We start from the raw sequence: 72,089 nt of genomic DNA on the forward strand, positions 1-72,089 counted from the left end.
ACAACCTCAACAAAATCCGAGAGGACAAGCCAATGTCATTACCCTACGAAGTGGGAACGCTTATGATGAGCCACCAAACCCAAGATTGAGTGAACCCGAAACTTCTAAGGAATGTACCAAACCCCCAGACGAAGTAAAGGAACCAGAGGAATCTGAAAACCAGGAAGGTCGAGATAAAGGAGAAGAACCTAAAGATAAAATTTACGTACCGCCCCCACCATATAAACCACCTATACCATATCCCCAAAGACTCAAACAAACCCAGATAAATAAAAAGTACCAAAAATTTATTAAAGTTATAGAAAAACTTCATGTAGAAATCCCTTTCACAGAAGCCATCACCCAAATACCTTCTTATGCAAAGTTTCTGAAAGACATCCTTACCAACAAACGTAGACTTGACGATCCGAAGCCTTTGGAATGTAATGCAATTTTCGAGGACAAATTAGCAAAGAAAGATAAAGATCCTAGAAATTTCTCCATTCCTTGCCTTTTGGGTAATCATGTCATCGAAAAAGCTTTTCTAGACTTAGGAGCTAGTGTGAGCTTAACGCCTCTAGCAGTTAGTGAGAGATTAAACTTAGGAGAATTACAACCCACTAAGATGTCACTTCAGTTAGCCGATAGATCTGTCAAATATCCGATAGGCATTTTAGAAGATGTTCCTGTTAGGATAGGTCAACTATTTATCCCTACTGATTTTGTCGTCATGGACATCAAAGAAGACAATGATATACCAATTCTTCTAGGTAGACCATTCTTATCAACTGCAGGAGCCATAATAGATGTCAAGAAAGGAAAGTTGACGTTTGAGGTAGGTAACGAGAAAATAGAATTTATACTTTCGAAATTTCTTATGGCACCTGTGATGGGAGACTCGTGTTATGCCTTATATATCATTGATGAATGTGTTAGAGAATTAGAACAAAATGAAATTATTAAGTTACCATCGACCCCCATAAAGGAAGATGATGACTTTAAAGAACCTTACATCGATGATAACCTTTACGAATGTTTATCCCTTACCCCAGATCCTATGCCATGCCCTAAGAACCCGACCTTAGAACTTAAGGAACTGCCTAAGAACCTGAGATACGAGTTCCTCGACGAAAAGATGAACCGTCTAGTTATAGTTAGTGCTACCTTGAGCCAAGAGGAGACGAACCAACTTTTAGACGTTTTACGAAGATATCCCTCAGCCTTAGGATATAATATCTCTGACCTGAAAGGTATAAGCCCATCCGTATGCATGCATCGGATTTCGCTCGAAGAAGATTCAAAACCCTCTAGGGAGCATCAGAGAAGAATAAACCCTATAATGAGTGATGTTGTTAAGAAGGAAGTTCTTAAGTTACTTGAGGCAGGTATAATCTATCAGATCTCGGATAGTAAGTGGGTGAGCCCTGTGCATGTAGTACCTAAAAAGGGAGGCATCACAGTCGTGCAAAACGATAAAGGCGAACATGTAGCAAAACGTTTAGAAGGAGGATGGCAGATGTGTATAGATTATAGAAAATTAAATAAAGCAACTAGGAAGGACCATTTCCCTTTACCATTTATTGACCAGATGTTGGAGCGCCTAGCCAGACACTCTTACTTCTGTTATTTAGATGGATACTCTGGATTCTTCCAAATACCTATTCACCCAGAAGATCAAGAAAAAACTACCTTTACATGCCCCTATGGAACTTTTGCCTACAGACGAATGCCTTTCGGCCTCTGTAACGCCCCAGCTACTTTCCAACGCTGCATGATGTCAATATTCGCATATTACCTTGATGGTATCATGGAAGTGTTTATGGATGATTTCTCGGTTTGCGGATTTGATTTCCACAATTGTCTTGCTAACCTTGAGAAAATCCTGGAGAGATGCGTGGAGGTGAACCTTGTGCTAAATTGGGAAAAATGTCATTTCATGGTGACCGAAGGAATAGTTTTAGGGCATATAGTTTCCGAAAAAGGTATAGAGGTAGATAAAACTAAAATAGAAGTTATAGAAAACCTAAAACCACCAAAAACAATCAGAGAAGTCCGAAGCTTTCTTGGACACGCTGGATTCTACCGGCGTTTTATTAAGGACTTCTCCAAAATAACTAAACTGTTAACCGAACTTTTAATGAAAGATGCTGAATTCATTTTTGATGAAAAATGTAATGACGCATTTAATCTTTTAAAGCAAGCATTAATCTCAGCACCCATTATGAAACCGCCCGATTGGTCGGAACCTTTCGAGATAATGTGCGATGCTAGTGATTATGCAGTTGGAGCCGTCCTAGGACAAAGAAAAAATAAAAAATTACATACCATTTATTATGCCAGTAGAACCCTAGATGCTGCCCAACTTAATTACGCAACAACCGAAAAAGAATTACTCGTTGTAGTTTTCGCTATAGACAAATTTAGATCTTATCTAGTAGGAGCAGAAATTATTGTTTACACCGATCATGTTGCCATTCGTTACCTATTAAGTAAAAAAGATGCCAAGCCCAGGTTACTCTGATGGATTCTATTACTACAAGAGTTTGATTTAGATATAAGAGATAAAAAAGGCACTGAAAATGTAGTGGCTGATCACCTTTCTAGGCTAGAACATCTAAAACCTGAACTAGTATCCATAAATGATGATTTCGCCTATGATAGACTGATAGCTAAAGTAGAAACCATTGAAGACAATAACCTAGATCCTTATGAGCATTCCCAAAATTCCTTAGCAATAAATAACGTACCCTGGTATGCAGATTTCGTTAATTACCTAGCTGCTGATATAGTACCCCCTGATCTTGACTACTACCGCAAGAAGAAATTCTTCCACGATGTGAGAAACTTCTACTGGGACGAACCGCTCCTTTTCAAAAGGGGTAAAAATGGCATTTTTCGTCGTTGCGTTCCAGAAGAAGAGGTAAACAATATTATCGAGCATTGTCATTCTGCACCTTATGGTGGACATGCGAGCACCTCTAAGACATACGCCAAGATTCTTCAAGCTGGCCTATTCTGGCCTACCATGTGGCGTGATGTCTATGCTTACATTGTCAAATGCGACAGATGCCAACGCACTGGAAACATTTCAAGACGTGATGAAATGCCCTTAAGAAACATTCAAGAAGTAGAACTCTTTGACGTATGGGGTATAGATTTCATAGGACCTTTTCCACCATCCTTAGGAAATAGGTATATCTTAGTAGCCGTAGACTATGTGTCTAAGTGGATCGAAGCTATAGCTGCACCCACAAACGACACTAGGGTAGTAATCAAATTATTTAAAAACTATATATTCCCTAGATTTGGAACACCACGTTTAGTCATAAGCGATGGAGGATCACACTTTATATCGAGAATATTTGAAAAACTTTTAAGAAAATATGGAGTTAAGCATAGAGTAGCAACACCGTACCATCCACAAACTAGTGGCCAAGTAGAAGTATCTAATAGGGAGATAAAACAAATCCTAGAGAAAACTATTTCTATTTCTAGGAGAGACTGGTCTCAGAAGCTTCAAGAAGCATTATGGGCCTATAGAACCGCTTTCAAAACCCCTATAGGAACTACTCCTTATCAACTAGTTTATGGAAAATCATGTCACTTACCATTCGAGTTAGAGCATAAGGCCTATTGGGCCATTAAAACTTTGAATTTAGACTACTTAGCCGCTGGAGAAAAGCGTGTCCTGGACATTCATAAATTAGAAGAACTTAGGCAATCTGCCTACGAAAATGCAAAAATATATAAAGAGAGGACAAAAGCCTATCATGACAAAAGAATAGTAAAGAAAAACTTCAATGTAGGCGATTCCGTTCTCCTTTTCAACACTAGGTTACGACTTTTCCCTGGAAAGCTACGTTCAAGATGGACTGATCCTTTCGAAGTATCCAAGATTCTGAGATCCGGAGCCGTAGAAATCAAGAACGATACCTGTAGTCCATTCATTGTAAATGGACAAAGACTAAAGCTCTATGAAGGAGGAGACATTCCAGCATACTACTCAAGCCACACCCTGATTGATCCGCCGATTCATACTACTACAGGTGTATAAATTCTAACCGTCAAGCTAATGACATTAAACAAGCGCTGCGTGGGAGGCAACCCATGGTTTTTCTTTTCATTTTATTTTTTTTCGCATTTATTTACATTTATTTTTATCTTTATTTTTATTTTGCATTGAGACTAAAGTTTGAATGGTTTGTATTTTCAGGATCACTTTCCTAACCTTTACAGGATGCAGGGTTTTGATGACATGCATATCGCCTATAGAGACAATGCTCAGAGGGAGCGCTACATTGCTTTATATCAGCGCCCTATGGCACCCACACGTTACCCTGATCAGCATTGTATGGAGGCACTGGGTATCGAGCCTAGTATCTGATTCCTTAGCCACCAGCTCCACTGGGACAAATTTGCTGATGACTTGAGTAACACATATAGGAACCTGACTTTGGAGTTCCTGAGTTCATTCGACTACGACCCATATTCTGGACCAGATGGGTATGCTGCTTTCAGGCTTTTTGGAGTTGAGTACTCCTTCAGCCAGAAAGAGTTCGGCGACTTATTAGGTTTCCAGACTACTCCTGATGCTATCCCGGAGACAACTTTGGGATATTTCCTGGGTAAGGAAGTGGAGAAGTTTTGGAGTGATATATCAGGTGGAGGAAGCCAGGATCCATCTACACAGTTATCTTATGTCATACATAACCCAACCTTCAGATATTTTCAGATGATATTAGCACATTCCTTCCTGGGAAGACAGGATGCAGAGACTCTACTAAGTGAAGAGGAGATCTTCATACTATTTTGCGCATCCCAGTCTCGCCCAGTAGCATGTGGGAACTTTTTATTGAATAATCTCAGCGGTATCTCTAGATCCACCGAAGGAGTCATCCATGTTGGTGGAATCGTCACACAGATTGCTGTCGCTTTGGGTCTGTCTCGCAAGCTGTTGCATCTTCGGACCTACTGTGGATATACTACCATGGACATCGATTTCTGTTTGACCAGAGGATTGATGAGGAGAGCCTCTTTCCACCCATGTCAGTTCCGATTGCTAGTCGACAGTGAGGCCATCCATTACTTTACACTGCCAGACCCTATGATGACCAGTGTGCATGATCCAGCGAATTGGAGTTATGCTCTAGAGGGCCAGGGAGAGACCGTTGAGGAGCCGAGATCGCCCCCAGTTGCTGAATACACACCTGCACCACCATCTCCTAAAATCACTATTCTCTCTAATAATCATTCATTGCAGACACCCGACATACGCACCCAGATTGCTGAGTGCCGTAGAGAGATTGCAGCGCTTAGACAGGAAGTGGCGGACCTAACCTTACAGATAGGAGTGTCTGATCTCACCCATGCTACTGAAGCCGATTGTCTATATTAGGAGATCGCCGAGCTCAGGCAGGAGATAGCCGTGCTCCGTGAATCCACTCAGGCAGACGACCACACTAATACCTGATCTCACCATTTCAGTTTATTTCTCTTTATATATATTTATCGTATTTGCATCTCTTATTTTACATTATCGCATTTGAATATCATATAAACTACTGCCGTACATTAGTATTTATATTTTTATCTATATATGTTTTATATTTATTTTATTTTGCATTTTAATTTTTTCAGTTATTTATTTATATTTACATTTAATTTCCGTTCTTGTTTTTGTTTTAGTTTCACTTTTTATTTTTCGTTTTTACTTTTATAATTATGCAAGTCAAAGAAACTAGGAGAATCACAAGACAGATGCTATCCAGACCCCCCCAAAGCCAAAAGACAAGCGAAGCCCAAACCAAAGGACCAAAATCTGGCCCAGTCGGATTTTGCCTTGTGGCGCCCGCCATAGGACCTGTGGCGCCCGCCACAACGTCTGTAAATGGTCGGGGCAGACCTCTCTTCTTCACCATTTTTGCAACTTACAACCTCCAAAACCCATTTTTTTCACCTTGGAAAAAAGCCCTTGAACCCACAAAAAGCTCATACTTTCCTAACCATCATACCACACATATCATTGTTCCACTTTCCGTTTTTGATTTCATCCGCCGGATTTTGTAAAAATCCAACCTTTTCACCAACCACTTCATCTTCTTCATCCACATTTCAAGAGCATTCAAATGGAGTTCAACGGATTCGTTCTTCGAGGAGGGAAACCAGGGGAGAGACAAAGAAAAATCATTGAACGGTTGCAAAATCGGGAACTTCTCCCGACAAGGTATGTTGACGAAGATTGTCTATATACTTTAGGCATCTACCATAGCATTTTCCATTTATTAGACTTCTTAGGTTTGCATAATTTCTTTACCAACAAAGAACCCACCTATGAGCGACTGACAATTGAATTTTTAAGTTCTTTAATTTATGTTGTCCGCCCTAACACTGCTAGCACAGTCGGTACTGTTCAATTTAGAATGTTTGCTGTTGAATACCAATTCAGTACCGATGAACTAGCCAGTCTGTTAGGGATCCCTCATGGGGAGGGTGCTATTTGTGAGGCCCCTTTGGATTCCGAATGGGCAGTTGAGGTATTTTCCTTCTGGGAGCGTCTATCAAACACTTCCATTAACTCTTTTGAAGGAGTTCTTGCCTCAACCATCCATAACCCGGCCATCAGAGTTTTTAGATATCTGTTGGCATGCACTATTTTTGGCCGGGAGAATCCAAATAAGGTTAACGCTAGAGAGCTTCTATTTTTGCAAGGAAGCCTCACAAATAGGAAAATTAATTCGGTTCCGTTTATGCTCGCCCATATGATTTTAACTCTGAATAAGGCGGGACCGATTTCTTTTGGTGGATTAATTACGTCTATTGCTCGGGCACTTAACCTGAACAATGAGTTGGCTACCCTAGACCCCTTACCTCTTCGCATAATTAACTTAAAATTTCTGAGAGACATGAAATTGTGTCGTTCAAGGAGAGAAGGAGGTTATACACTTATGATTCATGGTGTAGCCATCCCATCTGTTATTCTACCTTGCACTAGACGTACAGATATACGTAATGAGAGGAACTGGACCTAGGATTTAGATGCTCCACCTGTTTTGGGTCCTCTTCCTCCTAACATTCCTGATGAGGCGGGACCAGACACTGATGATAAATATGATCGGAGAGAGAGATCTCCCGTACCACATGTGTCCCCCCATCATCCTTCACCACCACACACCGCACCATCTTCTTCTTCTGCAGGTACCACTCTTGACTTCTATATTACATAGGAGATGTGGCGTGACCACCTGGCTAGAGAGCAAAGGCGTGACGACCTACTCTCTACCCTCCAGCAACAAATGACGGATAATATGAACTTCATGCAAGAATCGCAGTGGAGGACAGACAGGTCCTATGACACTGTTCTACAGTCTTTGCAAGTGATCACCGATACACAAGCCCGTCAACAACATTACCACCAGCGACACATTGCTCTCGTAGAAAACACTCAGGGTACCATTTTAGGTCACCTTCGAGACGTGAGGACCGCTTAGGATGCCCTGCAGGCGAGGATGGATCAGAGAGACCGTCGTCGTACCCGATCCCGTCGTCCACCTCAGGATGGCGAGGGCACTAGTGGTCAGCAATAGGTTGCCAGGTATCTCTTCCCTTGTCTTATTTCGAAACATTGGGGACAATGTTCGATTTAAGTGTGAGAGGAGCATTTATCATTTTCCTTTTATTTCTAGTTTTATTTGTTGTTTTTTAGACTATTTATTTCCTTTTAGTTGTTTAATTTCCCTTTTAGTTGTTTATTTTGCTTTCTAGTATAATGCATGAGTCTGACGAGTCACCAAATACAGTAGATCTTTAGTACAATCCTACCTCCCCATACCTTTAGCCCCACCAAAATTTTTTTTTGCAAAAGAAAATAGGTGTTATTTCGAAAGTTTTTAGGTTTTAAGGACATGTTTTGAGTAAGGATGCGGTGACTTGGGAGAACTTTGCGAAACATCAGTATCTATTTTAGCACCATAAGCTTCGTAAATATAGGAATCATTCCCAAAACCCCATATACCATGGCCTTAATCATCATTTCTGTATAAGTCCTTAGTAGTTTATCTCAGCAGTCAGCTCCGGCCTACGCATCCTCTACGTAGGGGACCGATGCAAATAAGTGAATGATCCAGAAAAAAAACAAAAAAAAAATAAAAGAAAGCAAAAAGGCAACTCCGGTATAGATGACCCTCACAAAGTCATTTAAACCAAAGAATTGTAAAAAATTGCTACAAAAAGAAAAAGAAAAAGAAAAGCAGTACTCACTGTTAGTTGGTTCAGAGGTATCTGGCACTGAACTCGGTAGGGCGGATTACGATCCGATCCCCCACAACTACAGTTGGGTCCAATAAAAGGATTTACACATATTTATGTGCCAGAAATCCCATGCTCTGATCATAATCACTAATAGGCCACTCTACTATGAAGTATGTACGGATAACAGGCTTAATGTGATTGCGCCTGAATGAAAAGGATATAAAAAGAGATGAAGAGGCAGGCCTAGGTATTGTGGGATAATATGGGTTGGTTAATATAGGAATGAAGTTTATGTCTGTATTTTCGGATTAGTGTCATCATGATACCCTTAGTTCACTCAGTTAGTACCTATCACTGCATCCCGACTTGAATTTAGAATTTTCACCTGAAGCACTCGTTTACACCAGTTTTTCTTTTATGAGCTTTATAATGTTTTGCTTGAGGACAAACAAAGGTTTAAGTGTGGGAGAGTTTGATCACACTAAAATTTACGTATTTTCGACTCTGATTTCACATGCATTCTAGTCATTTTATTGTCATTCTGTTGTGTTATTACTGTGTTTTCCTTTGTTTTCAGGTTTTTACTTTAATCGGAGCCCCGATCGAGAAAAGGAGCGAAAAAGAGGCAAAACCCCTAAAAATCAGCATTTTGCTCTTATGGCCTACCCAATGGCGGGCGCCACAGTCCAAACCACGACGTGTCCAATTCAAACTTCCACCAACTCCCACGTTTTCCCACCACTTCCACTAAGGCGCCCCACTTTGTGCTTGTGGCGGGCGCCATAGCCTTGTGGCGGGCGCCACAAGAGGAAAACGGTTTCCTCTATTTTCAAGTTGAAGGGCATCCAAGTCAATTCCACCTTTTTCATTTGCTTATAAATAGAAACGCGAATTCAGTTTTACAATCACCCAAACTTAGAGCAGACGAAGATCCGAACGTTGGAACAAGGCGAAATCAGAAGCAACTTTGTTTCACTTAGGCATATATTCAGTTTTATAAAGTGGTAATCGCTTCGCATTGGAGTGTTACCACAATTGTGTAATTGAGTCTGTGATAGAGTCTGTACTCGAGTTTGGAGCACTTTGGAAGGAAGTTAATCCTGCCGGCATTTTCTTTTCCGCATTGCAATTTACTTAGCCCTCCGATTGGAGCAGGTTTTTATTACTCGCCTTTACTTTATTTATTTCCCGCACTCGCCTTTACTTTATTTATTTCCCGCACTCGCCTTTACTTTATTTATTTCCCGCACTCGCTTTACTTTATTTATTTCCCGCACTCGCTTTTATTTTATTTATTTCCTCGCACTCGCTTTAAATTATTTATTTTTCGCACTCGCTTTAAATTATTTACTTTCCGCACTCGCACTACTTTTATTTATTTTAATGCACTTTTACTTTACCATGTCTAGCTAAATTTATAAGGCTAGAATGTAAGGATCGTAATTAAACCAGTAATCCGTACAATTGTTCGTAGAAACACTTAAAGGGCTATTTTAACTTTCAAATTAAGTTTTCCCGCACTTCAATTCCGTTGGGTAAGATCGAAATCCGTCCAACGTCTTTTTAAACTTAATTGTTTTTAACCATTTCAAAAACAGCGAAAGCGCTTTTTTTAGTTCATTAAGAGTTTTTAACATTAAGAAGAAAAGAGATTTTAAAACTATTTTCGGACGCGTTTATAAGTTTAGAGTCTGGTTCGTAAGAACCTCTTTTGGTTGAGAAATCTAGGTTATAATACTTTTCAACTTAGTCAAGATACTATATTTCTTAAAAATAGGTTTACTACTCTAACGCAATGCGCGCCTTTTTATAAGTGACAATAAGAGGGTTTGATTAGGGAGTACAACTCGGTTATGAATACGCGAAAGCGACAGTTCCTGTTAAATTAGTTCTTTTCAAAGTAGGAAACATTGTCCATAAGTAGTTCTATTAACAAGTACTTGGATTATCAATTGATTACGTGAATTACATTCGACCCTGTCTTTATTAATTATATTTTATTTCAGTACTTTATTTTTCAATTGCACACTACAAAAACACCTATTTCGATTGCCTTTGATAAACACCATAACAACAGATAACGATAGATTGACACTTGGTCTATGTGGTTCGATAATCTTTTATATTACTCTGACGCGTTCGTATACTTGCGAACATCAAGTTTTCCAACGCATCACAAAGCTTCGTATTTGAGGTTGTCACCCTCAAATCCTTCATCTCCCTTTTGAATCCATCATCTTCGTTCGCAACAACTCGTATTTGCAAAGTTTGTCAAATTAGGGTTAACTTTAGGAATGTTTAAACTTAAACTAGAGGATTTTGTCTGATTAAATAAAGGTAAATTTACAACAATTACATCTCAGCAAAGTTACAACCATGTCAACAACGTAACAACCACATAAGCTCCATTATTGGCAGCTGTGCATTTTTGGAACAAATTCATAAAAAGTGGCCAACATTGTAGACGTTACATAACTTAAAGGATTGACATGTAGAAAAAATTCTAAAGGACCAACCTGTTACAATTAAATATCCCAAAGGACCTCTGGTGTAAGAGCATTTAACTTAACATTCTCCAATTAAACCTGACACCCCCATACTTTCATATTATCAAAACCACCCCTGATGGAAACCTGAATGAAATTTACGTTTAAAATTTTTGGTTGGCAAAATGAAATTTCTAGTATACTGGAAGTTTCATATTTTTCGGTATGTTTCAAATAATTCCAGAAAATTGAAATTTACAGGTTGATATCGGAAATTTCAACCCTAATAAATTTCCCGTAGTATTATTTGTGTGAAATTATAAACGCTTAGGATATTGTCGACAAACTTGGATGACTGTGATTGCATCGATAATTTTGTGTGGTATAAAGTAAGTGCAAAGTTGTATAAATAGGGGGGTGACCCGTTGTTTGATAAAAACATCTCAAAAAAGCCCCTTCCTCAATTTTTGATTAAGGCAAAAGTGTACTTCAACGGAGCCTCACCTTCCGTAGAGTTTCGGCTTTCGGATGACACCATATCTCTCGTTGGTCTGACGTCTAAGTTGAATGAATTGTTAGCCGATACCGAAAATAGACAGGTGAGAAAGATCGAGTTTTGTGAAGATTGGGTTGATATTGACGGACTGCTCAACTGATTGTACCTGGTGGCATCAAGTGTTACGAGGTGCGCGAAACCCACACTGCTCAATCAACAGTTTCCGATGTGAACCGGTTAGAGCCACTCGTCAAGTCCGTATCCGGGAAAACTCACCCTCACTAGCCCTAGCTTGGTCTACCGCTCTATTGGTAGCTCTGTCTACAATAGTGCTGTTTCTGCCTCTATATTTCACTGCAAACAAAGGAAAAATTAAAAAAAAAATCCAACTAAAAAAAGGAAAACAACAACCGGAAATTTCACAATTTTCGGTATGAAAACATATTTTGTATTCATATCGAAAATTTCAAAATTTCTAGTAAAAACCAAGTGTTTATAACTACCGAAAATTTCAAAATTTCCGTTAAAATATTGTCTTAATACTAGAAATTTTGAAATTTCCGATACAAAATTGCGTAAATTTTGGAATATAGGGTAAAGAACTTACTGTTTTTAAATTTTTTGATAGTTGATTCGAAATTTCCAGTATAGTTCAAGAATTTTTTAAAATCCACTTCAATATAATAAATCAATGTTTTAAAAACCGGACCGGAGATCGAACCGGTGAAACTTACGATTTAAGATTTAATTGGTTCAACGGGTTAAACATACGGTCACACCGTTTATTAAATAAACTAATAATATGAAACTAAATTTCATAAATATGCCACACATAATCATACGTTCACAACTTAATAAAATAAATATTTTAAAAATCTATTATAAAGTTAATACAACAATTTCGATTTTATATATATATATATATATATATATATATATATATATATATATATATATATATATATATAATAACATAACATAATCTTATACTTCATTGAATACTAAAAATAAATAATACATTATATTTCATTAAAATAAACGAATTTGAGTTGAAGAATGACAAACAAATCTTATTTGACAACAACAAACAATATTGACTTGAACGACAATCAATATTATGTTGGATATCACCATGTTTAAAAGAGACGGTGTGATGATGGTATAATGTGGTTGAAAGAAAAACTATAATTGAATGATAAAATTTATAAGTTTGTATGGTTGTAAAAAAAATATGGAATTCTTTTTTATGAATGAGAATATATATTATGTTTTGATATTAACATATTAAAATTTTAATTTTTTTATTTAAAAATGATTAATTTGATGATTTTTTTTAACTGGACCGTTTTACAAAACCGACTTCGGTTCTTTGGTTCAAATGTTTTGAACGATTCAATCCGATTTTACTTCGATTTTGATCTACTGACGATTTTGAAAGGTTAATCCAATCAAATTTATCAAACCGATTGAACCAAACAATTCAATTCAGTTTTTAAAATATTATAATAAATTTTAAAATAAATGAAGCAATTTTACAAAAAATAATACTATCTTTTTATACGTCTTGAAAGTGTCAGATTTAATTTGGGATGACACGAAGAATGCAAGCCTATATTTTTTCTTAACATAACAATTATATTAGTATATAAATAAAGATAAAAATATAAAAATAAATCCCCGATATTTATTTTGTTTTGTTTTTATCGTTAACTTAAACGGTGTTGGATCGGGCAGCGAAGAGTAGAGAGAGCATTTCAGGCACATTCTTTCCGTTCATTCTCCGCTCAACTTTTGCTCCATTCTTAATCTCAATCCCAATCCCAAAATCTCCGTTCGAAAACTCACTCTCTGCATTCATGGAAACAATCTTCCAACAATTTCCCACTCTAATCTCTTAATCATTCTTCACCTTCAGGTTCCACTTTGTCGTTTTCGTTTTTCAACTTCTCAGGTTTTGATGCTCTAATCGATTTGAACTCCTTGATGTTTTCAATTTTTGTCCAACTTAAAGTGATTGAAATCCTGATTAGTTTCGATGTTCGACGTGTTTCGAATTTCACCATGCGATTCAACCGAAGATTCACGTTTATTTTGAGTAATTTAGAAAATAATCGATGAAATGAAATTGAAAATTGGCTTCATGCAAAGTTTCACGAGCTGTGAGTTTTTTGATTAGGTCATTGCGTTGATTTTCCGAGTGTTGAAATTTAAAGATGAAAAGTGTTTCGAGCTTAAATAGTTTTAGTTATCATTAGTTAATGTTACTTGACTTTAATTGTTTGAAATGATTGCATTAATGTTTGGGGCTCAAATAACTCTAGTTATCATTAAGTTAGAATTATGATTTGTTTTAAATTTTGTTTAATATGCTCTTGGTTGAATCAGGAGTGGAATGGATTTGGCCTCGGGTAGCGATGATCCTGCTATACTTCAGTTGCACAAGTGGGACACATCTGAGACCCAAATAGGGCTTTCGGAATTTCGTGAAGCTTTTATTTCTCCTACAAGAGAGATTCTGCTTTTGCATTCATATCAAAAGGAAGCTCTGTTGTTTCCTCTGGTCATAGGTGATTGTGATTTGCTGCTTCTTTTCTTATAAGGGACTGCTAGAACTGACTTATTTGAGCTTTTCTAGATGTATAGACACTTGTAAGACTGTTTGGTAGAATTTATGAAAACAAATGGCTGACATGTTTGTAAATTGTTTTGAGCTTATTTCCATAAACTCCCCATGATAGATTATGAAAACAGCTGGAAGCTTGTATGAAAATAATTTGAATTTATTTCATCTTTTGTTATAAAAGTAGCTTATACATATGCACTTATATGACAAACATTTATGTTATAAATGCTTAATTAAGTAGTTTATCCAATCATAGCATACTTGTAATTTGGCTTGGCTATTACTGTTCAGTAGCTGAATAGCGTGTATATATATTTAGTTTCAGGGATAATATGTAATTGCAGTTTGTTTCAAGTTTTTTTGATATCCTGTTATGGTGTTTGCATTTGCTTTCATGATTGCAGGAGACTCAAATTCTAGTGGTTGTGAAAGTGGCAATGATTATGATAATCACATTCTAGGTTCATCAACTCTTTCACCCGAGGTATTCGATAGGCCCAACGGATCAGCTTTGGTGAATGATTTGCCTTGTACTTCAGGATCAGAAATTGGTATTGATGCCAATGTTACTGAAATTAAAAGTTCAAGGTCCAATAGCTACCCATTTATTAGTGATGTTAACTCATTGGCCTGGGCTCGTTGTGGGGACAGCTATGATCAACACAATGATGCTTCATTTAGAGAATTTTTATTTGTTTCCGGAAAATGTGGGGTAACAGTCCATGCTTTTCCTAAACTGTCGAGAGCCAGAGAAATAGTTCAATCTTCATTAGAAGGTAGCTGTAGACAAGGCAGGTGGGTGGAATGGGGGCCTATTGCTACATTAGCTCAAAATATTGAAGTAGGAGAGGATGTAAATTGGACTGGTGCAGATGATGATGGAATTGAAGTTTTGAGAAGCTCTGCGCCGACTAAGAGATATTTAAAATCATTTTTCACAAAAGTTGAAACTATTGCAACTGACAGTAGTCTCTGGACCAAGTTCCCTGAGAATAATGAATTTCCTTGCTCTACAGAAGTGGTTTCTTTTAACATATTTAATGGAAGTCTATCCCTGGAATATCTATTCAATGAAACTCCAGTCCAATGTAAGGAGAATCGGCAGGAACCAGCTGATTTAGTAGAAGATGCTTCTGATCGCTCAAGCTTGAGCTCGGGTACAACAGATCTTAAGTCTGATTGTTTTTCCAATGTATTTGGTATTGAGATTAATGGGTTCTACGAATGCCCTAAAATGTTCTCGAGTGCTTCATTTTGCTTGGTGGGTTTTTTTTTGACATTGATGCACCATGTTTCTGTCAATATTAATGGTGCAAATCAAAGAGGCAGGAGTAAACATTTACTTCTTGTTGCCAAGTTAGACAATTGGGGTATTCAGTGGGTTTCAATGGTGAAGCTTGATGAAAGAACAGACATAGTTCAGGAAGTTGAGTGGATAGATTTCCAATTTTGTGATAATCTTCTTGTCTGTCTTGATTCTTCTGGCTTGATTGTTCTATATTCTGCATTATCCGGTGAATTTGTGACACATTTAAATGTTTCACAGGCTTGTGGACTTAACCCTCTTTTTGATTTCCAAGGGTTAGAAAAGTTGCCCTTGACTGATGATGTTACATGCATTAAACACGGGTCTGACATTCAGGATAACTTGAACGATCAACACCGTGATTCTTTTAGAAGATCATTTAAAAAGTTAGTTGTTGCTTCACATACCTACTTTTTAGCTGCAGTTGATGCATGTGGTGTGATCTATGTGATATCTTTAAGTGAATATGTTACCGACAAGAATTATATATCTGAAAAGTTGCTTCCACATTCTCAGCAATTTGGACTGGGGATGTTGGTTGGCTGGGGGGCTGGTGGTTCTGATATAGATTGTCAAGCAGTATTCTCTAATTTCGCTGGGTATTTTCAATCAAATGATTTAAATATAATTAACGGAAGTGTTTCTTACCCAGACAAAGCCGTGGAAGGTGATGTGATTGAGAAAATTGATGGCTATACGTCTGAAGAAAAGAGCAACTTGTTTGGTCCCAATTCAAGTGGTTTTTCTTCTGCTTCTAAAGCAACTAATGATCACAAATTTATTGGTTCTGGTGTGAAGTCGCCTGTTATGAGAAAGACATTCCTTCCCAATTTTAAACTATGTGAAGATGATTCTATTTCTTTTTCTCCCATGGGAATTACTATTCTCTCTAAAATGAAGAATGTAAAGAATCAGAAAGGCTCAAAACTTGTACATTTTAACCTGCAAGTGAATTTAGATGTCCACGATGATAACATTTTAGATAGTGCATATGATATATATCACTTTAATGGAAAAGAAGAAGTTGTTATTGGAGAAGTAGTGGGTTGCACATTTCAGGGTTATTTCTATATTGTGAGAGAAGATGGTCTATCAGTGTATGTTCCTTCTGTTTCACTCTTATCGAGTTTTCTTCCTGTTGAGTACATTGGTTATCGCCAACCAAGTACCAATAGAGGGATTTCAGTTCTGATTAAAGACAGTGTGGAAGTAAGAGAACCAACCAAAAGGTTTTCTCCTTGGAAAATTGAAATTTTGGACAGAGTTCTTGTGTATGAAGGGATTGAAGAGGCAGATCAATTGTGTTCGAAAAATGGTGAGTTACATAAAATGATCATTTTATAACCTGACATAATGATGTTGATGTTGTGTGCGTGTGTGTGTGGGCCATTATTCCAGAAGGTATTCGTTGGGGCCAGTGACCATTCTTATTTCTTATGTTAACAGAAAGGAAGGTTTTTCATGAAAATGAATAATTACAGAAACAATATTCTATAAATAAAATTTAGGATAAAGCGATAAATCACATCATTAAGTCAATCTTTCCATAACAAATACTCTTAACTATTCAAAACACAAATTATTATTAAATAAAAAAACCAAAGCATTCAATATCATGTGAACCCAAAAGGCAATTAATGCTTTGTTGGTTGAGTGCTTCGGAGGATTTTAAGCTCATTCATCAGGAGGATGTCAAAGTTATTGTTTTGGCAAACTTCTGGAAGGATGATAATACAATCTTGATTCCCCACCCTTTCCCCTTTTCTATCATTTAAACTTTCTTTTTCTATAGTCTTATTTTCCTTTTCATTATAGTGTACTAATTTCTTCACTTAGATATAATTCATCTTATATAAAATAGTTCCCCTAAAATAAAACCGGCCTTCTATAATTACATAAAATTGCATTTTCTTGTTTTTCCCTTTTGTTCTGTACTTTACTGTATGATCAGCTGTGTATTGGTATTCTATTTTTGTTGTAATAGGTTTCTCCCATCAATATCTCAATATCAATATTTTATTTGCCTTGGGAAGTCTTAGAATTTAGGTTGGGTTTGACTCAATCTTATAAAATTGACCTGTTTGGTGAGGATTATACTCACTCATAACCCATGCCTAATGTTTAGGCCTTAACTTATATAATGTGCGACTCTTAATACACACCCCTCACCCAGAACTGGACATCTGAAGCGTGATCAGAGTCGCGCGATGGTGACGACCTGATAGCAACTGAATAGTCTCTACTACCATTCGAAAATTTGAGTTGGGTCTAATTCAACCTTACAAAACCGGCTTGTAAGGTGATGAATGCCCTCACTTATTAACCCATGTTCAAGTCTTATCTTATCTCTCAGAATGTGTGGGTTGGGTCTAATTCATCCCTACAAAACCGGCTTGTAAGGTGAAGATTGTCCCCACTTATAAACACAACACATGCCATATCTCTAAGCAATGTGAGACTAAACCCACCCCTTCAAACCCAACACAATGAAGGTGTTGGAGGCTGCAATGAGAGCAAGTCAAATGCCGCAATTTAGACAACTAGGGACGGGCTGCAATGAAGGCATAAATTCCAACGTTATCCAATGTGTGACTCTTAAAAGGAAGACTTAGAGATAGCCAACAAGGTGAAATAGGATGGGATAATATTTTTTAGCATCCTCATCAGAACCAATACTAATCTACTTGTCCTGAATGGTTTCTTTTGGCCGTTTATCGTCTCGTGTCTTTTGCTACGAAAACCACATCTATTTCAAGATTTTTATTGTTATCTTTTTGTAAATCTTCATTTGGCACAGAAACCAATAAAGTTCTTATTAAAGGTGAATAGATGAAAGTGATAACAAATAAGAACTAACATAACAGGAGTGAAGAAGTTTAAAGACCAGGGTTCGAACCCTGGAAAAGGAGAAAATATTAACATAACTAATAGACTAACCGCTTATAAAAAAAAAACTGAACTTTGGTGGCGATGTCTACTTATTTATTTATTTGAAATCTGACGAGTTTGTGTATTGGAATAGAATTGACACAATACTTTAGAATTGCACAAAATAAATTTTAGCTTCATGCTTATATTTTTTTCTCTTTCATTCTTTGTCAGGATGGGACATCAAGGTTTCTCGTCTTCGTCAGTTACAAATAGCATTGGACTACTTGAAATTTGATGAAATAGAAAAGTAAGCCAAATTTAATCATTGTAGTATTGATTTATATTTCTTGTGTTCTAAAGTATTAATCTGATAGAAATCTGGTATGTACTACTAGGGATAAATCCTAATTACAACTATAAAACAATGCACAACTTTGAGGCACAACAACCCTCCCTCCCTATCCAAAGCCCCCACTCTCTTTTAATAACAGAATACTGTTCAGTACCTCACCCTCCTATTATTTATATACCTGTCACTCCCTATCTTTCTAACTAACTATCCCAACTAACCAACTAATTCTCGAACCGAGACTTTACAACCCCTTCAAGGAGAAGAGTTCCAGTTGACAATATTATCCTCTTTCCTGAAGGAGGATATAATGTATTTTCCAAGAAAACAAACATACTGATGAGAAAACTATTTTGTATTTAAAAAGAAAAGAAAATTATATTATCAGTCCTATTTCATGTAGGCTAGGGGGTGCTTGGAAGAACTTATTTGTGCTTTTCTAAAAGCACTTGTGTAAATGTTTGGAAGAGCTTATAAAAATAGTTTATGATACAAGATAATTTGTAAAAACAATTTTTATAAAGCTTATGTAATTTTAACCTCCATCCTCCCTATAATTGTAGAAACAACTTATACATAAGTTTTTACATTATAAGTGCTTAGTCAATAAGCACTTCATTAAAATGTTTACCCAAACACCCCTAACTAGTATTAGCCTTCATTTGCTCTTCATTCTGGATTCTCCGTATGGCTTCCTACCATAGCTTTTGTACCAGTTCACACATGCATAAGTGTGAAAAGCAATAATGACACATGCATAAGTGTGGAAAGCAATAGTGGTTAAAAGTTTCTCTTCTTTGGTATATAGTTTCTTTGTGACTCTTGGACCTTCTAGAAATATTTTGCTTATCTATTTGCAGTATTATGATTTAGTTTTTTGATTACGGCAAATTAAAACTATTGCGAATGTTACAGTGGTACTGGTTCAATGGAAATGATGTTGCAAAAGAGATTGATTACATTGATGTGGTCATATAGTATTTAGGTTTTTTTAAATGGCAAATATTGTCTAATGAAATTCACTTTCCAGTTTTATTGATGGGCAGATCTTTGGAAATGCTTGTGGATGTGAATCTAGCGGAAGAGGGGATTTTGAGATTGCTTTTTGCTGCAGTTTATCTTATGTTTAATAAAAGTGGCAATGATAGCGAAACTTCTGCTGCTTCTAGGTAAATTTATATGTTCATTGGCTTTGCTCTCATTCTTTTATTTTGCATTCTTCATTTTTATTCCACATTCTTTATCATTTCTAAACCAAGTTGCTATTCGTAAGAAATGTTGTCAATGTGTCATAATTATTAGGGTAAATTGTTGATATTTTGTTAGACTTCTTGTGCCTTATCCTTTTATCAGTGTTGATATCTAATGGAGAAAAAGGAAAAGCTTTTATGAAAACAAGAAATGGATGACATACATCATCTTTGTTGTTTTTTCATTCCAGAAAGAAAATTTGATCTGACTTATGATATCTAGGCTTCTTGCACTGGCTACTTGCTTTGCAACTACAATGCTTCGTAAGTATGGGTTACTGCAACATAAAAAGGATACACTCGCAGCAGAGGGCTTGAACAAGACAGGATTGCTTTATCTTCCCCCAATTGAACCAGTGAAACTACCGACTGAAATGGATTTTGCTCGAAAGCTTTCTGAGCTGGCTCATTTCTTGGAGATTATCCGAAATCTGCAATGTAGGCATAGGACAATATTCCAAAAGGCCAGTCAAGGATTGGTATGATGCTCTACAATTATGCTACTTGTACTGTTGATTAAACTGTTCCATTGTTTTTACTGATTATTAAATGTTATCTTATTGCTAAAAATTACAGGTTGACAGTGAAGAGTCATCTTTTATGAGTATAGAGATGCTGCACGAAGAACCCCAACCTGCAGTTCTTCCATCAGATTTAGGTTCATTGGATATGTTGAACCAACATGAGCTTTCTTTTCCTTTACCAGCATCAGGTGCCGACAATAATGAAAATCTTGCACTGGTACCTGTTGATTCAGAGTCTAAATTGGTCTCTGAGGAATTAGGTGACTTATCTCATTCGGAAAAGAAAGTTTTACCTCTGGAAAATCCAAGAGAGATGATGGCACGCTGGAAGGTGGGTAATCTTGACCTCAAGACTGTGGTTAAAGATGCTCTGCTCTCTGGTAGACTCCCTTTGGCTGTTCTTCAACTGCATCTTCATCAATCGGAAGATTTCATTGTTGACGAAGGGCCTCATGATACTTTTACTGAAGTTCGTGACATTGGCAGAGCTGTTGCTTATGAATTATTTATGAAGGTGAGTATTCAACTTTCTATTTGGATGTCTGATAGGATACTGGATTTGGGGCCTTAGCCCAGTAGAGAGGCTGAGTAGTGGAATAGGAATGGTGTGGCAATATTCTGTTAGCAAGGGAATTTCTGTTATAAAAGAGATGGAAAGGGATTAGAGAAGGTATTCGGAAATATTGTTTGAAAGTTTGTTAGGAGAGTTACTCTCTGGTTTAGGAGTTCTTGGAACTTTGGTTTATCCTTTGTTTCTGCATTTTCACCATTGTAAAGCCTTGTGCTCATCTTTTCCATTCAATAATATACAGTTTCATTACCTTAATTTTACTGGTTCTATCAGTGTCACAAACCCCAATGAAAATAACATGACTCATATTGCAATTATACAGGGTGAAACTGAACTTGCTGTTGCAACACTTCAAAGGCTTGGTGAGAACATTGAACACTGCCTCAAACAACTTTTGTTTGGCACTGTAAGGAGATCCTTACGAGCCCAGATTGCTGAGGAAATGAAAAGGTATGGTTATCTAGGACCATATGAGTTGAAGATATTGAAAGACATTTCACTGATTGAGGTATGTGGAATTTATTTGTCTTGTTTTGTGGTCAATGTTTAGTATGGGAAAAAAATTCCATGAGCTGATACTTGCAATCATGTTTGTCCGTATGCATGTGCGTGAGTAGAGTCTCTATCCAAGCAGTGGTTTCTGGAAAACATATCATCACCGGCTGAAAGATACCAGTGGCCCATCAGACTGTGATTCACCGTTAGAGAATAGATTAAGGCTCTTGCATAACCATTCATTTGATAGTCTTGTCATTGAATGTGGTGAGATTGATGGAGTTGTCTTGGGTTCCTGGATGGATATTAATGAAACCTCCTCTGCTTTGGAAGTTGATGATGATGATGCTCATGTTGGATATTGGGCTGCTGCTGCTGTCTGGTTTGATGCCTGGGAGCAAAAAACTATTGATCGGGTTAGTTGTTTCTCTGTCTTGTTACTACACGCTAAAGTTGATATTCATATATGACGCTGGATTTCAACAATGACTAGTAATCTCATTACCCATAAGAGCATTATGGAAGCTGAGTTTTATATTTTCTTGTCATTTACTAAATGAACAAAAGATTGAAGGTGAAATTTCAGTATGAGAATTCTTGATAATTGGATTTTTTTTACCAGGATAACATATCTACTGGATGAGGTTGGAAGTTAAAATGATTAGTGTCTTTTTGGAGATTGCATCTAATATGCATTTTGTCTTCCCAGATAAAGCTAATTTTTTCTTTGAACTATAATAACTTTCTTTTCATTAATCGTTCATCTGTGTGTACAGATGATACTGAATCAATCTCTTCGTTCAGACATTTCTTTTTTGTGGGAGTCACAACTTGACTACCATGTGTGTCGTAATCATTGGAAGGAAGTCTTCAGATTGTTAGACTTAATGCCTGCATATGTCCTATCTGCTGGAAGCCTTCAACTCAATTTGGATGTTATACAGCCTGTCTCATCTTCAGGATGCGACGTGAATTCTTCTAATTATGGAAATTTCTTATACTCTCTTGAAGAGTTGGATTCTGTATGCATGGAAGTTCCAGATGTTAAAATATACAAGTTTTCTCCTGATATTTTCTCTGGGTGGATAAGGATGCTTACGGAGGAGAAGCTTGCAAAAAGGTTTATATTTTTGAGGGAATATTGGGAAGGGACAACAGAGTTGGTATCCCTTTTGGCTCGTTCAGGTTACATATCTGGCAAAAGTAACATCCCGTTGGAGGATGATCTCAATGGGACTTCATCAAATAAAGATGAAACTGTACAAGCTTTGCATAAAATATTTGTGCACCATTGTGCACAATATAACTTGCCAAATCTTTTGGATCTCTACCTTGGCCATCATCATTTGGTTCTAGATCTTGATTCACTTAATGCATTACAGGAAACTGCGGTAAGTTTCTATGTCCATTGTATTATTAATGTTTGTGCTTGATCTATTCTGATTGTTTGTACTTGGTTTTCATTATTTGAAATCATGATACTATTAAGCATCAATAAGCGATTGATTCACTGAAATTTGTAGGTTGTTTTAAATGTTTTGGTTTGTTTTTGGATTATTTTGTCTTTTGATTCACTGAAATTTCTCCCCCCACTTATAAGCACATGTTCAGGCCATATATTGTCCGATGTGGGTCGCGGGTCGCACCCTGGACGGAGCGGTTTATCCGCTTTTGTTTTTTTTTCCTCTCCGGCTGAGTTTATCTGGTTGTTGTGCAAATGCAGCGGAGAAGAAAGGTAGTGTTTAGGGTTTTATTTGAGTGTGTAACCAAATGGATTGGGTTAAAAATAAAAAGGTGTTTTTTGACTGAATACATAGCTGAAATGGGCCTTAGAGTAATTTATGTTTGGGTATCTTAATTATTAAAAAAAAAGGCATAGTAGCCCTTTAGTTTATAATATGTTAATCCCTCCGTCTCATAAAAAATGTCTCATTTGCACTTTTTCTCTATCTCAAAATAATTGTCCTTTTACAACATCAATGCAGCATTTATTATTAAATATAATAATATTAAACTTAATAAATATAATAACATTTAATAATAAAAATAATAATAACATATATCAGAACAAATACTTAAGTCTTTAATCTATTTTTATTTTATTAATTTGATTTTTATAAACTTGTGTTGCTAATTTAATATTCTTTTTAATGTTCACCCAAAATAATTTATTTGTATAGATTATTTATATATTTAGTCTAAAAAATAGTAATTCTAAAAAGTCAACAAAACTTATTCCGCTATCCCGCTATCCCATATTTGGGGTCGGCCGCTCCGCTCCGCTATCCGTTATTAATAACTCTGGTTGGGCCTAACTCATTTCTACAAAACCGACTTATAAGCATATGTTCAGGGCATATTTGTCCGATGTGACACTCTTAAGCATGCTTTTTATTTTCCTCTTTTATTTACTATGAATAGAGTTGGGTCTATGTTGTTACTACTTATGGGGTGTTTGTTTCAAGGTATAGAATTATATACCAGGAATGATGTTTCTAGGATTTCTATTACTAGAAATACTATTTCAACAAATGTGTTGTGTAAGTAAGTACTTGATATTCCCAGGAACTTATTTAAATCTTATTCAGTTAAAAAAAAGAAGCAAATTTAACAAATAAATAGAGGACGCGAGAAGTTATTGTTAGTTGTGTTCTATGTCCATGGGAATAAATGATTCCCACCCTAGAACATAGGAACATAAAATGGAGAAGTAATGTGTAAATTTTAAATCAGCTTAAAATCTGTGGAACCTTGAAACGAACACACCCATAAAGTTTGTCTTGATTGGTGAAATTTCTAGTTATGTGCTTATATTTGTTTTCTATTGATCAACATTGTATGTCAACAGGTTGATTGTGAATGGGCAAGGTGGATGCTCTTATCTAGAGTTAGGGGGTGTGAATACAAGGCTTCACTTGCCAATGCTCGGTCAATTATGTCACATGATTTAGCTCCTAGAAGTGACCTCGGTGTTCTGGAGTTGGATGAAATAATTCGAACCGTTGATGACATTGCTGAAGGCGGGGGAGAAATGGCAGCTCTAGCAACCCTGATGCATGCTTCTATCCCCATCGAAAGCTGCTTAAATAGTGGTGGTGTAAATAGGCATAGTAATTCCTCTGCCCAGTGTACGTTGGAGAACCTTAGGCCGACTTTGCAAAGGTTTCCTACATTGTGGCGCACTCTTGTTGGAGCATGTCTTGGTCAGGATACAATGTGCTTGTTGGTCCCCAAAGCAAAAACTGGTTAGTTATTAACCTTGTTTGTTGGGTGACTCTTCCATCGACTCTTCTACTTTATTTCACACTTAATTAATCCATATTTTTTTTTCATTGCATCAAATTTTTCTTCAATCACAATTTGGAAATGCAGCTTTATTAGACTACCTTAGTTGGCGCGATGACATTTTCTTGTCTACCGGACGTGACACTTCTCTTTTACAAATGCTTCCATGCTGGTTTCCTAAGCCTGTTCGAAGACTGATACAGCTTTATGTCCAGGTCTGTTTTACTCTCCATTTTGAGTTACTAGATACATTGCTACCTTTTCTCTACAGTTTTATCCTTTTGATTTCAATCCAAACTGTTCCTATCTGATATTGATTATTTACAAAATACTCTTATGTTTTTGTGTAATGTTAGGACAGCTTCATACTGATCTTTTGCTCTCTCTTTTTGTTACTTTATAAATATTTTAATCTATTATGTAGATTGCATGCTATTGCAGACACATTTCTGTATATGCTATCCAAGTTATGTAGTTCTCAATATATTACAGGGTCCTCTTGGTTGCCAATCATTTTCAGCGTTCCCTATGGGGGAAACTTTGCTACATAGAGATATTGACTTGTTCGTAAGTGCTGATTTGCATGATGAGATAAATGCAATCTCCTGGGAGGCAACTATCCAACGACACATTGAAGAAGAACTACATAGTCCTTTACTTGAGGTATATTCATTTATTTTAATTGCTATCTTTTGGTTTCTTTCTCCGGTTAAAAATGAGTGTCGTTTTAGCAAATAAAATTTGTTTCAAAGTGAATGTCGCTCTCACTTTTCAATGTAGAAAGGATTCCTATTTTTCCAATTGTGCCCTTTAATATACCATATATACTATACAGTAATGCAAATTGAATTTTCAGGAAAATGGATTTGGGCTTGAGCATCATTTGCATCGTGGACGAGCGCTGGCAGCTTTTAACCAAATTATTGGCCAAAGAGTTCAAAATCTGAAGTCAGAATGGGAAGGCACTAGTTCGTCTCTTGAGCAAACTAACATTCAATTAGATGTTCAGAAACTTCTTTCACCACTAGGACAACATGAAGATACTATACTTTCATCTGTGAGATTTTTTTTCTTCATAGATTGTCTGTGTTAAAATACTGAGACATGAGATATTTGAATAAACCGCGTGTCTTGAAAAGCACTAAGGAGATTATATTATATAGATAGAGATTACAACTAATTACATGATATAGTCGACGTGGAACTATTTTATATACAACTATTCTTAACACTATATCTACAAATATCAAAAGTCTTGAATTGAGAGATAAATTAAACAAACCAATGCACTTAGTGCCTAATGTTTAGAAATGCTATGTTTGTTATCCGATAAAAATCTCCACTTGATCAGAACTGTCAAATCATCAAATGTTGTTGTTAAGAAATGTGGTTGGACCTAACTCAACCCTACAAAACTGGCTAATAGGGTGAGGATTGCCCCCATTTATAAAGACATGTTCAGACCATATATTGTCCAGTGTGAGATTCTTAACATTTATTTCTATGCTCCAGATGTTCAGTCCTGGGCGTGAGGGTGTGTGTTAAGAGTCCCACATCGGACAATATATGACTTGAACATGTCTTTATAAGTGGGGACAACCCTCATGCACAGGACTGTACATATGGAGCGTGGAAATAAATGGTGGGTGGCCCGATAGTGGAAACCTAATAGTAGGTGGTCCACCGGATCATAAACGAGTCTCTGCTAACATGTTAAGAAATGTGGTGAGACCTAATTCAACCCTACAAAATCGGTATGTAGGGTGAGGATTGCCCCCACTAATAAAGACATGTTCAAGCTATATATTGTCAGATGTGGGACTCTTAGCCGTTGTTTGTTAGAAACCAATTTAATTTAAAATTTTAAAGATGTTACTTAATGTCTTGAATATGCTCCTGCAAGCGACTTTTGGACTTTTAGCTTGGATAAAACAGAAAGCCAATTTACTTTACACTAAAATTTAATTGAATTTCGGGCATTAAGTTTGTAAAGGATCAAGCTTCTGATCACTTGGTCATGAAAGCTTTCAAACCTTGTGAAGGACCAATTAAACCTAAAAGGTTATAGGCTGTTTGGTTAAAGGGCATCAATGAATTTATATCTTCAACTCTATTTGCTTGGTATCCTATCAGTTCTATGCTTAGTTGTAGAATTTGTTTTGATTTTGATGCTGGACATCCTTCCATTGCTTCCTGATATATAACATCATAGGCTCTTAGCCGGGTTTTATATATTTTTCATTACAAATGCCTGATAAAAAACACTAAATTAAAATTTTGAATGTTAATGGACAGATTTGTGCTTAAATTTTCAGGTTTTGTCAACTGCAATTTTGCATTTTGAGGATTCTATGCTTGTTGCTTCTTGTGCTTTTCTTCTGGAGCTATGTGGTTTATCTGCCGGCAAGATGCGCATTGACATTGCTGTGCTAAAACGGATATCTTATTTCTACAAATCAAATGAAACTAACAAAAATCTCAAGCAATTATCATCTAAGGGATCTGTGTTTCATGCAAAATCACATGAAAGTGATGTAACAGAATCTCTTGCTCGAGCTCTAGCTGATGAGTATTTGCACAAGGATTCTCCTGTAATTGCTTCTGAAGTGGGAGCTCCAAGTAAACAGTCTTCACGAGCTCTTATTCTTGTCTTACACCATCTGGAAAAGGCAAGCCTTCCACTGTTGGTTGATGGAAATACCTACGGGTCATGGATATTAACTGGAAATGGTGATGGAAATGAGTTAAGATCTCACCGAAAGATATCCAGCCAACACTGGTCATTGGTAACAAATTTTTGCAGATCGCACCAGCTTCCCTTAAGTACAAAGTACCTTTCTGTATTGGCTAGAGACAGTGACTGGGTATGTTTCTACTTTTGTTATTTTTTCTATTAATTCCCCAACCAATGAACTTACAATTTTTTGGTTCCTGTCAGATTGAATTTTTGTCTGAAGCTCAGATTGGAGGATATCCATATGATACTGTAGTCCAAGTGGTGAGTCTTGTATCCTGTTCTAACTCAACATGTAAATTGTGTAAGTTCTGTTGACACAATTTCTTTTTATATCTTTGTGATTATGAATGCTAGGCATCAAAGGAGTTCAGCGACCCACGTCTCAGACTTCATATGTTGACAGTTTTGAGAGGAATGCAATCGAAGAAAAAGGCAGGCTCTGCCCCTTTCTTGGACACACTGGAGAAAAGCAGTGAAACACCCTTTCCTGAAGAAAATATATGTGTTCCAGTTGAACTCTTCCAAATATTAGCAGTGTGTGAAAAGCAAAAGTATCCAGGAGAGGCTCTCTTGATGAAAGCAAAAGAGTTGTCCTGGTCAATATTGGCAATGGTTGCTTCATGTTTCCTTGATGTCTCTCCATTATCGTGTCTGACAGTTTGGTTAGAAATTACTGCAGCAAGGTGATCGTAACTGCTTTCAAATAATGATTTTATAACTATATCCTGGTTATGTTTTCTTTTTTATTGTTTGATATGCTAAGCCATTTCTTCTGTGAAGGGCCTGCAGTCTTGTGTGATTTGATCTCCCCGTGTCTTAGTCAAAATCAGTCTTTCTATCTGTATTTTGTGTCTTAGTCAATATCAGTTTTTCTATCTGTATTTTAGGATAATTGGTAATTAAATTTGACAGCGGCTGGAATAATATTTTCTTATGACCAGTTTCTCCTGAAATCCACGGCTGAATTATAATTTGCATCACAAATATTATGCTTAGAAAATTTTACATTAACCTGAAATTGTTTATATTGCATCAGCTCATATTAAAACTAATGTGCAAGACACATTTTTTATTACTGTTTTATTTCATAATTATAGGTTTCCACTTTTAAATAGAATATGTATGACAGGCACAAGACAATGTTTTTTAATTGACCCCTAATAGGAATGAAGTCGGTTGGTGTATAATTCAATGGTTGAATTGAAAATACATTCTATGATGAGTCGTTATAGGCCCAAGTCGTAAATAAGTGCTAATTGATCCACACACGCAATTCAAACATGTGTGATGTATTTCAGTGATTGAAACTCATTGCCTTTTTATTGTTTTGGACAGAGAAACTTCCTCAATCAAGGTGAACGATATTGCTTCCCAGATTGCAGACAATATTGGAGCGGCTGTAGCGGCAACTAATGCCCTGCCTCTAAGTGACAGAGTGCTTACATTTCATTATAATAGGCAGAGTCCTAAACGTCGACGATTAATAACTCCTGTTTCACTAAACTCCTCTGCTTCTGCAATGTCTGAGATCTCAAGTATTTCTATAAAGGAAAGAATATTTGATTCTCAAGGTAAGATTGTAGAGGATGAAATAACAGTAGAACACCATGGATCTGTTGATGCTGCAAGTGTTTCCGATGAAGGGCCTGCTTCTCTTTCCAAGATGGTTGCAGTGCTTTGTGAACAACAGTTGTTTCCGCCTTTGCTAAGGGCGTTTGATATGTTCCTTCCATCATGCCCCCTGTTGCCGTTCATCCGTGCTCTTCAGGTTTGGCAACTAACTTAAATTTCATTTGGCTATTTAGTATGTGTAAGATCATTGAGACTAGTAAGTACTACTTTTTAACGATAGGTTTGTGTTAAGAGTCCCACATCGGATAATATATGACCTGAACATGTGTTTATAAGTGGGGGCAATCCTCACTCTACCAACCGGTTTGAACCGGTTTTGTAGGATTGAGTTAGGCCCAACCACATTTCTTAACATGGTATCAAGAGCCTCGTTTAAGATCTGGTGGGCCACCTACTATGGTTTCCGCTATCAGGTCACCCGCCATTTATTTCCATGCTCCAGTTGTCTAGTCCTGAGAGTGAGGAGGTGTGTTAAGAGTCCCACATCGGATAATATATGGCCTGAATATGTGTTTATAAGTGGGGCAATCCTCACTCTTCCAACCGTTTTTGTAGGGTTGAGTTAGGTCCAATCACATTTCTTAACGGTTTGTATCGTAGAAAATATATAGACTTTTTTTAATGTCTCTTTGGTCAAGTGCCATAATGTGTTCTTGGGTATTCAACAACCAGTAGCTGGTTATCTTCATGTTTGTGACTTGACTTTCTTTCGGTCAATATTTTTTCTAATAAAAAGGTGAACTTCAATGCAACTGGCATGATGTACAACAAGTGCAAGAATAAGAACAAGGGAATGATACACTAAAGAAAATTCTCAATATTAAAATTCAATAATATTTTTGAAAACCTAAGCAAATAATGGGCCTCTTAAAATTTTGCATAAAAATTCCCTCGATATTTTTGCTTTGACCATGTAAAATACACATCTAAATTGCAAGGTAAGATATTATATCTTAGACATACTTTTTAAGAATTCCCTGCCATGACGGTTAATTTGCCGAGGTTCTTCTGTTGAATATTAAATGTTTGATTAAACTGAATTCTTGTCAAGAACAGAGTCAATCACTTTTATCAATTCAGGTCAAACCTGTAATATGTGTTGTTTGTGTGTTGTGAGCTATTTTATGATATTTCGATGGAAATATTTTTAACCAAATCTTTGAATGGGTTATAATATCTCTGGTGCAATATTGATATCAACCTGACTTTAGCTTTAATTTAAATATAATAATAGCCCTCCAATTTTGAAGTTTTCTTTTCCTTTTTTCCTTTAGGCCTTTTCACAAATGCGCCTCTCAGAAGCTTCTGCGCATTTGGGCTCCTTTTCTGCTCGAATTAAGGAGGAACCAATGCACACACAGACAAATTTAGGAAGAGAGGGGCAGATTGAGACATCATGGATTAGTTCTACTGCCGCTACAGCTGCTGATGCTGTGCTTTCAACCTGCCCTTCTCCTTATGAGAAAAGATGCTTGCTGCAACTTCTTGCTGCCATAGACTTTGGTGATGGTGGATATGCAGCGGCAAATTATCGAAGGCTTTATTGGAAAATTAATTTAGCAGAGCCTCTACTTCGTAAAGATGACGAGTTGCATTTAGGTAATGATGATTGGGACGATGCTTCACTCTTATCTGCACTAGAAGAAAATAGGCACTGGGAGCAAGCAAGGAATTGGGCCAAACAGCTGGAGGCCAGCGGTGCACCCTGGAAATCTGCTATGCATCATGTTACTGAATCTCAGGTAGTATTTAAGTTTGTAAACCTGTTTGTGGAATGGAGTCGTTGGTATGGACTATAACCTCAATTGAGGGGAAACCAATTGATCCTATATTTGAATCTTGATCGATTGAATGGTATATACCGAACAGTAGAAGCTCTTTATAACTAATTCATGTTTTTTCTTCATCTCATTTTGTTGATGTTAGTACATATTCTTGATCTGACTGCTTTTCATATTGTCTCTTATTTTAATAATTATAAGTTTTGATCCATCGAAGTGCATACTAGACTAGTTAATTGTACATCGGTGGATATTATATCAAACTTCATACTAGACTAGTTAAATTAAGGGTTTGAGTAGCATTTTCTTGCCATGTTACATATAACATCTTATTGTTTATTAGAAGGGGAAAAGGAAAAGTAGAAAATATAGTTGAGAAATTATGTTGTATTGTATTGTAGTGAATCTGCTCAAAATAAGTTGCAAATGAGTGCCAACAGCTATAATATAGCTGGGCCTTGTATCCTGCACTAAGTGTTTTATCCTACACCAACTCTGCTGAGTTGGTTACAGCTGTCACTAACAAGGACAGCTTTCACAAATTTACTAACTGCCTAGCTTGAGCTACACGCTACTGCTATACTCTTATATTGTTTAATCACTGCTTCTTCTATATGCGATTTTGTTACCATTTTCAGAATTGTTTAATTGATTTGTTAAGTCAGTACTCATACTGTAATTATGTTGGTTTAATAAATTTTGGTGTAGAATATCATTATTTCATTTGATCAAATTGATGGCCAGTATCACTTGTATTGAGAATGCTGAATTATTATTTACAAATCTTACTGTATAATGAGCACATTGGAGATCTTTTAAAATTTATATAAATTCAGTTGTAGCGATAAGACCTGTGGATCCTGTTGTAAGGAGAGTAGTCAAACAACTAGAGGTAGAGGAAGACTTTAAAAAACTATAAGACTTTGTTTTGGAGTTTGGAGAGAAAGGGAGGGGAGAGATTTGAAAAAAAGGGAAGGATAGAGTGAAAAGAATTGAAGGATTTTGGTTGGGAGGATTTTGTTTTTATTTATAACACAAAATCCCCCCAATTTGGAGAACTCAAAATTTGTATTGGAGGAGGGTTGGAGGGCTTACATAGATTCTTCAAATATATTTTATGTTATAATATTTTGAAAAATATTTTTCAAAAATATAGTAATGATAAACAATCATTTATCATTCTATACAAAAGCACAATTTCAAATTTATTTAAAGATTTCTCAGTTTTTTTTTACAAATTCCCTCCCCCAAAATCTTCCTTTCCCTTCCCCTCCGAACTCCCAAACAAAACCTGAGATTATTGAGAAAGATCTTGAGATTAACGAGCTGGATGGAAGCATGGTCTTTGATAGAACATTATAGCGTAATTCGATCCATGTAGCTGACCCACTTAGTGGGATAAACTTGATTGTTGTTGTATTGACTTAGATTACTTTTTGCTGTAAATCTGAGCTCTGATGGAGCTTATAATTTTTCTTTGCCATTTTACATATTTTTTTCCCTTAGATTTAGCTTTTAGTTTAGTTTTTCATATTTCTGACACCTCTTCCACAAATGCTAGGCTGAATCTATGGTAGCTGAATGGAAGGAATTTCTTTGGGATGTGCCAGAAGAGAGGGTTGCTTTATGGAGCCACTGCCACACACTATTCATCAGATATTCCTTTCCTTCTCTTCAAGTATGTTTGGTTTCTTTTTTCTAATATAGTCGGTGTTCAGCTAAAGAAATATACTGTGTTGTTTGATGCTATAAGTTTATTCCGTTGTAATGAGTGCAGGCTGGGTTATTTTTTCTTAAACATGCCGAAGCTGTGGAGAAAGATCTTCCTGCAAAGGAGCTTCATGAACTTTTATTGCTTTCTCTGCAATGGCTGAGTGGGATGATTAGTCTTTCCAACCCGTATGGGACATATTTGAGGATTACTTTCTGTTTCAACTTTAATTAATGTCCTTACTGATCTTGTTGCTAAATTTTTCAGTGTCTGTCCGTTGCAACTTCTGCGTGAAATTGAAACCAAAGTATGGCTCTTAGCTGTTGAGTCCGAGACTCAGGTGAAGAGTGAAGGAGACTTCAATTTAACCTTTTCTACCAGGGAGAGTGCTATCAAGAATGATTCCAGTATTATTGACCGAACTGCAAGTATAATAGCAAAGATGGATAACCATATAAATACAATGAGGAATAGAACTGTAGAAAAATATGAGTCCAGAGAAAACAATCAAATGCCTCACAAGAATCAAGTGGTGGATGCTGGTCTTTCAACTACTTTTGGTGGGAATACAAAGCCAAAACGAAGAGCCAAAGGATATGTGGCTTTGAGACGCCCAGCTCTTGACTCGGTAGAAAAAAATTCAGATACCGATGATGGCTCCAATACTATCAGTTTCAAAAATGAGTTGCAGTTGCAAGAAGAAAATTTGAAAGTAGAGATGTCTTTTTCTAGGTGGGAGGACAGGGTTGGAGCGGCAGAGCTGGAAAGGGCTGTTCTTTCTTTATTGGAATTTGGGCAAATCACTGCCGCCAAGCAACTACAATATAAATTCTCCCCTGGACAAATACCATCTGAGTTTAGACTTGTTGATGCAGCCTTGAAGCTTGCTTCTATGTCAACTCCTCCTAGCAATGTATCAGCCTCGATGCTTGATGACGAAGTGCATTCAGTTATGCAGACATATGGGTTACTGAATGATAAGCGCCATATTGATTCACTTCAGGTAACTGTCCAAATCTCCTCCCCCTCCCCAGATATTTTTTCCATTGATGATATGTACAATGTTGTCTCAAAATGCTAGGTTTTGGAGAGTTTGGTGGTCATTTTTACCGAAGGTAGTGGGCGTGGGCTATGTAAGAAAATAATAGCAGTTATAAAAGTGGCAAACACCTTGGGTCTCTCATTTTTTGAGGCATTCGACAAGCAACCAATTGAGCTACTGCAACTACTTTCTCTTAAAGCACAAGAGTCCTTTGAGGAGGCAAAATTTCTGGTGCAGACTCATCCGATGCCAGCTGCTAGTATTGCTCAAATACTTGCAGAATCTTTCCTGAAGGTTTGATTCATTATTATTATTTTATGATTCTACTTGCAAAATCTTTACTATGTTGTGTGTTAGACATCCTAATCATTAGATGGACTTTTGCGGGCGTGTTGTTTCCCATCTATTGAATGAAGAAACTAACCTGGATTTGTGAATTGATGTCATTATGAGTTACAGTTTTGTAATTTACATGTCATGTCACTTATGAAGAGGTTGTGTTAAACAACTCCGTTTAGATATAATTTTGTGAAGTAGATAGGGATTCATGACTTATTGCTGATTAATATTTATGTTGTACAGGGTGTGTTGGCTGCACATCGAGGAGGATATATAGATTCACAAAAAGAGGAAGGTCCTGCTCCCTTGCTATGGAGATTTTCAGACTTCTTGAAATGGGCAGAGCTTTGTCCCTCTGAACAAGAGATCGGGCATGCTTTAATGCGTTTGGTGATAACTGGGCAAGAAATACCACATGCCTGTGAGGTACCATGTTGATATTTGTCACTCACATTTTCTTTTCACTATCTTGTTCAGAAATGGCGAATTAAATCCATTTCTGTTGGGAAAATTCTAATTCATTTTATCTGAGATAATGACACCCTACTGTTGACTGTGATACCCTCTACGCTTCTTTTTTTAAAGAAATTTATTAAGACAAGAAGATTACCAGTGCTGTTGATGACGGATGGATTTGCAGTGAGCAAAAGATATCTCTCTCTCTCTCTCTATATATATATATATATACTTTGCGGATAGTGGTAATGGCCTATTATGGAATCATGTTGGAAATTTTTTAAAAAGTGTGTATATATAACACACCCTGTGCAACATAAATATTAATTAGTCTTAGAATGTGTGGGTTGAGCCTAACTCATCCCTATAAAACTGGTTTGTAAGGTGAGGGCTGTCCAAACTTTATAAACACTACGCATGTCATATCTCTAAGCAATGTGAGATTTAATCCAGCTCTTCAAACCCAACACAATGTAGGTTTTGAATGCTGCAATGAAGTAGAGATGGCAATTTGATCCATCGCCAATGAGTACCCGCAAAAATTACTCAAAACGGGTAGGGTAAAATTCCGCAAAATGGGTACGGGCATGGACACGGACAATTACCCATTAAAATAAGCAGGTATGGCACGGATACGAGTACCATAGTACCCATCCATCCCCATACCCTGACTCTAGATTTTATTGAAAAAAATAGGTAAAAATTGTTAGATCTTATTCGTTAGCCTTAGGCTGGTTTATACAGTGAAGATACAACTATTACAATTGATTTTCTCCTCAATGGAGAATAAAGAAAAATAAAGGTAGTATTAAAGGCAATAATAAAATCTGAAATAATATATTTTCCAACACCCACCTTCAAGTTGGTGCATAGATATCTATCATGCCCAACTTGTCTATCAAATACTCAAAAGTAGGTCTTGTCAAACTTTTGATCAGGATATCCGCAGTTTGCTGACTTGAAGTCACGAAGGGTAGACATATGATTCCCGCATCTAACTTCTCCTTTATGAAGTGTCGATCAATCTTGTTATGCTTGGTTCTGTCATGTTGAACTGGATTATTAGCTATGCTAATAGCAACTTTACTGTCAGAGTACAATTTCAATGGAAACTCAATTTTCATCTTAAGCTCTTCTAAGATTCTAAGGATCCATAATCCTTCACAAATACCTTGAGACATAGCCTCTGCACTACTCCTTGCTACAACTCCTTGTTTCTTGCTCCTCCATGTCACAAGATTAACCCCAAACATATAATATCCAGAGATTGATCTTCTGTCTGTGATTGAACCTACCCAATCGACATCGGTGAAGATAGACACATTTCTTTCACTAGTCTTCTTAAAAAATAATTATTTTTCAGGATTTCCCTTCAAATATCTCAGTATCCTATAGACTGCCTCAAGATGTTCCTCGAAAGGAGAATGCATAAACTGACTCACTACACTAACTGAGAAAACAATATCAGGTAGGGTGTGTGGTAAATAAATCAGTTTTCCAACCAATCTTTGATATCTCCCAGTATCAACAGAAACATTACCTTCTCCCCAAAGTTTAGCATTAGGATCCATAGGGGTATCTGCAAGACGACATCCACTCACTCCTGTTGCTTTCAACAAGTCTATAATGTATTTCTGCTGTGAAACAACAATACCATTCTTTGACCGAGCAACCTCCATACCTAGAAAATATCTCATGAATCCCAGATCCTTGATTTCAAAGTCTACTGCCAATTCCTCTTCTTCTCTTGCCATTTCCATTGTATCGTCTCCAGGAAGGACAATATCATCAACATAAACAATCAGGACAACAACTTTCCCATCGTGGGAGAACTTTGTGAACAAGGTGTGGTCAGCCTGTCCTTGGATGTACCCTTGTTTTTTCATGGATTGAGTGAATTTTTCAAACCAAGCTCTAGGGGACTGCTTTAATCCATACAAAGACTTATTTAGTTTGCACACATTTGATCTAAATTTGTTTTTAAAGTCAGGAGGAATGTCCATATATACTTCTTCTTGATCGCCATTAAGAAAGACATTCTTAACATCTAACTGATGTAAATGCCAATCCATGTTGGCAGCAAGAGAAAAAAGAATTCTGACAGTGTTCAATTTTGCAACAGGAGCAAATGTCTCTGAGTAATCTATACCAGAGGTCTGAGTAAAACCTTTAGCCACCAAGCGAGCCTTGTACCTTTCAATTGACCCATTTGAATTATACTTCACAGTAAACACCCATTTGTATCCAACTGTCTTCTTGCCATCTGGTAGTGACGTAACACTCCAAATTTTGTTCTTTTCAAGAGCTTTCATCTCCTCAAGTACAACTTCCCTCCACTTTGGAATTTCTAGAGCAACTTGTACACTTTTTGAAATTTCTACACTAGAAAATTTTGAAGTGAAGGCAGACATAGACGAAGACAAATTTGAATATGATATAAAATTGGACATGAGATGTTTAGTGTAAGATCGGACAGGTTTTCTAATGGCAACAGGATCATCTATATCAGGATACAAAATACGACTCTCAGAAACAGAGATAGACTTACCTTTTCTTTTGTTAGGAAGTTGATCATTCCCCGGTTCAGATTCCTGATAGTGTTGAAATGTGTACTGATCCTTTCCTTTATGGTGCTTTTTTACAAAAACCTTTCCTTTCCAAGTCCTGTTTCCTAATTCAAATTTGTTTTGTTGAAGTGACTCATTATTTTGTGGCATTTCAATTAGATCATCATCATCATCATTTTCAGGATTCTCATTGTTTTCTACAAGAGAAAATATAGGCTCGGATTCACAAGGTTCCTTACTCATAACAGGAGTAGGATCAGATAAAGAATCATGGCTATTTTCTGTTGGTGCAGGTGTAAAAATCTCAGAATTTTATGATACGGACAAAGATAACTTATTTAAAAAACTCATGTCCTCAATTTGAAACGAGTCTTCGTTTATCTCCCCCCCTTGAAGATGAGTGTCATCAAAAAAAGATTTATTTTCAAAGAATGTAACATCCATAGTGACAAATATTTTCTTATTTTTTGGATCAAAACATTTATATCCTTTTTGGGTTGGGGAGTATCCAACAAAGATATATTTTATAGCACGTGGCTCAAATTTTCCAACATTTTTATGTTCATATATAAAGGTTGTGCAACTAAGGATTTTTAAAGTCAAATCAGTTAAAACACGAATACTAGGAAAACATTCTTTGAAGACATTAGTAGGAGTTTGAAAATTGAGAATTTTTGAGGGCATTCTGTTAATTAAATACATAACTGTTAAAACAGTTTCGCCCCACAAATAATTTGGTACTTTATTTGAAAAAAGTAGAGCTCTAGCAACCTCTAGTAAATGTCTATTTTTTCTTTTGGCCACTCCATTTTGTTGAGGAGTATTAGGACATGAACTTTGATGTATAATCTCATTTTTTAGAAAAAAATCATCCATGGGTGTACTTGTTAAAGGGGAAATCAGATGTTTGTCAGGCTGTAAAGAATTTTTTTTAATGGTGCAGAATCAATTTCAAATAAATATCCAAGTCTTTAGTAGTGATAATGGCAAAAACTATTTTATTATTCAAAACAGAAAAAGACTCAAAGCAGGAACTTATTGTTTTTGAAGGTAGTTGTGATGCAGATCCAATTTCAAGGTAGTAAAGTCCTTCACTCTCTTTAGCACTGCCAATCATCTTCCCCGAGTTCAAATCCTAAAAGACACAGTGAAATCGAAAAAAATTATTTTGACAATTTATATCTTGGGCTAATTACTGACGGACATTAAATTACAAGATAAATTTGGAACATGAAGGACATTTTTTAAGAGTTAACATTGGAGACAACACAACTGAACCTTTACCTGCAATGGTTAGAGAAAAGTCATTTGCGATTTTTATTTTTTGATTACCTGCACATGGACTACATGAAGAGAACAAAGTAAATTTACCTGTCATGTGATTGGAGGCACCTGAATCTATTATCCAAGTATGATTGGGGACTGACACTAAGAAATACAGAATTACCTTTTGTTGCTATAGAGCAAGAAGGGGTTGGAGACTCGAGGAGTTTGTACAGTCTATCTAATTGCTCCGTAGTGAGTGGAAACTGAGACGGAGGGGGTTGCTGCTCTTGATCAGAATTACTAGTCTGAAATGCACGACCACTTTTCTTCGTTCAGTTAGGAGGTTTGCTTTTGAGCTTCCGACAAGTTTCACGTGTATGCCATTCGCGCTTGCAGTGATGACACTAAGGAACTTTGTCTGACCTTCTTCCCTCGTCAAGGTTCTTAGTAACCAGAGCCGAGGCTTCAGATTCAAAGCTTCGTGGTGGCTTGCCCATCATAATTCCTTGTCGTGCCTCCTCCCTTCTTATTTCTGCAAAAGTTTCACAAAGAGTTGGCTATGGTACTTTTCTTAACACTCTACCTCTTACCTCATCAAGGTCTTTATTGAGTCCAGCGAGAAACATGAATACACGATCATTTTTTTGCTTCTTGAGAAACAAAACATTGTCTTCTGTACACCTCAAAGTGTCATCATAACAGAGATCTAACTCTTGCCACAGTGTCATCATAACAGAGATCTAACTCTTGCCAGTGTCAACAGCTCATTGTAATAAGCAGTTACACTTCTGTCATCTTGTTTCGCATGCCATAACTTTGATTTTAAATCAAAAATTTGAGAGGAGTTTTGAATATCAAAGTATGTTTCCTTAACAGCTTCCCACACATCCTTTGCGGAAGGTAAAAACATGTAAAGCTTACCTATTCCAGTTTCCATAGAGCTTACTAGCCACGCAATAATCAAGGAGTTTTTAGACTTCCATTGTTTGTAACGAGGGTCTCCTGTTGCCGGTTCAGCTACTGCTCCTGTTAAGAAACCAAGTTTCCCTTTGCTATCCAATACCAACCGAACGGTTTGAGCCCATTCATTATAGTTATTCCCATTCATTTTAGGGATATTGACCTTGAGGGAGTATGAGGAACCCTCTTGATCATTACCACCTATGTTGGAATAACTGTCACCAAAACCAACGTTCCTATTTTCATTGTTGCCGTCATTACTGCCGGTTGGACTTTCCGTCTTAATTGCGGTCTGCCTCTAATCGTCTTAGTTGCGGCTCTTTGGCTTGCCTCATTGCAGTCCCTAACATCTTCATTGTGTTAGCTTTTAAGGGGTGAATTTACTCCCACATTGCTTAGAGATATGACCTGTGTTGTGTTTATAAGTGGGGGCGATCCTCACCTTACAAGCCGGTTTTGTAGGGATGAGTTAGGCCCAATCCAAATTCTGAGATGGTATCAGAGCCTATCCTAGATCCATTGTTGGACTTTCCGCATCATCCACGCTTTGGACTCATTGAGGCCCAAGCGTGAGGGGATGTGTTGGACTTTCCGCCTTAATTGCGGTCCGTCCCTAGTTGCCTTAATTGCGGCTCTTTGACTTGCCTCATTGCAGCCCCTAACACCTTCATTGTGTTAGCTTTGAAGTGATGGATTTTGTCCCGTATTGCTTAGAGATATGACCTGTGTTGTGTTTATAAGTGGGGACAATCCTCACCTTACAAGTCGGTTTTGTAGGGATGAGTTAGGCCCAACCCAAATTCTGAGACTGTCATTGTTTATGAGCACCCGCGGTTCCTCTCGTATGCCATTTCCGTGGCCACCGCCGTTTCCGCCGCCGACGCCCGACTCAAGTTGCGGTTATTCGCCATGATTGGATCCGGTGTGGGTCTGTGATGGGGAAGGTCACCTGTTGTTGTTATTTGTCATAGGAAGCTAAACGGGTATGTGAATCGGATCGGGTAAGAAAGCGGGTCGAACCCCGCTAGTTGTGGAAAGCTTTACAGTAACCCCTAACCTAGTGCTCTTGATACCATATTGGAAAAAATAGATAAAAACTGTTATATCTTATTCGTCAGTCTTAGGCTGGTTTATATAGTGAAGATACAATTATTACAATTGATTTTTTCCTTAGTGGAGAATAAAGAAAAATAAAATTAGTATTAAAGGCAATAATAAAATCGGAAATAATATATTCTCCAACATATTTATATATTTTGTATTTTTATTATTATATAAACATATATGTTTATCAAATTTTTTAAATATATCACTATTAAACTTGTACGTATTTTAATATAAGTGATTGTATATTTCTTAATCTAAGAATGACATTTTTGAATTTTTTAATGTTGTTAAAAACTTAGAATGACATGATAAATTATAATTGATCGATAATTTTTTATTAGAAATGCGGGTAAACGGGTATGAGTATGTGTACTTAGCTATCCATAGAGTACGGGTACGTGTACAAATATTGCTGACCACGCGGGTATGGATTCGGGTACGAGGATTTCTCCAAACTGCGGGTATGGGAATGGGGATGTGTATTATAATATCCTGCCCAATGCCATTTTTACAATGACGGCAAACCAAATGCAGCAATTAGGCCTACTAGGGACACGAATGGGGACAGACCGCAATGAAGGTGGAATTTCCAACCATTAGCAATAAATCATGAATCTTTATCTACTTCACAAAATTATATATTAATGCAGAAATAAATAAAAATCCTAAAGACTGTCGATAAATGTCAAAAACCGGAGATTGATTGATAGAAAATATCATTAGTCTCGATCACAATGTCATAAACAACTAACAACCACTTCTCATCAAGGCCAAGACTTCAAAATAACAACAAGAGTGGTGTTTGTATCTGCTTATTGAACCGGATGGTGAAATTTTCCTCCATGGTTTGTTTTGTTAGCACTAGCAACCCTTGAATTTTATGATTATGAGGGAACTTGTTAGTTGTACATTATCTCCAAACTAAAATACCTATTTGAATGGACCAAAAATAAAAGCAAATACAGGAAAAGGCTAAACAATCAAAATATTTAAAAAAATATTATTAAAATAGTTTTAAAAAAGAATTAAAACCGAATTAAAAAAATTCAAAAGATTAAGCAAATATTGAAAAAAGAATAACACAGAATATGCAACCACAAAAAAGAGCATAAAATAATGAAAGTAATAGAGCAAAGAAAGAAACAAAAAAAAGCAGAAAATAGAATACTTGCAATGAAAGCAACACCAATCAACACTATTTATAAAGATCAACTGTTTAACTCCAAATATTTTTTAGCAGTTTGATTTATAGTTTCCCTGTCTTCTGTCTGTAACTAAGGAAATATCCTAGATCTGTTCTACCTAAGCACAGTTGTGTAGCAAATATTTTAGATTGCTGCATCGTATTTGTTTCTTTACTTCTACTATTAACTAGTATCACCAGTCCAAGGACTTGGGACTCACTGTTCCAAAAAAGATAAGGAGAGAATCCCATACAACAGAGTAGGAGAACAATATAAGAAAAGCGAGGAACATATTCTGAGCTTGCACCTCACATGTGAATCAGTTTCAATGTTGACATGTATTTATTGGTTAGTAAACTTGCAAGTTGTTTTTCTAGGATGGAGGCAAGTTGTTAAGCCATTATCCAACCAATACACTTGACCGAAAAATTGACCCATAATTACCTCGTGTGTGGTAGAACTTCAGTCGTAGACATAACAGAAAGAGGAGTGCTAGGAACACGCTTTTCAACACCCACTCTAACTCTCGCTCGAGAGAACATATCAAGTGAGTAAACTAGTCTAGAATAAGAGCAGAAGAAGTGAATTTTAATCAAGTTTTCCGTGAATGTTGAGAATTAGAAGACAATTTATACCATAAACTCGGTGCTGTTGTATGACCATTCTTACAAGATCATATTTAAGACCATTCTTACAAGATCATATTTAAGATTTGCTCCTCTTTATCCAATAACAACTTGAGAACTGGTATACCCCCTCTCTTCTGCTGCTGTTGTGCGCTGCCCTATCTTTTAAAGAGATAATCGTTGAGTAGCTGTAATTTGTATGAAAGAAATATTAGTTAAGAATGTCTCTTAATAATTCTGGCTGACTCATTCCTTTGTCTTGAGCTGACAATGTTCTTCCTGTGAAATTGGCATTTTCAGGTTGAGCTTCTTATTCTGTCCCATCACTTCTACAAATCATCTGCTTGCCTTGATGGAGTTGATGTTCTTGTTTCCCTTGCTGCAACTAGGGTTGATGCTTATGTTTTGGAGGGTGATTTCCCATGCTTGGCTCGCCTGATAACTGGAGTTGAAAATTTTTATGCTCTCAATTTCATTCTTGGCATTCTTATAGAAAATGGTCAATTGGATCTTCTTCTTCAAAAGTATTCTGCTGCTGCCGACACAAACACAGGCACTGCTGAGGCTGTCAGAGGTTTTCGAATGGCCGTTCTTACATCTTTGAAGCATTTCAACCCTAATGACCTTGATGCATTTGCCCTGGTTTGTATTTATTTTCTATATTGATGAAATGCTGGCTACTGAGCTTTGTCTGTAGATTGATGGTTGTGTGCTGCTTACATTCAAATACAATTAATTAGTTAATTATATTTCAATGTTGCATACTGTTTCCAAGCATCTACTTAAGAAGTCTGCGCGTTGCATTTTTCACTTGCTCATATAGTTTTTTCTTTTTGTTTCTCTGTTCCCGGAGTCATTGTTGCTTAACATCTTTCATTTGTCTTCTTTACAGGTCTATACTCATTTTGATATGAAACATGAGACGGCCACTCTTTTAGAGTCCAGAGCAGAGCAATCATGTGAGCAGTGGTTTCGGCGTTATAACAAGGACCAGAATGAAGACTTGTTGGATTCCATGCGCTACTTCATTGAAGCTGCTGAAGTTCACTCTTCCATTGATGCTGGCAATAAAACACGGAAGGATTGTGCTCAAGCTTCCCTTCTATCCCTCCAAATACGGATGCCAGATTTCCAGTGGCTTTATCTATCAGAAACCAATGCTAGACGGGCATTAGTTGAGCAGTCTCGTTTCCAAGAAGCTTTAATTGTAGCTGAAGCTTATAACTTGAACCAACCAAGCGAATGGGCTTTGGTGCTCTGGAACCAAATGCTCAAACCTGAAGTCATGGAGGAGTTTGTTGCTGAATTTGTTGGAGTTCTACCTCTTCAGCCTTCAATGTTGACTGATTTAGCGAAATTTTATAGAGCTGAAGTAGCTGCCAGAGGAGACCAGTCTCATTTCTCGGTATGGCTCACGGGGGGAGGGTTGCCTGCTGAATGGGCTAAATATTTAGGAAGATCACTCAGGTGTTTACTGAAGCGAACAAGAGATTTGAGGTTGCGGATGCAGTTGGCTACAGTGGCAACTGGATTTGGAGATGTCATCGATGCATGCACTCAAGAAATGGACAAGGTCCCTGACAATGCGGCCCCCTTAGTGCTGAGGAAAGGTCATGGTGGAGCTTATCTCCCTTTAATGTGAAACTTTCTACTGTAAGTTGTCATTATGATTGGACAAACCAGGTTGGACAGGAAGTTAGTTCTCGACCTTGACCTATTGCTGGCTCAAAAACAATGTGGGGGTCATTGTCGCACATATTGAACGGTGCTGAGCCAAAATCGGATTGGCTGGACGAAATGAATATTGGATGGGTTGTTGATCTATATATACATGTATATTTTTTTTTGTTGAGTAGATGCTTGATGGTTGTATATTAGGCAAATTGTATTGTAGCTCATTCTTGTAAACACCCTAATAGTTTTTGTTTTCTCCGATTCTTTTGTAGGGGAGAAGAGGGTAGTTGTCGATTTTGAGGCCGATAGCATAGAATGTCCCATTTGTTTCTTTTTCTTTTTTGCTCCACAATGTATAGTTCCTGTACATCAATATAAAAATCCATTTGCCATGTTTTGCATAGGTATTACCGTTCTGTTGCCTACAAAATTTGGTTCAATGCCTCATCAATTTTTTTACTATACTCGGTTATTATTCAAAGATAGTACAAAGTAGATGCTGATAGATTAGTTTGACAAACAGAAAACATTGAAATCTTTGATGGTCTGCGCATTGTTAAAAATTGTTGATTATTTGCATGACCTTATTATCGATCTGTTATGTGCCATTAGAAATGCAATACAACTATTAGAATATCAATTATTCTGATATTCAGCCATCCTAGTTAATGTCCCAACCCTCGGAAATCACTGGGTTACTATTAAAAATGCATTATTTGATACTTGAAGACGCTACTTACGAGATTTGCACTGCATCCAACCCCTTAGGGTATGTTTGGATGTAGAGTTATGGTATATGTTTGAGATTTTAAAAAATATATACTAAAGAATAACATGGTCATATAACATTCCAATCACACTTAATTCTACATCCAAACATACTTTTAGGATAAGATCTTACTTATCACACAATGTCTTTTGTGATTGATAATTGAGATTTATATCTCAATAACCATTGTGCCACATCCAGTGCATGCATATTTCCTTGCCCAAATCATGACTTTATGGTCGAAAGAGTGGTCATTTATTGTCAAATTGAGCATAGAAGCTAGATATTAGAGTCTCTTAAACTTTGTTGTAATTATTAACATCATCATCCAAGGCTGGCTAATTCCATTAAGTGAGATCAACTACAGAGATGAATTAGAGATGAATTTCCACCATAATGTAAAAATCACCTAAAACATGTGCTACCTCCGATGCTAATTATAAGCCTCAAATGCTACAAAACTTGTTAGAATACATTTCAAGTTAACCAGAGGGATGATACATTATACAAAATCCTTACAATCAAAAACCATATTCTTAATCTTTACTTTTTTCTGAGTTTATGCGCGGAGCTTTTGTAGGACGCCTCTCAGCAAGGAAACGTTTTGAACTCTCAAGGACGCCGAAGAATATTGAACCACCTATGCCTATCCAAAGTACTCTTGGCCCAATACCCTGCAATAGACATAGGAGTATGATTTATATTATAAGCTCCAAGTATATTTCTTGCCACAAAGCTATATTTTTTCTAATCTACATAGGGCAGTAGAAGATAAAGTGCATGCTTTGGGGGGAATTTGCACCATACTATTTTACTTTTCACAAGCTACAATGTAAGAAAGAAAACACAGAAAGCACATACCTTCATAAAAGCACCAGGTCCCTCTTCCTTAATAATGGTTTGAACGCAATCCACAATTCCCTTATATTGGTTTGCAGGTCCCTTAAGAGGAGGAAAAAAGAACTTCGTAAATGGCTAGATAATTTACTATTGATTTACTTGCAGATTAATTGAACAGAAAAGGTATCATGTGTATGGAGATAGATGGTTATCAGATAAAACCAGGATATCATCTTACCTGAATCATTAACCTTGTCTTGATGACATCAAGGGGCGTAGTTATTGCTCCAGTTAGTGCGCCTACAAGAAACAGAAATGGTATACCACATCACAAAGTTAGTAGGATACACCATAAAACTTAGTTACAGACTTTCCTCAGTTACAGACATCTAGTTTTGACTGGATGCCTTGCAAAGAAAAATAGCTTGACAAAATTAACAAGATTCACAGTTTTGATTCTACACAGTAAATACTGATAGAGTCAAACAACCATACATCTTTAAACCTTAACTCATAAGGTGTATCAGCTTGAAGCACAGTTAAAGCATAAACTCATGACTACATGGATCAAACGGCGCCAATATAGGGAATTGTGGTTGGGCCTAATTCAACCCTACAAAACCAATTGGTAGAGTGAGGACTGCCCCCGCTTATGGTCATATATTATCCTATGTGGGGCTCTTAACACACCCTCTCACGCTCAGAACTAGACAACTTGAGCGTAGAAATAAATGGTGGGTGACCCGATAGCGAAAACCATAATAGGTGGTTCACCGGATCTTAAACGAGGCTCATGATACCATTTTAAGAAATGTGGTTGGACCTAACTCAACCCTACAAAATCGGTTGGTAGAGTGAGGACTGCCCCCACTTATAAACACATGTTCAGGCCATATATTATTCGATGTGGGACTCTTAACAAAATATATATATATATATATATATATATATATATATATATATATATATATATATATATATATATATATATATTCAATTCATTAATTTCTACATTTTCCTGTCTAGTGATTTGACTACTTTATCTGATCCACTGTACAAGATTTACTAGTCTCCTTTCTACATGTCACTAGTGCTGAAACTTGTGTGTGTATACAAATTATATGCTCTGTGTGTATAACTAAACTATGCTGTCATTTATTTACCTGCAAAAGCACCAATAATTGCATTTTCAGGATCATTCAGATTTCTTCGTGCCTAGCAAAAAGAAATATAAATCACATCATCGATGACAAATGAAATAGAAGAGAAAACAGCAACATTGATATCTTCGATAAACCACAGACTGTATAACTTATAAGTTTACATTAATTGTTTAAATTCAAAATAAATCCTTGAATTCATGCTACTGAATAATGACTAGTAAACATAAATGTTTTAGTAGTGAAACACCGGCATGAAAGGCGAAAATAACTTTTGTTTGACAGAACCATTATTAATAACAAAACATCTCAACACAGTTAATCTTTAAAATACATAAATATAGAACTCGAGAAATTTACCGCAAGCATATAACCTATTCGAATCTGCTCATAGAGGCAAAACTGAATAGCATCAAAGGGCAAATCCCGCAGTAAAAAAGATCCATAGCCCTGTGATTTTAAATACCAATATCAAAGAAACATTTTAGCAAATTATCACGGGTGTAGGGAATATAATTTATCATAAAATATTACAAGAAAGATATAGTGAGCTTCATACAGCATAAAATCCTTTAAAGCCCTCCTTAGCTGCAATAAAGCGAACAGCATTAGAAGCTGATGTAAACTGCCCAGTTTGCATCCGTTGCTTGACAACCTGTGGAGCACTAGAGAATGTGAAGTTTCCCATTGAAACTGTATGCAGCCATGAAAATATCATTTTACAAAAATGAGAATTTAGTAACCTCTGTTGGAACGCGAACAAAAGATGCAGCTATGCCCCCTATAGCACCTGCAGTCTAATGAAATTTGAAAAGTGAATGAAAAATCGTTTCCCAGAAACTTTAAAAAAAATTGCATCAATAAAATTTTGTGCCAGCAATTAAAGAATGATGACATAGACATAACATCAACTCCAGTACAAGCCAAATAGACCCAAGAGGCTTCAGATGACCATAACTGATCAAACTTAAGACTTCAAAGCAATGAGAGACAATTGATTTGAAGTGCCAAGTATGTGCTTTTTTCTAAAATGAATATAGTTGAGTGTATCTTCATACTAATGTTTATATAGGCAGTATCTTACTAAATGAGCAAAAGCACTCAGATTTTCAGGAAACATCGTTAGCAGTTTCTGCTTTACTGGTTCATAAACTCCAACAAATAGAGCAGATGCCCTGCACATTTAAAAACAACACCAGGTGTTAAAGAAAAAACCTAGATATGGTTCATGAATCTATATTTTGATACACAGAAAAAAAATTCCTGAAAACCACTTAAATAAATTTGTGAAATATATAACTCTTTCAATTTAAATATGTATAAAATCTTCAATGAAGAGTAAATAAATAGTTTTTGTAAAAGATACTAGCTTTCCAAACAATTGTATATATGCTCCCACACCCTATCGAAAGAGCCCAAGACTACACTGCATAAAGAGCTTTCCGAATGAGCAACCAAGAATCCAAAAGTAAACAAATAATCTACTATGGTATTCCTCAAGCATCTTTGTCACTGAATCAGGAAAAACGAAAGAGACGGAAACCACCGACGATGTGGATTTGTAGTTAGAGTTTATAAATCCTCACACTTAGCTTTCTTTATTTACAGAGAAAACCTCCATATAAAATGTTGGCGTTTTCAGTTGAGCCATTTAGAACAAATTCAATAAATCATCATTGATGTATATAAATGTATATTGTATGCCCTATGCTTGCCAATTAATTTCTGATTTTTTTTCCAAGTTAGCGTTTTCAAAATTTCTAATTAACATACAAAACCTAGAATGTTTGAAACATCATGCTATCCACGAGGTTCTCACGGTAAGACACCAGCAAGGTTCCCTGCCAATCCAGAATAAAGGCCTTTTAATACTAGTTTTTCTCCTCCGCGGGCAGCCTATAAAAACAAAAACAAACATAATCAGCATATTTCATGTAAAATGGAAGCCCTCTAAATTGCTGTTAAGAATTCTATACATATTAAATCTTCACGAATGGATATTGCTAATTGCTACAATACAAATTGCATCCTATCCAACAACAAAAATTATATAGTTTTCCTTTGTCCTCTCAAAGTTTGATATCCTTATTAGTTATTACAGCATCAAATATTAATCAGTATAGCACACAACAAAATACAACCCTCAATAGTCATTATAATTTATTTTGTTGTAAAAGCCTACCTGCAGCCGTGTTTTTATAGTGTCGATGGGGTATAGAGCTGTTTCAACAACAACTCCGGCTGTACCACCTGCAATAACACCCTCTGCAAAATTCCACCAGGTTCATCAAAATGATTGCAATACAATAATTCACCATGGTCAATAGTATTGGAAAAAATAGGTAAAAGTTGTTGTGTATTATTCCTCAGCCTTAGGCTGGTTGGTTTATGAAGGAAAATAAAGAAAAATAAAAGTGGTATTAAAGGAAATAATAAAACCGGAAATAAAATATTTTCCAACAAATAGTATCGTCTATCAATTTATCAAGATATTTAAACACAATCTATGCGGGAAAAACTCCAATTCTTCACTGCTTATGTGAAGGGATGGGGAATAGCATCTTATTGTTGCTCAACCTTCTATTTAAAAAGGGCCAAGAAGTATTTGACAAATATGGTCTTTTAGCATGCCTTAAAGAAGCAGCCATTTGAGTCAAAAGAAAGTAACTGTTAATGCTCTCTATCATTAAAATAAGAGAAAATTATTCATCAAGGCAGATAAAAAAAATCTTATTCTTTTAATTATCAACATATATTCAGCATATTCTTTCTTACGGTTCAAAAATAAAATACACATATGAACGGGTCACAACTGGTGTGACAACATGAAGTCGGAACACACATAAAATATAATTAACCTGGGTGCACCAAGTCAAGTTTGAGCCCTCATCTATTTATATTGGTCATAGACATGCTAAATGAACCAAACATAGCCAAAAGTTATGCCACCATGCATACATTTTGTGGATAATAAAGTCTTGTTTGAAGAGTCGAGGGAAGAAATTGCAGGAAAGTTAAAATATATAGACAAGTCTATGAAACAGATTTAGCCTAAATAGAAGTAGAACAGTGTACATGGATTGCAAGAGACACAAAAAGAACGAAAATTCAATTTTAGAGCAATAAGAATTTTGCGATGGATGAGAGGTTACACAAGACAGGGTAGAATTGAAAATATAACTATCAGAGAGGAGAGTGGGATAGCTCCCATTGTAGAGAAAATGGTAGAGTTTCGCTAAGTTGATTTGGAGTTTGTATGAGTGTGAAGAAGACCAATATGGAGGATTGACCATGTTAAGAGTCTCACATCAGATAATATATAGCCGAAACATGTGTTTATAAGTGGGGGCAATCCTCACTCTACCAACCGGTTTTGTAGGGTTGAGTTAGACTCAATCACATTACTTAACAGACCAAATGAAGGATAGTCCAACAATTGTACGAATAATATTTATAGGCCAGATCAACATGGGAGATATGGAGATCAATAGTTTATCTTTAAAGGAAATACATGATAGGTGGTGTCGGTCTATGCAGCTGACACCACCTAGTGAGTAAAGGTTTTGTTGTACGTGTTTATCAATTTTTTTGTACTTTTAGTATATATTCAGCTGTGGTTTATGCATTTCTCAGCATGTACTATGAGTACAAATCTCTATATGCACGCAATCAACATTTTATGTTGTTTTGTCTAAATTACTTAAGAACTATGGATCACATATTCCGACAAGGACAACTAATACAAACACATTGACATTGCGAATACAAAAGTGAAACAATAATATTTACTATTCGCTACAACAGAACACAACAAAGAAGATATGATACTTACCAAACAAAGTGCGTAAGAAGTCAAATGGTTTTTCCTGTCCGACGTTAACAGATGCAAAAGAATTTCTCACAGTCAAGTTCTGCTTTCTCTTAGTAGAAGCATCTGCAAAACCATATAATCTGTGTGCTAAAAAGCGGCATGATCGATAACAAAGTTCTGTTTACAATAATTTATGCATAAAATTTATAATTACTTTTCCTTAAGAATTAACAATCAATCAATAATACATTAAAACTAGCACTAATCAATCCTGAATTGTAAATGCCAATTCAATTGCATTGGTACATGATAAATGAGTGTAACAAAAGAATCATGAAGTAAAAATCAACTAAACCAAAATCGCTAAAGTAAAAATTCTTGTAGAAAAGTGTGAAACCTACCTGAAATTGAAGAATCTTGCGCCTTAACGGAGAGTGTAAGAGGAGCCATCAATGGGTGATGAAATCAGCACTGAGAAAATTGAAGATAAACAGCATTAAACATGGATTTTGTGAAGAGAGAGAGAGAGAGAGAAAACGACAACAGTAGAGGTCGTTTTGAATGTATTCGGAAGAGATAGCGAGTTTACCGATGAAGTGAAGAGAGTTATCTTCTACTAGAATGGCAGTTAGTTCATGCAAGTAGCACCAGCAGTGATGTATGTATATAAAGAGGAGTACATGAGTTATCCAAAAGTTACCTTTGTTCAAAATGAACTCTTTGATTCAAACATAAGTGGACAGCTAGTAGGTTAAGTGTTCGTAAAATATATATTAAATTTTAATTAAATATAATTGTCAATTATACTCAATGTTTTAAAAAACAGATCGGAGATTGAACTGGTGAAATATGTGGTTTAAGGTTTAATTAGTTCAACCGATTAAAGTTAACGTCGAACCATTTATTAAATAAATTAATAATATAAAATTAAATTTATAGATATGTCACACATAATCATACGTTCAAAACTTAATAAAATAAATATTTCAAGAATCTATTATAAAATTAATACAATAATATCGATAATAAATGCAATAGCATAACATAATTTTATACTTCATTTCAATGAAGAATAATTTGACCAAATTAAAAAATTATAATAAAAATATTTAAACTAATTCAAACCAAAATTAAAATAATAGAATATAATAATTAAAATAAAGTTCAAATAATTAAGAGTACCTAAATTAAATAAGATAGAATACCAAAAATAAATAATACGATATAATTCATTAAAAAAACGAATTTGAGTTGAACTACGACAAACAAGTCTTAATTGACAATAAACAATATTGACTTTAAGGGTAATCAATATTGAGTTGGATATCGTGACTAGGTTTAAAAAAGGCGGTGTGATGATGATGAAGTATGGTTGAAAGAAAAACCATGATGGAGTGACAAAATTTAGAAGTTTGTATGGTTATACAAAAAACATATAATTTTTTTTTGTGATTGGAGAATGTAGGTTAAGTTTTGATAATGACATATTAAAATTTATAAATAAAAAATAAAAAATGATTAATTTTATCCATTTTTTTTAATCGGGCGGTTTTACAAAATCGTCTCCGATTCGTTGGTTTGAATGGTTTTGGACGGTCAATCCGGTTTTTTCGGTTTTACTCTGATTTTGACTCATTAATGATTTTGAAAGATTGACCCAACCAGATTCATCTTTAGTTCCTGATCCAAACGGTTGAATCAGCCGGTTCTATCCGGTTTTTAAAACATTGATTATGCGTATAAATGCGTATAAGTAGAGGTATTTATAGGTATGCGACATCCTGGGAACCCACACACCTAATCCAATTCAACTCTTATTTTAACTCAACCCAATCATATATATGTCCAACTCAAACTGACTCATTCAAATTCATTGATATTTCGTTTTGGTAACGAGTTTGGAGTTTTAAATCCACAAACCCGCGAATCCAACTCATTGACATATCACGATATTTTTATTTTATTTTATTCAAGCATAATTCTTACGATGCATATATATTTTTTAAAATATAATTATAATTTTTATTAATTGTAAAACTCTAAGTCTAAATCAAATTTGTGAGATCAAATTTCTCTATTCAAAGAGAAATATATCTTAGCTTTTAAATTATACTTTACACCATTTGTATATTTTTTTGACACCATTTATATATATTTTTGATTTGATATGAATAGTAAAAGAGTTTTTAGATATTAAAAGATAAATTTTATTCAAATTAAATGCTAACATTTTATGATTTTTTTAAAGTTTTTGTAAAATAAATGTGTTAATTAAATTGATATTTTATTTATAATTTGAAAATTATATTTAGTGGATGACCCACGAGCCCAACTCAACTGATTGATGAACAAGTTGGTTTGACTCGGGTTTAACCTTAGAAGTGAGTTGAACACTCAACCCAAACTAAAGAATATTGATTGAGTTGAGTATTGAATTTAATCAAATTAAATTCAATCAAATCCGCGAACACCCTTATATAGGGGTGTATATGAGTTGGATCAATCCACAAAAATCGGCCAAACCCAAAAAAAATATCCATAAAAGTGGGTTGAGTCGGGTAATTGGGTTGATATGAGATTAAAAATTAAAAAATCCATTAAAAAAAGTTGAGTTTCGGATAACACCGGACCCAAACTCAAAAAAATCACTAATAAAACATTTATTATTACAATTTTAATGATTTTGAAGAATATTAACTAAGTTGTAGCAATTTTAATCTCTTGAATATTTACTATTTTAGTGAACCATAACTTTAATTAATTTTGGATATTTCACTATTTGGTTATTTTGACACTAATGCGATTTTTATGTCATGCAACTTTAGTTTGTTTCTAGTATTCTATGATAGTTTTTATTTGTTGATGTTATCATTTATTATTTAATGATGCTAAAAAAATATTTAAAAAATATTATCTAATTTTTTTAAGAAGATAAAAATGTTGAGTAATTTTTATGAAAAAATACGATGACTTATCATTTAGTCATTTAATATTAATAAAGTAGAAAAATTATTTGGACAATTCACTACACAATCCAACCCAATCCGAAAATTAGTGAGTTTGTCCAAACCGATTCATTGGTGTAACGGGTGGTTATTTTACCTCACCCAAACCGAAGTGTCCTATATGGGTTGGGTATTGGTTTTGGCCAAATCCAACCCAAACCAGCTCATCTACACCCATATCTGTGTAGGAACATCAAATGTTAGGGCGCAAGTTTGAACTCACCACATCTCATTTATTCATCTTTAAAAGAAAGGTGAATTCCAACCACTAGACTACTTGATCTTGTGAGTGCAACTTCCCATTAGATATATTTTATATGATGTCAAAACTATGATACTTTAGCGTTTATGTATATTGGACGGTATCTTCTGAGTCTTAATATGCACCTTATCATTAGAAAGCATGAAAACATTTTGGAAATGATTTAGAAAATGTTAGAAATGATTCTACTTGGCAAAAATGTGTTTTGTGCAAGACACAGACTAATGTGTCGACACATACGTTCTATGAGTCGACACATACATTCTATGAGTCGACACATGTTGTTAAGTTTTTAAGTCTGTAGCTTCTATTTATGCATGTGTCGACACATGCAACATACAAGTCGACACATAGAATAAAAAATTTATTCTATGAGTCAACACATGCAAGGTATGAGTCAACACATGTTGATGAGTTTTAAAGCCTGTAACTTTTGTTTGATATGCCGATAGTGGAGGTTTCAGGTCAACATATAGAAGAAATTTTTCTTCTATGAGTCGACATGTGACCTATACATCACGACACATGCTTCGAAAATGTCGACACATGACTTACATAAATCGACACATACGATACATTTTTCCAAAAATTCATGATTTTTTAAATCTTTTGCATTCCTTTTGCCTCCAACTTGCATACATATAATACTTCATACATGCATCATTTCAAAAAATTACAAAACCAGGAATATACAAAGAGTGCTCTTTCATCTTCATCTTATATTTTATGCATACACAAAAACAAATTACACATAATTATTTTTTATTTGGGTGTCATTTAGAATCAGAGTTGATAACATCCAATTTAGGTTGTTGAATTGTAAATTGGATCGAGAATCTTTAGGGTTTCAAATAAGAAAACCAAGTTGGAGTTTTACTTCAAGATCAATTGGTGATTTGAAGGTTTTGGACAAGATTACGGAAGTTGGATTCAGCCGAGTGAAAGCTTCGAAGAACGGTGGATTCGGTCAAACATAGAATTTGTGGGGTTGTATTGCTACATTTCTCTTGTAAATAATTTTTTGCAAAGTAAGATTGATTATCTCAATTCCATTTGGAATTGGGGGCAGACATAGCCATAGAGAGCCTGATTGATGAACTGCCTAAAGAAATCCTTGTGTACTCTCTCTCTATATATATTATATCTCTTTTTAGTTTTCATTTGCAAATTGTTAAATTCGTAGATGGTATGATCAATATGTTTGGTTAAAATTTTGTTGATAATATTTTGAAAACAGTTTTTTGTGTTGATTACAATCCATTAGATTGTAGTTGTTTTTTCAAATCAACAAAATTATAGAAAATTCTAAACGAAATTGATTGTATACAAGGTGTTCGATAATTTGCCTCAATTAAGTTTTTGTGTATTTTGTCATTGAAAATAGCCTCCATATTAAGCTATATCATTTAAAGGATTGTTTTTCTTTTAAACATATTGATTGATTTGTCTATCATTATCATTAATTGGTTTTCATATGTGCATATTCGAGCTTCTCGATAGCGGTTTGGTTTAGACGATTCGATCCGGATCACTTCCCTAGCCGTTAAATTTTTCAAAAAAGTTTTGTAAAGTTTTTTAACTCTCTCTCTAGATAAGTCGCATTCGTCCAATACATCTAAAAAAAATTAATAGCACGAGGAATCTCGTATCAAATGGTGAAGGAGATTAAGCATATACCAATATGTTCATATTTTCAACAATATAATGCAATTAGAAATATTAAATTTCTGAAATCTCTTATGGAGGGAGAGGAAATCCTATTTGAGAAGAAATGCTTGCAACTATGAAGTTCCAAGCAGGGGTGCATGTTGTTGAAGATTAAGTTGTTTCTAGCATGCCATATAACAAAGATGATATAACAGGTCAGTGAAGTGATTGTCACCTTGGGGATTCCAATTTCAGTCACAAATTTTCTATAGATCCTCCACATCTTGACAATGCCAAGTAAGGTTTAAAATGGAACTCAACTAACACCAAAGCCTAATTGCAAACCTGCATTGGAAAAATAAATAAAAAGTCGACTCTTCATAGGAGAAGTAGAGAATGCAAACTGATGGGAGATGGAAACCTCTGAGCCTAAGGTTATCATCAGTAGGGACCTTGTTGTGTAACACTCTTTAAGCTAGCAGGGATTTTGAGGGAGGTATGTCCATGCATCAAATAGACCTAGCCCAAGTGAATTTAACAAGATGTATCCTCTTGAATTTATAAGCCTCAATTAAAATTAGGTTCCCATCATGGGCCAATTTCCAGACAAGTTTGTCCTCTTTGCAATCCACATGTAACCTAACTTGCATCACAAGATTTCTCAAACTAGGAAAATGACTATCAAAAGAGGCAGGAAAGCTCCAACTATTATTGAAGATGTAGTCATTGACTGTGTAAGGAAGGTCAGCTAGCTCTTTTAGCCTAAGGTTGAACGCTTGAATAAAATTGGTGCAACATCAACCATCCAACCATAAATGGATATTCTTACCATTGCATATAAGCTAACCAAAGTGATCCATGATCACATTGAATTCCTACTTAGTGATGTTCCATATGGATGAATATATATGGTATTTGATGGTTTGCTTACCCTTCAACACCCTGCTCCTTAATAGCTCGGCCCAAGAATCTTCCGAACAAACTAGATTCCAACAAAGCAATAAATTAGAGGCTTCATTAAATTTAATTAACGACCTAATGCCCATGTCACCATTCTCATAAGAACAAAAGGCATTTTCCAGGAAATTGTGACTAGATTCCTTTTGGTTGTGTCTCCATTCCAAATAAAGTATTTTATCCATTTTTCAATGGTCCTGAGAATGTTGACAAGCTAGGAGTAGACATGCATGCTATAGAGGAACATATTCTTAATGACAAACTTCGCCAATTATGGACAACACAAAAATCTTTGCAAACTGGGAGTTTTACTTTGACGATGTCTGCAATAGCTTGAAAATGCATTATTTTAGGCCTTCCTCTGAATATTTTGACACCAAGATAAGAGAACGATAAAGTTCCTATATTGAAGTTAAGCAAGCTAGCAATGTGTGTCACCGTAGCCTGAGACATACCCCCAGCATAAAATGTTGACTTAGATGCATTATTTATTTACCAAACTTTTGGCATATATGGTAAAAAGAAACTTGAGAGCTTCCAACCCATATGTCTCGCCACTGCAAAAAAATCATCACATCATTAACATATAGAGAGTGGGATAGATCCTTACAGGATCTGGACCCTTTAATGAAATCCAAGTGCCCATCAACCACTAATTTTGAGATGCCTCCTCAATAAGAGTGAATAGGAGAGGTGAAATAGGGTCACCCTGTCTGGCCCCTCTCTTACACTTGAAGTAACCCTTTTGATATGGAGATGTTTGCATAAGAGAGAATGACATTGATCCAGTTAGAAAAGGTAGAACTAAAACTAAATTGATTTAAGACTTTGAAGAGAAAGTCCTAACTAAGTGTATTAAAAACTTTTGAGATGTCTTTCTTCAAGTCTAGATTACCACCAAAGGATTTCTTGTGAAGTAAGTTAATGCCCTCAAAAGCCAAACCCTCTAATTTTCCAAAAGACGCACTTCATTGATCAGGTCTGGGGTGCCAACCTTTGCCCGCTTCATAAGAATTCTTAGAGCATGAAGCTTTCTTCTTCATTTTAGACTTAGATTGTACCGTTTTGAAAGGAGGTTTAAGGTTAGGTTGAGGGATTGGCTAGAGATCAATATCTTCTTGGATTATCAATTCTTCATTCTCTTTTTCACCAATGTTAGCCTAGGATTATTCCAGGAATTCCATGTTCTTCTCGTTTATAAGCCTAGCTTTAATAGTGGTCATAACTTCTTAAATGATCTATCACCCTCCAATTGTATAGCATGAACAAACTCCAAGCTATTAAAGCAAGACTTATCTAGCCTAGTTAGAGAAGTTGAAGGTAATGATAATTAAATAAATAATAGTATAACATAAATTTTAATTAATACAATTAAAATTTAAAAATATAAATACAAGAATATAAGTTATTTATGCACTTTCAATGTAATAAAAATGCATAGTTATGATCATCATTATTTTTTGTACATGCACACTAGATTATTTGGATTAACTTTTGGAAATTTAAAGCCAAATTGATCCTGTGATTGAAATATTTGTCTCATTTTTTTGTCTGTTTGTATTAGTGATAAGGAAACACTTGTTCTATTTTTAGAAAAAAGTTATTAATGATGAATTATTTATGTTTCTTTGCAATAATTAATCTATAACAATATATAAAGGGAATACTTTCTTTTGGTGTAGCCTATTTTTATATCATTTTTATCCTTATTTTATTGTGTAATTTACCTAATAACTTCCAATAAAACCACTATTATTAACTTCCACGTAACTTCCTACTAATAACTTCCACATGCTGTACTTTTTAAAAATGATATTTAAATAAAAAATATCACTTATATTTTCAATGATGTGCATTAAAAAAGCGTAATATAAAGAGCCGGGCACTCTAAGAAGAGTTTGGATTTGGAGTATCGTAAGACCAAGTTATTTACCCTATAGTGTTGTAATTATCGTTGGGTTAATATTTGTCCCATGGTTTTTATGTATCAATGTAAAATATTTGATCCGTATTTTTATACTAGTTAATAATAAATATTTGTCTCACATTTTTTATGTAATATTAATAGATATTTGTCTCGTGTATTTTTATATTTATTAATAACAATTGTGTTTTTTTATGTATCAATGAAAATATTTGTCCTAATTTATTTTGTATAATTATCGATAACAAATATTTATTTCATATTTTTTTAATATTAATCATTAACGAATTTTTATTATATATTTTATTCTAAAGGATAAAACACATTCAAGTGATGTTTGTTTGTGTAAATTTGGTCGAAATATTCAAATTAATTAATGATTGATATAGATAAATTAGTCATGTATGAATTGATGAGTCATTATGAGGGGGAAAGATTCACGGATGAAAGACTCCCATAAATGTCAAATACTCACCTAAAGATTAAAAAAACCACAAAAACAAGTGAGAGACACCACATATTCATCCAAAATCTTAATACAATAGGAGACTTACGACTTATAAAATGCTACACACACACCCCTCAAGTGTGAGTCCATCCATTATGCTCTCCTCAAGTATAACCTCTTTCATCCATATACATGTATCGCCGTCGACAGACACCCTTACCACATCACGAACACTTCAACGAGACACACTGCCTCACCACCACCATGTCAGGAAGATTTTCGAAATAAGGAGTCGGTCCCTTACTCGAACCATGGTCTTATACCACTGATGAGTTACCATGAGGGAGAAACATTCACATCAGTTCAAAAACTCACATAAAGGTCAAAGACTTATCCAAACAAGTGAGAGACACCACATATTCACCTAAAATCTTAAGGAAATTGGTGTATGATTCTTCTCAATTATAAAGTGCCTAATCTCCATTTTATCAAACAATGTGAAATTTACGACTTACAACTAACACTTATCTCTCAACCTAAATCATACCAATATACAACTTCTTAAGTGATTTGTATAAACTTAAGATGTAAAAAGGTTATAGTTTTAATGTTAGTATTTTAAAATAATTTTAATTTTAACTACTTTTATTTGATTAAGCTTAGGTGAGTCGGAGATTCACCATGACCATGATAAAATTTATGGCTCATATAAATTAAAGTGTAATCCAAATACAGTTGGTATTTTCATTTAAGCTGCATTTGGAGTAAATTTGAATGTCATTTTATGTTTTGTTTGTATATAAGGCAAGATTCATTTTGTGTAAAAGAAGTTGTAACATAATTTTGATTTTAGTGAGAAGTTAGTTACAAAGTTTTCTCTTCTCTCTCTCTCTCTCTCTCTCTCTCTCTCTCTCTCTCCATCTTCTTCCTATTATGCACCAATAATTGGTATCTAGAGCTCTGGTTCAGATCCACGGGAAACAAAGTGAACGGTGAGGCATATGTGATTGATTTTGTTTCTTGAATTTACGTTGAATTTATGATCAAAATCGTAACATAATCATATTTATTGATTCTGAGGGATTAGGAAACACATGTGTTTGGTGAGATTTGACTGAATTCTTGCACAAGATTGAAGATGAACGATGAAAATGGTAGCTTGAATATGAAACTTCCAGTATTTGATGGAAAGAATTGGAATTGATGGATGATTTAGATGCGTGTGTTATTTGGCGCTCAAGATGTTCTTGATCTCTTCAATGACGGTTATGCAGCGGATGCAAATGAGGCCCAAAAAACACATACAAAGAGTTAAGAAAGAAAGATCATAAAGATTTGTTCTATGTTCATCAGTGTGTGGATGTGAATGTGTTTGAGAAGATCGTTGATTCGATGACGACGAAGGCTATGTGGGACATACCGGTACGTTGCTATGGAGGTGATGCATCAGTGAAGAAGGTGAATTTTCATTCTTTGCATAAGCAGTACGAGAATCTCAATATAAAGAATACTGAGAAGATATCAAATTACATCTCCAGAGTGATTATGATCATAAATGAGATGAAATCTTGTCGAGAGACTCTTTCTAAACAAGTAATCATTGAAAAGGTATTGATATCTACTACTCCTCAATTTGATTATATTGTTGTAGCAATTGAACATTATAAGGATCTGAGCACCATGAGAATTAAAGAGCTGCAAAGTAGTCTAGAGACACAAGAGTTGTGTCTGACTGAGAAAACCTCTGAAAGAGAGGTAGAGCTGGCTCTGAAAGTGTCTTATGGTAAGTAGAACCAGAAGCACTCATGGTTTGAGGCCAAGAAGAGACATGGTGGTTATCAGAAGTCATAAGTCTCTAATTCGGATGAAAAGAAGCATTAGAAGGGAAAGGAGAAGTTTGATAAGAAGAAGGTCCAATGTTATTGTTGTAAGAAGTTTGGTAACTTTGCTATTGACTGTTGGTCAAACAAGGAAAGGAAATCAGAAGATGTAAACATAACCAGAGGAGAATCTAATGATGAATTTATGCTATTGATAGCTTATGAGTCTGATGGTGGATATTTGATAAACTGGTGATATATGGACACTGACTGCTCAAATCACCTAACTGGAAACAAGCTCGGCTGATTAATTTTGACTATAGAAAGTGGACAAAAATCAAATGTGTTAATGATAAGTATCTAAATGATGAAGGAATGGGAAATGTCAAGGTCATAGTGAAGAATGACAAATTGTTGTGATCAAGGATGTTTGGTATGTTCCTTGCATGAAAAGCAATATGATGATTGTAGGCCACCTAATTGAGAAAGGTTTCTCAGTTACTATGAAGGACAATCTCTTAAAGTTGTATGATTCTGATCATAAGCTGATTATGCAGTCTAAACAGGGAAGCAACAAAACATTCAAGGTGAATGTGGAGACGGCTTAAACCAAATGCCTTAGTGCAAAAGGTGCTAAAGGTGACAGTGAGTTATGGAAGAAGAGATTGGGGCATCTGAACTTCAGAAGCTTATGGCATCTGAGTTTTAAGAAGCTGGTACATGGCATAACTAAGATTCTGAAGCCTAAGAAGTCATGTGAGATATGAATGAAAGGTAAGAAACTTAGATTGTCATTTGCATTAGAAGTAGCTCCAAGAGCAAAACATATTTTAGGAGTAGTGCATTCTGATGTGTGCGGACCATTTGAAGTACCTTCACTTGGAGGAAACAAGTATTTTGTGTATTTTGTGGATGAGTTCATAAGAATGACATGGGTAGCACTCATCAAGTTTAAGCATGAGGTGTTTGCTGAGTTTTAGAAGTTCAAGGTGAAGGCTGAAAAAATATAGTGGTCAGAAGCTGAAAATTATCAAAACTAATGGGGGGAGGTGAGTATAACTCTATAGAGTTCAACAGATTTTATAAGGAGAATGTAATTGATCACGAGGTTACTGATCCATACACTCATTAACATGATGGTCTTACTGAAAGAAGAAATATAATTTTGCTTGATATGACAAGGAGCATGCTGAAGGAGAAGAATCTACCCCACACCTTGTGGGGAGAATCTGTTGCCACTGTAGCATATGTGCTTAACAGGTGTCCAACTAAGAAGTTGAAGTAAATTGTTCCTTTGGAGAAGTGGATTGGAGATAAGCAAACCCTTGAACAAGGGATTTCGTTCAAAGAAGTAGCGTGAGAACGGTTTGAACAAAACCCCTTGTTCTTCAAAGTTTTCACTAGGTTGAATTAATTCCAAGTGCACACTTGTTGAAACCCAAGATTTGCCAATGCGATCCACCGTCTCACGCTACTCCCTTGCAAGGGACCCATTGTCCCAAGGCTTTCACTCGATCGGATTTGGGTTGCGCAATCTTGTCCAAAACCTACACTAACGATCTTGAAGGAAAACCCCACCTTGGTTTTATGATTTGAAATCCTCAAAGTTCTCAACCCAGTATCAACGATACAAATAACGTAATTGTACCTTATCAACTCTAATCTAGATGGAACCCGATCAAAAAATGATTACGTGTAGTTTGATTGTGTGTATGCATAAAAGAGAGGTTGAAGATGATGAGAATGCTTTGAAATCCCGATTTCGTATAGGTTTTACTCACTAGAAATATTTCTAAATAATGATGCATGTATGAAGTATTTATATGTAAACATTTTAGAAGCAAAAGGAATGCAAAAGGAATAGAAACAAATGCATTTTTTTAAGAATTTGATCTCTAGGTCGACATATACAAGTAATGTGTCGACCTATACATGATATGTGTTGACCTATATAGGTAGCACATGAGACATAACCTACAACCTTTAATACTGCAACAAGGGTGTCGACCTATGTATCATATGTGCCAACTTGTAGTTGAAAACAATTCATTTATAGGTCAACCTATAATCGTATGTGTCGACCTGTAGAAAGTTTTCCTTTCTATAGGTCGACCAGTAAAGTGCATGTGTTGACCTATAGGTAGTTTTCCACCAAAAAATGAATTTTTTGATGCACAAAACAATTTCTTGATGCATAAAACTTTTCTAGACCATTTTCAAACATGTTGTAAAGATAAGGCATGCACTCACATATACTCATCATACATGAAAATGCACAAAATTAATAAGCAAACCAACATTACACATTAATCATCTAAAAAAGTAGACATAGTACATAACCATTGTCACAAGTTTAAACGAATAAGTACTATTGTTAATAGATAAACCACAATAAAACAAACTAATTAAAAGAACAATGCATAATGACTCAAAGCATGACTTAACAAAATGCATAATGAAACATGATACCAAAAGGCACAATCTGATACATCATCACAACATTTCATCAAGAATACTTCATCTTATTCCACGTCCCCTAGGCACTGGTCTTATACCCTTATACCGGACTTGAACATCATTACTATATTGATAGTCCAAGAATTCATACATCTCTCGATAAAACCTCATATAATGATGATGATTGTCATTCTCAGACGCGATCATATGGTTTATCCTAGTAATAGTGGCAGCGTGATTCACATTCATGTAATTCTTCATTGACATAAGACTCTTCATCACAGATGAAGCAAAAGCCTCAAAGTTGGTATCCTGAGTAGTCATATGCTCCTGCATCAGATGAAATTGCTCCATTTATGCAGCTTCAAAGGCATATCGCCTTTGACAATCCTCCACATACCTCTCAGCTTCCCTCAATTACATATTTTGAAGCATTGTCATGATAGAGGAAGTATCAATAAAACCAATACCAAAACCATTAGCATGATCTTCTCCATGGGGAGAATCTTACATTATAGCATCTCCCTCGGGAACATCATGAGGAACTCCCATATGCTGCTCATCATCCATATGAGTTTCAACTGCATCATCACCAAACTCAGCAAGATCAGCAAGATCATCAAAGTTATAAATTTTCCTACCATTTTCACATGCACATAAGTAATATGTTAAATGGTTTATGTCCCCAAAATACTCCAATTTAGTAAGGGTTCGTTGAGAAAACTCTTGAGCAGATCCATAAGATTTATATGTGAGATTAGGCATGTTGATGTTGAAGTAATTCAAAATTTTATTTATCATGGAGACATAGCAAAAGGATGTTTCTTTGTTGCAATCTTTGATAGCAAACATATGAGAGACAAGATAGTGAGGCCATTTGATCTTGATTTTGCTCAACAGAATGTATACCAAATGAGTTTCAGCAAAATCAATGCGAGAGAATCCACCATTTTTAGGATGCAAGACATGAGAAACTAGGCATAAAAAAATTCTATGGACCATTTTCAACTGCCCAGTGGTAATGACATCATAACAATTTTCATCACGAGGAGATTTAAGTAGCTCATTCACATGAATGTTCCACTTAAATTGAATATAAGTGTGAATATCCGTCACTAACAGACCAGCTTCATCATCATCATCAATAGTTATACCAAAAAGAGATTTCCATAGTTCATAAGTAAATTCATAAATAACATTACCAATAGTGAACTTGAAGCAAGTACCATTCCTAGCATGAAATCTAGAGTAAAAGACATGGGTGAGGTCTTTGTTGTAGTCTTGAGCAAGCTGCAGAAAATAGTCAATCTGCTGATGCACCGCAAGGTCAGACACTACAGGGATGTCCAAACCAACAACCACACTTTCCTTCCACACATATTGTCTCACCACAAGTTTGTCTTTATGTTTTTCTTCAAACTCTGCAGGACGCCTTCTAGAAACTAAAGAAAGTGGAGTTTCCATAGTAGTAGAGGATGAAATGGCCTTACTTTTGCCTTCGACATCACCTTTAGTCTTAGAGAGCTTAGGAGCCATGTAAATTATTGAACAAAGTATGCACTCCAAGTGTTTGACAAAATGTTTGAATGAAAAATGAATGATTATGAGAGATTAATGAACACCCTCACACTCAAACAAGACACATAATCAAGGAAACACACAAAGAAGTGAAGATGAGACACAAATAAGTGAGAATTCAGAGTTTTTTATGAGTTGGGGTGAAGTAAGGTTTTTGAAGGGAAAATGAGAGAAATTGATGAGTAATGCAAATGATTTGATGAAAATAAGAATTTTAATGACATGTATAGGTCGACATATAGATCAAAAATCTTGAAAAATGGCTTCTTCTTTCTATTCCTTTTGCACTCCTTTTGCTTCTAACATGTTTACATATATATACTTGGTACCTGCATCATTGTCTAAAAGATTTATAATGAGTAAAACCTATATGAAATCAGGATTCCAAAGCGTTCTCATCATCTCCAACCTTTCTTCAATGCATACACACAATCAAATTACACATAATAATTTTTTGATTGGATGCCATCTAGATTAGAGTTGATAACATCCAACTAGGTTGTTTGTACCATTGATATTGGGTTGAGAACTTTGAGGATTTCAAACCATAAAACCAAGGTGGGTTTTTCCTTCAAAATCGTTAGGGTTTAAAGGTTTTAGACAAGATTACGCAATCTATATCCGACCGAGTGAAGTCTTTGAAGAACAAGAGGTTCTTGGGCAAAAGAGTAGCATTGGATGGTGGATCACATTCTTAAATCTTGGGTTTCAAAAAGTGTTTGCTTGGAATTAATTCGAACCAGTGAAAGCTTTAAAGAATATAGGGTTCCGTTTAAAGAAGTAGCATGAGAATAGTGAATTGAAACAACATTGTTGGTTACTTGATCAATCTTTGATCAAGGGTTTTTGAGGTGGTAGAATCAACATCAAGCCTAAGATTTGTAGGGTTAGATTTCTACATGTCTTGTATTCACTCATTTGCAAAGTAAGATATAATATAATATCTCAATTCAAATTCGAATTAAGGGTAGATGTTGAAGGAAAATTGTGATCCAAAACGCAGCGGAAATTAAAATTTTCTCCTTTAATGATCCTTACAAATGGGCATGATCAGCGATAGAAATCGTTACCTCTTGTGGTGATTGAAACCTTTGATGCAGATCTAAGGAGTGATCACGAACGTTGAATGGTGGCAACACCTCTACTCAGTCCACACGAATGAATTTCTTCAGTCTCAGTGCTAGCTGCTACGAATGAAGGCTTTGAGTGAGAGAGAGAGAGACAAACAAAATTTCATCTAATGAAATGCTTCTTCATAAGGGTTATATTTATAGAACCACTTGTGTGGGCTGCAAGCTAAAAATCCCACTTAAGCGTATGTGGCCCATATCTTAGGATATACCAAAAAATCACTTAAGCGTGTGGTACCTTACCATATTTCATATTCTACTTAAATGCACCGTACCTTACGATGTTCCATAATTCACTTAAGTGCACCATACCTTACGGTGTTCCTTATTTACTCTATATCTCATTAATTCGTCCTTTTATGCGTGGCCCTGTAGGTTTTCGTGACATTGGCAATTTTATTAAATCACGTATTTAACATAATAAACAATGAGCGGTATCTAGCAACACATCACTGCATCCCAATGCACAAAAATGTCATGTGATATGAAAAATCCCTTTTTGTGATAATACTTGTGTATACAATTACCCTTTTTCCCTTAGGTCTATATTGAACACGAGGCATAAACTGTGTCATCCTTGTCCAGTTCAATATTAGGGCCTTAGACATTTATCCTGTTACGCAGGATGGGCAAATTCCATCTAGGTCACTCATGTCCCTCAGCATGCTTCATGGAGTATCCATCAACTGTCTTTATGGTCATCCAGTTACGGACAATGTTTGATCAACAATAAAGCATTTGACTATACATCTAGGGTCCATAGTGGTTTCAGGTCGAAGGGTGGTATACACCACTATCATCATGAGAATAACTTATGACACTTTGTATAACATTCTATATAGTATTCTCATAGCGGGTCAATCCAATATAAATATTACTCCTAATATTCATACCTATGCTTAAGACTTGATTACTCCTTATCCATGATCCATGAGATGCAATCATCAGTCTCTCTCTATATATATAATAGTCTTAATGCTTTAATGTTATCCCACTTCACAATAAAGCTTGACTACATATACTTTAAGAATAATGTCCTTATGTTTAATGGAATCTCATGATTAAGTCACACTTGATACATTAAATGAACTAACTATTCTAGGGACTTTATTAAACAAACATAATAAAGAAAAAAAAAGCCTTTTTATTATTAATAAATAATTTGATACAAGTACCAAAAGTATTAGCCTTTAGCGCTTACACCAACAATCTCCCACTAGCACTAGAGCCAATCAGGCATACCCCTAATACCCATAGATCTAGTATGGCCATTATGCTTCTGCTGCGCAAGAGACTTTGTAGTGGGTCAACAATACTGTCAAGTGTAGGTACTCTGCATATTTTCACATCCCCTCTATCTATTATCTCTCGAATGAGGTGATAACTTCTAAGTATATGTTTGGATTGTTGGTTAGATCTAGGCTCCTTAGCTTGTGCGATAGCACCATTGTTATCACAATAGAGATTAATGGGATCCATAATACTATGAACTATGCCAAGTTCACTAATGAACTTTTTGATCCAAACAACTTCCTTTGTTGCACTTGAGGCAGTAATATACTCGGCCTCAGTTGTAGAATCAACAATTGTATCTTGCTTTGAACTTTTCCAGCTCACAGCGCCACCGTTTAACCAGAACACATAACTAGATTACAATCTAAAGTCATCCTTATTTGTCTGGAAGCTAGCATCAGTGTATCCAATTACAACAAGATCTTCCTGACCTCCATATATCAAGAATGAGTCCTTAGTCATTCTCAAATACTTATGGATATTCTTGACAACTACCTAATGAGCATCACCGGGATTAGATTGGTACCTACTCGTTGCACTTAAAGCATACAAGACATTTGGTCGAGTACATAACATGGCATGCATGATAGATCCTATTGCATATGCATATGGAATCTTATTCATGCATCCCTTTCTTCCTTAGTTGAAAGGGACTGTGTTTTTGATAGACACGGACCATGTTGCATAAGTATGAATCCTTTATTGGAATCATGCATATTAAAGCGTCTCAATACTTTGTTTATGTATGTACTATGACTTAGGCCAAACAGTTTCTGTGATCTATCTATATAGATCCTGATTCCTAATATATAGGCTGCTTCACCTAGGTCCTTCATAGAAAAGCATTTCCCTAACCAAGTTTTTGCTTGTTGCAGGGTAGGGACATCGTTTCCAATGAGTAATATGTTATCTACATATAATATTAGGAAGACGATCATGCTCTCACTAACCTTCTTGTAGACACAATGCTCATCTTCATTCTTGAAGAATCCATATTGCTTTACTGTTTCATCAAAACGAAGATTCCAACTTCCGGAAGCTTGCATCAATCCATATATTGATCTATGTAACTTGCATATCTTTTGGGTTTCTTCTGGTATGTCAAACCCTTTAGGCTGTGTCATGTATACATCCTCAAGAAGATTCCCATTAAGGAAAGCAGTTTTGACATCCATCTGCCATATATTCATAATCATGATATGCAATAATAGCAAGTAAAATCCAAATAGATTTAAGCATTGCAACTGGTGAAAAGGTTTCATCATAGTCAACCCCATGAATTTGTTTATATCCTTTTGCAACCAGTATTTCCTTATAGGTATGTACCTTACCATCCATGTCAGTCTTCTTTTTAAAGACCTACTTGCATCCTATAGGGTTAACTTCTACAGGAGGCTCTACCAAGGTCCAAACCTGATTTGTGTACATGGAATTCATTTCAGATTTCATGGCTTCTAGCCACTTCTCAGACTAAGGACCAGTTATGGCCTCTTGGTAGGTCACAGGCTCATCTTGATCCATGAGTAATACATCACATTGATTAGTTATGAGATATCCATATCTCTCAGGTAGGTGACGTATCCTGCTTAACCAACGTTGGTCTTGTTCTACTGAGCAAGTTGCTCTTCCATAACTACTTGTGTTTCCTGCTCTAATTCCTCCATAGGTGTATCAATGCTTTGTGATTCTTGAATTTCTTCAAGCTCTACTTTCCTCCCACTGATTCCTTTGGAAATAAAATTCGTTTCTAGGAAGACTCCAGTTCGAGCGACAAACACTTTTCCTTTAGAAGGATTGTAGAAGTAATACCCTCATGTTTCTTTAGGATACCCCATAAATAAGCATTTGTCAGATTTGGGCTCAAGCTTTGTTGAAATTTGTCGTTTCACATAAACTTCGCAACCCCAAATCTTCATATAAGACATATGTGGTTTCTTACCACTCCATATCTCATATGGTGTCTTCTCAACCTTTTTGGATGGAACACAATTAAGTGTGTATGCTGCTGTCAATAATGCATGTCCCCAAAAGGAGTTTGGAATATCGATGTGACTCATCATGGGTCAGACCATGTCTAACAAGGTTCTATTTCTTCTCTCAGATATATCGTTCCATTGGGGTGTTCTAGGAGGAGTAAGTTGGGATAGAATCCCACACTCTTTCAGATGGTCATCAAACTCTAAGCTTAAATATTCACCACCTCGATCTGATCGAAAAGTTTTAATATTATTTCCTAGTTGGGTTTGTACTTCATTATTAAATTCCTTGAACTTTTCAAAGGACTCTGATTTGTGTTTCATTAAATACACATAACCATATCTACTGAAATCATCAGTAAATGTGATGAAGTACTGAAAACCTCCTCTAGCAGGTATGTTAAGCGATCCACATAAATCAGTATGTATGAGGGCTAAAAGATCATTAGCTCTTTCACATTTTCCTGTGAATGGAGACTTTGTCATCTTTCCAATTAAACAAGATCTGCATGTCTCATATGTTTCATAATCAAAAGAGTCCAAGAGTCAATCTTTATGGAGTTTGGAAATGCGTTTCTCGTTTATGTGGCCTAATCAACAATGCCAAAGGTAAATTGGATTTAACTCATTAGGTTTCATCCTTTTAGTATTAATGTTATAAATAGGCATTTCAAGATCAAGGACATATAGTCCATTGTTCATCTGTGCAGTAGCATAAAATATATCATTCAAATAAATGGAGCAACAATTGTTCTTTATTATGAATGAAAAACCAAACTTGTCCAAACAAGAAACAGAAATAATATTCCTGCTAATTGCAGGTACATAATAACAGTTCTCTAACTGACTTATTAAACCATTAGGTAAAGTCAATACATAAGTTACTATGGCGAAAGCAACAACCTTTGCTCCATTGCCAACTCGTAAGTCAACTTCACCTTTTGCCGAATCTCTACTCCTTTTTAGCCCCTGCACATTGGTGCAAATGTGAGAACCGCATTCAGTATCTAATATCCATGATACAGAAGTAGATAAATTAATTTTAATAACAAAAATACCTGAAGTTGAAGTCTCTACTTCATTCTTCTTATCTTCCAGGTACTTTGGGCAGTTTCTCTTCCAGTGTCCGGTCTTACCATAATGGAAGCAGGTGTCTTCCTTTGCTATGCGTCCACTATGATTAAAAGCAGGAGCAATGGGTTTGGGTTTGGAAACTTCCTTGCCTTTCCCTTCACCGCCCTGCTTGGTGGGCCTTTTGTTTTGTCTCTTTCCATTTCCGATCATCAAAATGGACTTCCCTTTTGACTTCAGATTCTACTCAGCAGTTCTTAACATGCCTAATAGTTCAGGAAGAGTTTTGTCCATATCATTCATGTTGAAATTAAGGATAAATTGACTAAAGCTATATGGCAACGATTACAAGATCAAATCAGTTGTAAGTTCCTTTCCGAGGGGAAAACCCAACCTCTCAAGGTTCTCCACATACTCAATCATCTTGAGCACATGGGGACCTACAGGGGCTCCCTCAGCTAACTTTCCTTAAAAAAGGGCTTTTGAAACTTTAAACCTTTCATGCCTTGCCTGCTCTTGATAGAGCATCTTCAGGTGTCTGATCATATCGAACGCTGCCATGTGCTCATGTTGCTTTTACAACTCTGAGTTCATGGTCGCTAGCATGAGGCAAGCAGTTTCATTGACATCATCAACATGCTTCTTATAAGCATCTCTTTCTACCCTAGGTGCAAAACTAGGAGGTTCCTCTTCAGGAACAGGTTTCTCCGAGACATACAACTTTCTATCATGCTTGAGGACAATCCTCAGATTTTGGTGTCAATCCAGAAAATTTGTCCCAGACAATTTTTCCTTATCAAGGATTAATCGCAAAATATTGTTAGAGGTGTTTGTTGTCATAGTAATCTACATGAAAAATATGAAAATATAAGTATCACTAAAATAACATATTTAATTAGACCTTTATTTAAACATGCTCTCACTATTTTACTCAAAACAAATTATCCTCGCCATTTGATTCGAAAAATCCCTTTTGAAGATTTTCTAGTGGGTCGAGATTCACATTTCACTTTGTTTTAAGTTTGCGTAGGCGGATTACACAAGACTAGGTTATTTAGGTAGAAACTCCTTCCAATTGTATCTAATACAACTCTCGAATATTTTAGTTGGGTGAATAACTCCTTATTCCAATCCATCATATGGATCATTTCCAACTCTTGCTTCTAAACGTATATAATCTTATTATAATTTGTTTAGTTAAGTTTGACACATTGCTTTAGAAATTAGATATTACAATTATGCCATCGCACCTTACTAATATAGAACATGCACCTCGCGTAGGGAAAACCTACATTATTTGATACCAGTCTTGGTGAGTGCTAAAGCTTGGAAAGCATAAACTTAATATTTAATTTGAGGGAATTTGCAATTATTTTGATCTCACCAACTTATTTATCATATAAATAGTCTCTCACATGCATCAACATACATTCACATGCATCAACATACATACAAAATGAAACAGTTATGACCCATAGCGTAATTGTTTTCCCAAGCCAATGAGAGAACCGAAGCTAACCTAATAATGATCTAAGCTTCTCCAAGCAAGATCTTCAAGGTTGTCCTCCTTTGATATTGCATTCTTCTCTTTCTTCATAATATTATATTACATAAAAGAAACTCGTTTTACATACGAGGGAGTGAGATGAGAAAAGAAGTTCCATTAAGAGATTAAAAGAGAGGCACGACACACATGTTGTATTTTAAAATCCCAAAAACAAAATAAAGGAAAACTAAGGCCATAATCGATCACCACAAGACAATAATAATAAACACATTATTATTATTAATTTAAAATTTGTTAATTAAATAAACCAAATTAAATTTCGGCGATTGATCATACTACGCATAGTTAGCTGGGGTTCCACTGCCCGGTTAGCGGATGGTGGTTCCGCTGACCGTTTAGCGGAAAGGGGGTCAAGGGGCAGCGCCCCCTGCAGGGTTGCAGTGGCAGCGATCCAACGTAAAATTTTAATGAACAATTCATTTGAAACCGACGTTGTTTTTCACATCAACACTTAATACTTTAAAGCATAACTCTTGTGCAGTCACAATCCTAATCGCATAACTCTTTGACAACACAATCCTTATACCGTCATGAACCCTAATGCAGCAATTTCATACCGTCAAACGCACCTCGATTGATAATTCAGTATGATTGATCAATATGTCATTGCTTCACCATACTAATGTCAGATTCCGAAGCAAATGACCATTGATCGCTCAAAGGAATATCAATCATTAAGTGTTTGAATGAACGAAATAGAAATAATATATCATATATACCGTATTTTGCATCAGAATTACTTATATCATACATATAACTTGATCGATCTCAATTGTGTAACCTACGGACGATCGATGTATCGCTGTTTCA

The 72,089-nt window shown here is 35.7% G+C and overlaps 2 protein-coding genes across 3 annotated transcripts; one reads left to right on the plus strand and one right to left on the minus strand.

Moving 5' to 3' along the window:
• The first annotated feature begins 12,903 nt into the window (after nucleotides 1–12,903).
• On the plus strand, nucleotides 12,904–43,956 carry LOC127105709 (uncharacterized). Of its 2 annotated transcripts, XM_051042906.1 has the most exons (26): nucleotides 12,904–13,123; nucleotides 13,594–13,775; nucleotides 14,236–16,452; nucleotides 18,240–18,315; nucleotides 19,404–19,526; nucleotides 19,831–20,086; nucleotides 20,184–20,645; nucleotides 21,025–21,210; nucleotides 21,320–21,613; nucleotides 21,974–22,588; nucleotides 24,046–24,442; nucleotides 24,570–24,697; nucleotides 24,975–25,145; nucleotides 25,339–25,539; nucleotides 26,798–27,346; nucleotides 27,421–27,480; nucleotides 27,574–27,902; nucleotides 28,555–28,987; nucleotides 30,126–30,593; nucleotides 32,194–32,310; nucleotides 32,410–32,531; nucleotides 32,611–33,346; nucleotides 33,425–33,679; nucleotides 33,968–34,150; nucleotides 42,191–42,532; nucleotides 42,783–43,956. In XM_051042906.1, the coding sequence occupies exons 2-26, from the start codon at nucleotides 13,601–13,603 to the stop codon at nucleotides 43,530–43,532; spliced, it is 9,645 nt and encodes a 3,214-aa protein (XP_050898863.1). In that variant the 5' UTR covers nucleotides 12,904–13,123; nucleotides 13,594–13,600; the 3' UTR covers nucleotides 43,533–43,956. The 2 variants fall into 2 exon arrangements, with proteins under 2 accessions (XP_050898863.1, XP_050898864.1); XM_051042907.1 differs by lacking the exons at nucleotides 12,904–13,123; nucleotides 13,594–13,775 and having other exon boundaries at nucleotides 16,317–16,452; nucleotides 19,388–19,526.
• Nucleotides 43,957–44,619: 663 nt separating this feature from the next.
• Nucleotides 44,620–50,918, minus strand: LOC127105710 (S-adenosylmethionine carrier 1, chloroplastic/mitochondrial). The gene is made up of 13 exons (XM_051042908.1): nucleotides 50,734–50,918; nucleotides 50,546–50,615; nucleotides 50,166–50,267; nucleotides 48,516–48,598; nucleotides 48,153–48,229; nucleotides 47,418–47,508; nucleotides 47,077–47,130; nucleotides 46,893–46,988; nucleotides 46,694–46,783; nucleotides 46,337–46,388; nucleotides 45,412–45,473; nucleotides 45,195–45,275; nucleotides 44,620–45,007 (listed from the first exon to the last, which is right to left on the minus strand). The coding sequence occupies exons 2-13, from the start codon at nucleotides 50,592–50,594 to the stop codon at nucleotides 44,870–44,872; spliced, it is 975 nt and encodes a 324-aa protein (XP_050898865.1). The 5' UTR covers nucleotides 50,595–50,615; nucleotides 50,734–50,918; the 3' UTR covers nucleotides 44,620–44,869.
• Between the last annotated feature and the right edge of the window lie 21,171 nt (nucleotides 50,919–72,089).

Source organism: Lathyrus oleraceus, chromosome 7, assembly GCF_024323335.1.
Source record: "Lathyrus oleraceus cultivar Zhongwan6 chromosome 7, CAAS_Psat_ZW6_1.0, whole genome shotgun sequence".
Lineage (NCBI taxonomy): Eukaryota > Viridiplantae > Streptophyta > Magnoliopsida > Fabales > Fabaceae > Lathyrus > Lathyrus oleraceus.

Excerpts from the sequence above, each read along its gene's own strand:
- LOC127105709 (XM_051042906.1), top strand. The coding sequence starts at position 13,601 with ATGGATTTGGCCTCGGGTAGCGATGATCCTGCTATACTTCAGTTGCAC. Across the intron at positions 18,316-19,403 it reads AAATTTGATGAAATAGAAAA|ATCTTTGGAAATGCTTGTGG; the intron begins GTAAGCCAAATT and ends ATTGATGGGCAG. Across the intron at positions 32,532-32,610 it reads ATGATTAGTCTTTCCAACCC|TGTCTGTCCGTTGCAACTTC; the intron begins GTATGGGACATA and ends TAAATTTTTCAG.
- LOC127105710 (XM_051042908.1), bottom strand. The coding sequence starts at position 50,594 with ATGGCTCCTCTTACACTCTCCGTTAAGGCGCAAGATTCTTCAATTTCA. Across the intron at positions 47,509-48,152 it reads AACCTTGCTGGTGTCTTACC|GGCATCTGCTCTATTTGTTG; the intron begins GTGAGAACCTCG and ends TTAAATGTGCAG. Across the intron at positions 46,784-46,892 it reads GCTTTAAAGGATTTTATGCT|GGCTATGGATCTTTTTTACT; the intron begins GTATGAAGCTCA and ends TTAAAATCACAG.